At 43.9% G+C, this 72,089-nt stretch overlaps 1 protein-coding gene across 1 annotated transcript; it reads left to right on the top strand.

Moving 5' to 3' along the window:
* The first annotated feature begins 35,158 nt into the window (after positions 1–35,158).
* Positions 35,159–71,878, top strand: TM9SF3 (transmembrane 9 superfamily member 3). Its single transcript, XM_066600619.1, has 15 exons — positions 35,159–35,405; positions 49,463–49,658; positions 50,858–50,980; positions 51,940–52,100; positions 55,689–55,766; positions 56,754–56,885; positions 58,371–58,537; positions 60,119–60,213; positions 61,574–61,704; positions 65,670–65,809; positions 66,470–66,538; positions 67,970–68,116; positions 68,347–68,430; positions 69,209–69,285; positions 70,165–71,878. Exons 1-15 carry the CDS (start codon positions 35,334–35,336, stop codon positions 70,230–70,232), a joined length of 1,740 nt encoding a protein of 579 aa, XP_066456716.1. The 5' UTR covers positions 35,159–35,333; the 3' UTR covers positions 70,233–71,878.
* The last annotated feature ends 211 nt before the right edge of the window (positions 71,879–72,089 follow it).

Here is a 72,089-nt window from a genome sequence, read left to right as displayed (position 1 = left end):
AATTTCAGTGGAATTGTCGCGGAACGGCCTCACCGAAAAAACATGAGAATTCCGCTGGAAAAGGGCAGCTTCAGAACCCATGGATTTTGGAGTGGTTTCTCCGTCGGCATTCCGCTGCGGCTTCCTCTCTCCATAGAGAGGAGAAAGGCTTCTGCGGAAACGAGAAAAGAGTTGACATACTGAGTAATTGAATTCTGCGGCGCATGTCCGTTTCCACTTGGCTTGGCCGCAACGGATTGGCTGCAGTGTGTGGACGAGATTTTTGCAAAATCTTGTCCACTTTGCTGGCTAATCCCGGGATTAGGAGCTGCAGGTGGAATTGCCATGCAGACATTCCGCACAAAAATTCCACGGCAATTCCGTCCCGTGTGAACCCAGCCTATACATTTTCCAAACAATACAGTTAATTTCCGTTTGTTACAACCAAATCATTTCTCCCCATTGACACAATAATAAGCACTGTAATAGTTGTCAAGTAACATAATGCTATAGTAAGTAAAGCCAAAAAAAGACATATGTCCATCCAGTTCAGCCTGTTACACCCCAATGTTGATCCAGAGAAAGGCAAAAGAAAACCAATGAGGTAGAATACAATTTTGCCCCCAAAAATTCCTTCCCTACTCGAAACTGGCAATCGGAATAATCCCCGGATCACCGACTCTTCCGAAGTTATTAAGAATTATAATATGTATTATTGTTGCGAGCGCAATGCATACTGGAAGAACACACTGGTCTGGTCTATATGCTGAATATGCACATTGAACACGAGGTGAACATTACCTCATCACTGGTGAAGCTGTAAGAAATTAGGTTTGTTCAACCGGCATTTGTGATGCCGGCGGTCATGCTGTCATGAGCGAGAGACTTCATGTCACCAACAATAACTTCATGTCATCTTGGTAACATTAGTGACTGTTGGTGACATGAAGTGATTTGGGGTGACACAAAGTGATTGTTGGTGAAATGAAGTGATTTGGGCTGACATGAAGTGATTGTTGGTGACAGAAGTGATTACTGGTGACATTAAGTGATTATTGATGACATGAAGTGATTACTGGTGATGTGTAGTGATTATTGGTAATGTGATGCGATTCTTGGTGAGAGAACTGACTCTTGGTGACATGAAATGAAATGGATTTTTAGTGACATGAAGTGATTATTGGTGAAATGATGTGATCTGGGGTGACATGAAGTGATTATTACTGACATAGTGATTTGGGGTGGCACAAAGTAATTGTTGGTGACAAAGTGATTGTTGGTAAATGGTGACATGAAGTGATTATTACTGACACGAAGTGATTTGGGGTGACATAAAGTGATTGTTGGTGACATGAAGTGATTATTGGTGACAGAAGTGATTGTTGGTGACATGAAGTGATTATTACTGACACAAAGTGATTTGGGGTGACATGAAGTGATTGTTGGTGACAGAAGTGAATACTGGTGACATGAAGTGATTGTTGGTGACAGAAGTGAATACTGGTGACATGAAGTGATTGTTGGTGACAGAAGTGATTGCTGGTGGCATGAAGTGATTTAGAGTGACATAAAGTGATTGTTTGTGATGTAGCAAGTGGGGTGCACTCGCCTTGGGATCGCTGACCTCTCTTATATGGAAATGGCACATCACACATGTAGAAACTCCAGAGACATGGATTTCTTTATCTCTGGCTCCTACCAGACTTTATTTTCGTAGCACACAGCATACAATGAAAACACAGTTGATAAGCACCCCAACTTGGGTGTGAGTCCAGGGTTGTCGTCCCTGTCAGACTCTGGCCTCTGCTAGGCCACCAGCTTGCAGCACCTAAGCTCTGCTGCACTGGTCCTCTCTCTGCTGCTTCCTGCACAGCTGCCTCTTTTGTAGCTAACTCTTGGTACAACTAGGGTATTAACCCTTTCTTTCCCTCTTGCAGGTATTAGGATGCCTGACTAGCACACTCTGCAGGTCATTCTGTGCAATGCACCGCTACAGTGAAATGAAGTGATTATTACTGACACAAAGTGATTTGGGGTGACATGAAGTGATTAGAGATGAGCGAACGTGTTCGGCTCCGCCCCTTTTCGCCCGGACACCGAACTTCGCGAGGAATTCCGTGTTCGGGCGAAAAAAGTTCGGGGGTCGCCGTGGCAGCGCGGGGGGTTGCGGCGGGGAGTGGGGGGGAGAGGGAGAGAGAGAGGGCTCCCCCCTGTTCCCCGCTGCTGCCGCCCGCGCCGCCGCGCCTCTCCCCGCCCCCCGGCGCCCCCCGAATACTTACGCGCGAACACGGAAGTCCTCGGAAAAGCCGGTGTTCGGGTGCGTAAGTGTTCGTTAAGAACACGTTCGCTCATCTCTAGAAGTGATTGTTGATGAACTGAAGTGACTTGGGATGACATGAAGTGATTCTTGGTAACTTTAGTGATTGTTGGTGACATGAAATGATTTGGGCTCACATTAAGTAATTGTTGGTGACAGAAGTGAGTACTGGTGACATGTAAAGAATGTTGGTAATGTGATGTGATTCTTGGTGACAGAAGTGACTCCTGGTGACATTAAGTGATTATTGGTGAAATGAAGGGATTTGGGGTGACATGAAGTGATTGTTGGTGACAGAAGTGAATACTGGTGACATGAAGTGATTATTGATGACATGAAGTGATTACTGGTGACATGTAGTGATTATTGGTAATGTGATGTGATTATTTGTGAGAGAAGTGACTCTTGGTAATATGAAATGATTATTGGTGACATGAAGTGATTTCTAGTGACGTAGTGATTATTGGTGAAATGATGAGATCTGGGGGGACATGAAGTGATTATTGGTGACATAAAGTGATTTGGGGTGACACAAAGTGATTGTTGGTGAAATGAAGTGATTTGGGGTGACATGAAGTGATTCTTGATAACTTTAGTTACTGTTGGTGACATGAAATGATTTGGGCTGACATGAAGTGATTGTTGGTGACAGAGGTGAATACTGGTGACATGAAGTGATTATTGATGACATGAAGTGATTACTGGTGACATGTAGTGATTATTGGTAATGTGATGTGATTCTTTGTGAGAGAAGTGACTCTTGGTAATATGAAATGATTATTGGTGACATGAAGTGATTTCTAGTGACATGCAGTGGTTATTGGTGAAATGATGTGATCTGGGGTGACATGAAGTGATTATTGGTGACATTAGCGTGTATTGGTGACATGAAGTGATTATTACTGACATAAAGTGATTTGGGGTGGCACAAAGTAATTGTTGGTGGCATGAAGTGATGTGGGGTGACCTAAAGTGACTGTTGAAGGCATGAAGTGATTTAGGGTGACATAAAGTGATTTCTAGTGACATGTAGTGGTTATTGGTGAAATGATGTGATTTAGGGTGACATAAAGTGATTATTGGAGACGTAAAGTGATTTGGGGTGGCATGAAGTGATTACTGGTGACATGAAGTGATTTTTGCTGACAAAGTGATTACTGGTGAAATGTAGTGATTATTGGTGACATGAAGTGATACTTAGTGACATGGAATGATTGTTGGTGGCATGAAGTGATTGTTGGTGGAAGGAAGTGATTACTAGTGACATGAAGTGATTATTGGTGACAGAAGTGATTGTTGGTGACACAAAGTGATTTGGGGAGACATGAAATGATTATTGGTGAAATGAAGTGATTAGTGTTGACATGAAGTGATTATTGGTTACAAAAGTGATTATTGGTGACATGAAGTGATTCTTGGTCAACTGAAGGGATTGTTGGTGACTTGAAGTGATAATTGGTGGCAGAAGTGATTGTTGGTGACAGAAGTAATTGTTGGTGGTACAAAGTGATTTGGGGTGACATGAAAGTCATTCTTGGTGACATGAAGTGATTCTTGTGCACTTTAGTGATTATTGGTGACATGAAGTGATTTGGGGTGACATGAAGTGATTCTTGATAACTTTAGTGATTGTTGGTGACATGAAATGATTTGGACTCACATTAAGTGATTCTTGGTGACAGAAGTGAGTACTGGTGACATGTAAAGAATGTTGGTAATGTAATGTGATTCTTGCTGACAGAAGTGACTCTTGGTGACATTAAGTGATTATTGGTGAAATGAAGTGATCTGGTGTGACATGAAGTGATTATTGGTGACATTAGCGTGTATTGGTGACATGAAGTGATTATTACTGACATAAAATGATTTGGGGTGACACAAAGTGATTGTTGGTGAAATGAAGTGATTTGGGGTGACATGAAGTGATTCTTGATAACTTTAGTGACTGTTGGTGACATGAAATGATTTGGGCTGACATGAAGTGATTGTTGGTGACAGAAGTGAATACTGCTGACATGAAGTGATTACTGGTGACATGTAGTGATTATTGGTAATGTGATGTGATTCTTTGTGAGAGAAGTGACTCTTGGTAATATGAAATGATTATTGGTGACATGAAGTGATTTCTAGTGACATGCAGTGGTTATTGGTGAAATTATGTGATCTGGGGTGACATGAAGTGATTATTGGTGACATTAGCGTGTATTGGTGACATGAAGTGATTATTACTGACATAAAGTGATTTGGGGTGGCACAAAGTAATTGTTGGTGGCATGAAGTGATGTGGGGTGACCTAAAGTGACTGTTGAAGGCATGAAGTGATTTAGGGTGACATAAAGTGATTTCTAGTGACATGTAGTGGTTATTGGTGAAATGATGTGATTTAGGGTGACATAAAGTGATTATTGGAGACGTAAAGTGATTTGGGGTGGCATGAAGTGATTACTGGTGACATGAAGTGATTTTTGCTGACTTGAAGTGATTACTGGTGAAATGTAGTGATTATTGGTGACATGAAGTGATACTTAGTGACATGGAATGATTATTGGTGGCATGAAGTGATTGTTGGTGGAAGGAAGTGATTACTAGTGACATGAAGTGATTATTGGTGACAGAAGTGATTGTTGGTGACACAAAGTAATTTGGGGAGACATGAAATGATTATTGGTGAAATGAAGTGATTAGTGTTGACATGAAGTGATTATTGGTTACAAAAGTGATTATTGGTGACATGAAGTGATTCTTGGTCAACTGAAGGGATTGTTGGTGACTTTAAGTGATAATTGGTGGCAGAAGTGATTGTTGGTGACAGAAGTAATTGTTGGTGGTACAAAGTGATTTGGGGTGACATGAAAGTCATTGTTGGTGACATGAAGTGATTCTTGGTCACATTAGTGATTATTGGTGACATGAAGTGATTTGGGGTGACATGAAGTGATTCTTGATAACTTTAGTGATTGTTGGTGACATGAAATGATTTGGGCTCACATTAAGTGATTCTTGGTGACAGAAGTGAGTACTGGTGACATGTAAAGAATGTTGGTAATGTAATGTGATTCTTGCTGACAGAAGTGACTCTTGGTGACATTAAGTGATTATTGGTGAAATGAAGTGATCTGGTGTGACATGAAGTGATTATTGGTGACATTAGCGTGTATTGGTGACATGAAGTGATTATTACTGACATAAAATGATTTGGGGTGACACAAAGTGATTGTTGGTGAAATGAAGTGATTTGGGGTGACATGAAGTGATTGTTGGTGACAGAAGTGAATACTGGTGACATGTAGTGATTATTGGTAATGTGATGTGATTCTTTGTGAGAGAAGTGACTCTTGGTAATATGAAATGATTATTGGTGACATGAAGTGATTTCTAGTGACGTGTAATGGTTATTGGTGAAATGATGTGATCTGGGGTGACATGAAGTGATTATTGGTGATATTAGCGTGCATTGGTGACATGAAGTGATTATTACTGACATAAAGTGATTTGGGGTGGCATAAAGTAATTGTTGGTGGCATGAAGTGATGTGGGGTGACCTAAAGTGACTGTTGAAGGCATAAAGTGCTTTAGGGTGACATAAAGTGATTTCTAGTGACATGTAGAGGTTTTTGGTGAAATGATGTGATCTGGGGTGACATGAAGTGATTATTGGTGACATTAGTGTGTATTGGTGACATGAAGTGATTATTACTGACATAAAGTGATTTGGGGTGGCACAAAGTAATTGTTTGTGGCATGAAGTGATGTGGGGTGACCTAAAGTGACTGTTGAAGGCATGAAGTGATTTAGGGGGACATAAAGTGATTGTTCGTGACATGAAGTGATTATTACTGACACAAAATTATTTGGGGTGACATGAAGTGATTGTTGGTGGCATGAAGAGATTTAGGTTGACATGAAGTGATTGTTGGTGAACTGAAGTGATTTGCGATGACCTGAAGTGATTCTTGGTAACATTAGTGATTGTTGGTGACATTAAGTGATTTAAGGGTGACACAAAGTGATTCTTGGTGAAATTAAGTGATTTGGGGTGACATGAAGTGATTATTGGTGACATTAGTGTGTATTGGCAACATGAAGTGATTATTACTGACATAAAGTGATTTGAGGTGACACAAAGTGATTGTTGGTGAAATGAAGTGATTTGGGGTGACATGAAGTGATTCTTGATAACTTTAGTGACTGTTGGTGACATGAAATGATTTGGGCTGACATGAAGTGATTGTTGGTGACAGAAGTGAATACTGGTGACATGAAGTGATTATTGATGACATGAAGTGATTACTGGTGACATGTAGTGATTATTGGTAATGTGATGTGATTCTTTGTGAGAGACGTGACTCTTGGTAATATGAAATGATTATTGGTGACATGAAGTGATTTCTAGTGACATGCAGTGGTTATTGGTGAAATGATGTGATCTGGGGTGACATGAAGTGATTATTGGTGACATTAGCGTGTATTGGTGACATGAAGTGATTATTACTGACATAAAGTGATTTGGGGTGGCACAAAGTAATTGTTGGTGGCATGAAGTGATGTGGGGTGACCTAAAGTGACTGATGAAGGCATGAAGTGATTTAGGGTGACATAAAGTGATTTCTAGTGACATGTAGTGGTTATTGGTGAAATGATGTGATTTAGGGTGACATAAAGTGATTATTGGAGACGTAAAGTGATTTGGGGTGGCATGAAGTGACTACTGGTGACGTGAAGTGATTTTTGGTGACTTGAAGTGATTACTGGTGAAATGTAGTGATTATTGGTGACATGAAGTGATACTTAGTGACATGGAATGACTATTGGTGGCATGAAGTGATTGTTGGTGACAGGAAGTGATTACTAGTGACATGAAGTGATTATTGGTGACAGAAGTGATTGTTGGTGACACAAAGTGATTTGGGGAGACATGAAATGATTATTGGTGAAATGAAGTGATTAGTGTTGACATGAAGTGATTATTGGTTACAAAAGTGATTATTGGTGACATGAAGTGATTCTTGGTCAACTGAAGGGATTGTTGGTGACTTGAAGTGATAATTGGTGGCAGAAGTGATTGTTGGTGACAGAAGTAATTGTTGGTGGTACAAAGTGATTTGGGGTGACAGGAAAGTCATTGTTGGTGACATGAAGTGATTCTTGGTCACATTAGTGATTATTGGTGACATGAAGTGATTTGGGGTGACATGAAGTGATTCTTGATAACTTTAGTGATTGCTGGTGACATGAAATGATTTGGGCTCACATTAAGTGATTCTTGGTGACAGAAGTGAGTACTGGTGACATGTAAAGAATGTTGGTAATGTAATGTGATTCTTGGTGACAGAAGTGACTCTTGGTGACACTAAGTGATTATTGGTGAAATTAAGTGATCTGGTGTGACATTAAGTGATTATTACTGACATAAAATGATTTGGGGTGACACAAAGTGATTGTTGGTGAAATGAAGTGATTTGGGGTGACATGAAGTGATTCTTGATAACTTTAGTGACTGTTGGTGACATGAAATGATTTGGGCTGACATGAAGTGATTGTTGGTGACAGAAGTGAATACTGATGACATGAAGTGATTATTGATGACATGAAGTGATTACTGGTGACATGTAGTGATTATTGGTAATGTGATGTGATTCTTTGTGAGAGACGTGACTCTTGGTAATATGAAATGATTATTGGTGACATGAAGTGATTTCTAGTGACATGCAGTGGTTATTGGTGAAATGATGTGATCTGGGGTGACATGAAGTGATTATTGGTGACATGAAGTGATTATTACTGACATAAAGTGATTTGGGGTGGCACAAAGTAATTGTTGGTGGCATGAAGTGATGTGGGGTGACCTAAAGTGACTGTTGAAGGCATGAAGTGCTTTAGGGTGACATAAAGTGATTTCTAGTGACATGTAGAGGTTATTGGTGAAATGATGTGATCTGGAGTGACATGAAGTGATTATTGGTGACATTAGTGTGTATTGGTGACATAAGGTGATTATTACTGACATAAAGTGATTTGGGGTGGCTCAAAGTAATTGTTGGTGGCATGAAGTGGTGGGGTGACCTAAAGTGACTGTTGAAGGCATGAAGTGATTTAGGGGGACATAAAGTGATTGTTCGTGACATGAAGTGACTATTGGTGACAGAAGTGTTTGCTGGTGACATGAAGTGATTATTACTGACCCAAAATGATTTGGGGTGACATGAAGTGATTGTTGGTGGCATGAAGAGATTTAGCTTGACATGAAGTGATTGTTGGTGAACTGAAGTGATTTGGGATGACCTGAAGTGATTCTTGGTAACATTAGTGATTGTTGGTGACATTAACTGATTTAAGGGTGACACAAAGTGATTCTTGGTGAAATGAAGTGATTTGGGGTGACATGAAGTGATTCTTGATAACTTTACTGATTGTTAGTGACATGAAATGTTTTGGGCTCATATGAAGTGATTCTTTGTGACAGAAGTGATTACTGGTGACATGTAAAGATTTTTGGTACATGAAATGATTATTGGTGACATTAAGTGATTATTGGTGACATGAAGTGATTTCTAGTGACATGTAGTGATTATTGACGAAATGATGTGATTTAGGGTGACATAAAGTGATTATTGGAGACGTAAAGTGATTTAGGGTTGCATGAAGTGATTACTGGTGACATGAAGTGATTTTTAGTGACTTGATGTGATTACTGGTGAAATGTAGTGATTATTGGTTACATGAAGTGATACTTAGTGACATGGAATGATTGGTGGCATGAAGTGATTGTTGGTGACACAAAGTGATTTTGGGGAGATATGAAATAATTATTGGTGAAATGAAGTGATTGGTGTTGACATGAAGTGATAATTGGTTACAAAAGTGATTGTTGGTGACATGAAGTGATTCTTGGTCAACTGAAGGGATTGTTGGTGACTTGAAGTCATAATTGGTGGCAGAAGTGATTGTTGGTGACAGAAGTAATTGTTGGTGGCACAAAGTGATTGTTGGTGATATGAAGTGATATGGGGTGACATGAAGTGATTGTTAGTGACATGAAAGTCATTGTTGGTGACATGAAGTGATTCTTGGTCACATTAGTGATTATTGGTAACATGAAGTATTTTGGGGTGACATGAAGCGATTCTTGATAACTTTAGTGATTGTTGGTGACATGAAATGATTTGGGCTCACATTAAGTGATTGTTGGTGACAGAAGTGAGTACTGGTGACATGTAAAGAATGTTGGTAATGTGATGTGATTCTTGGTGACAGAAGTGACTCTTGGTGAAATGAAGTGATTTGGGGTGACATGAAGTGATTGTTGGTGACAGAAGTGAATACTGGTGACATGAAGTGATTATTGATGACATGAAGTGATTACTGGTGACATGTAGTGATTATTGGTAATGTGATGTGATTCTTTGTGAGAGAAGTGACTCTTGGTAATATGAAATGATTATTGGTGACATGAAGTGATTTCTAGTGACATGCAGTGGTTATTGGTGAAATGATGTGATCTGGGGTGACATGAAGTGATTATTGGTGACATTAGCGTGTATTGGTGACATAAGGTGATTATTACTGACATAAAGTGATTTGGGGTGGCTCAAAGTAATTGTTGGTGGCATGAAGTGATGTGGGGTGACCTAAAGTGACTGTTGAAGGCATGAAGTGATTTAGGGGGACATAAAGTGATTGTTCGTGACATGAAGTGACTATTGGTGACAGAAGTGTTTGCTGGTGACATGAAGTGATTATTACTGACGCAAAATGATTTGGGGTGACATGAAGTGATTGTTGGTGGCATGAAGAGATTTAGGTTGACATGAAGTGATTGTTGGTGAACTGAAGTGATTTGGGATGACCTGAAGTGATTCTTGGTAACATTAGTGATTGTTGGTGACATTAACTGATTTAAGGGTGACACAAAGTGATTCTTGGTGAAATGAAGTGATTTGGGGTGACATGAAGTGATTCTTGATAACTTTACTGATTGTTAGTGACATGAAATGTTTTGGGCTCATATGAAGTGATTCTTTGTGACAGAAGTGATTACTGGTGACATGTAAAGATTTTTGGTACATGAAATGATTATTGGTGACATGAAGTGATTTCTAGTGACATGTAGTGATTATTGACGAAATGATGTGATTTAGGGTGACATAAAGTGATTATTGGAGACGTAAAGTGATTTAGGGTTGCATGAAGTGATTACTGGTGACATGAAGTGATTTTTAGTGACTTGATGTGATTACTGGTGAAATGTAGTGATTATTGGTTACATGAAGTGATACTTAGTGACATGGAATGATTGGTGGCATGAAGTGATTGTTGGTGACAGGAAGTGATTACTGGTGACATGAAGTGATTATTGGTGACAGAAGTGATTGTTGGTGACACAAAGTGATTTTGGGGAGATATGAAATAATTATTGGTGAAATGAAGTGATTGGTGTTGACATGAAGTGATAATTGGTTACAAAAGTGATTGTTGGTGACATGAAGTGATTCTTGGTCAACTGAAGGGATTGTTGGTGACTTGAAGTCATAATTGGTGGCAGAAGTGATTGTTGGTGACAGAAGTAATTGTTGGTGGCACAAAGTGATTGTTGGTGATATGAAGTGATATGGGGTGACATGAAGTGATTGTTAGTGACATGAAAGTCATTGTTGGTGACATGAAGTGATTCTTGGTCACATTAGTGATTATTGGTAACATGAAGTATTTTGGGGTGACATGAAGCGATTCTTGATAACTTTAGTGATTGTTGGTGACATGAAATGATTTGGGCTCACATTAAGTGATTGTTGGTGACAGAAGTGAGTACTGGTGACATGTAAAGAATGTTGGTAATGTGATGTGTGTCAGGACAGTGTCCGGGATATGGGGGTCCCTGATATATCCCGCAACCCCTGTCCCTGCCTACTTGCCCCCCTGGGCTAACCCCCAGGGCGACAACTGGGCGGCGGTCCCTACCCTCACTAGGGAAGCGGGACACGGGAAGACAAACAGACACTGAAGACAAACAACGGTAGAACGGTCAGACAATCCGGGTCGGCAACAGGAGGGTACGCAGTACAGGGGGGTCAGGCAAAACGTAGTCAAGGTCCAAAAGCAGAGGTCAAGAAAGCCGGGGTCACAAACAGGAGTCAAAGAATACGCGGGTGCAGCTGGAAGACCAAACTAACACTGGCAAGGCCTGAGAGGAAAACACACCTATTTAAATGCTGTCAGCGCTCCCGCCCCAGAAGCTGATTGGGGCGGGGAGCCTGACAGCAGCAGGGCTAATCAGGGCGGTGCTGGGGGCACGCCCCCAGTCTCACTGCACAGACAGTTACCAGGGAAGCCAGCCTGGTAGTCAAGCGACTAGAAGCACCAGCTGCCTCCCTAACAACCCGGCGGCGACCAGTCTTACAGCGGCCCGGGGAGATCACAAGAACCGGGGTACCTCTGCGCCGTGCTCCTGTACCCCGGGTGGCCGGACCGGTGGTGCGGGCACGGCGGCCCCGAGAGTTGCCGGTTCTGACAGTACCCCCCCTTCTACGGGGGGACACCGGACCCCCATGGCCAGGTGCGGGCTTAAGCGGGAAAGCCCTGTGGAATGCCTGGACTAGGCGTGGCGCATGAACGTCCCTGGCAGGGACCCACGTCCTATCCTCAGGGCCAAATCCTCTCCAGTGGACCAGGTACTGCAGCACACCTCTAACCCGTCGGGCATCCACCAGCCTTTCTACTTCATACTCCAGTTCCCCCTGTACCAGAGAAGGAGGAGGCGGGTTCTGGGTGGGTAGAACTGGAGTCACATACTTCTTAAGTAAGCTTTTGTGAAAAACCTTGTGGACCTTCCAGGGGTCAGGAAGTGCCAACTTATATGACACCGGGTTGATGACCTGAGAAACAGTAAATGGGCCAATGAACCGAGGAGCAAGTTTCAGGGAGGGAACCTTGAGTCTCAGATTCTTGGAAGACAACAAAACTTGCTCCCCGACTACAAAAGGTGCAGAGATGGTACATCTTTTATTTGCGTATTTACGCAGTTTCTCTTGGGAACCCTGAAGGTTCTTACGAACCTGGGCCCAAACTGTGCACAGTTCCTCAGAGGATATGTCGGCGGCCGGATTGTTCGAGACCACAGGAGTGGAAAGCGAGAACCGGGGATGAAACCCATAGTTACAAAAAAAAGGTGACAATTGGGTCGACGAGTTAACATGGTTGTTGATAGCAAATTCGGCGAGAGGTAAGTAGTTGGCCCACTGATACTGGTTATCAGAGACAAACAGTCGCAGATACTGGATAAGTTCTTGGTTCATTCGTTCCGTTTGTCCGTTACTCTCGGGATGGAAAGCGGAGGAGAAGGACAAATTTACGTTTAGATTTTTACAGAAGGCTCGCCAGAAGCGAGCGACGAACTGAACCCCTCTATCTGACACAATGTCCTCGGGGATCCCATGTAACCGAACAATCTCCTTGATGAACATTTCAGACAGAAGTTTGGCGTTAGGCAACTTGCAAAGCGGAACAAAATGTGACATTTTAGAGAAACGGTCTACTATTACCCAGATGACCGTATTCCCCAGCGAGGATGGCAGATCAGTAATAAAATCCATGGACAAATGGGACCATGGCCTGGACGGAATGGGCAAGGGAAGAAGAGGACCCTCAGGACGTCTCCTGAGATTCTTCCCCCTTGCGCAAACCGGGCACGCGGACACAAATACCCGTACCTCCTTGGCCATGTGCGGCCACCAATAGAGTCTGGATACTAACTCCAGCGTACCCCTGATGCCGGGGTGTCCAGCTAGGACAGAAGCGTGTGTCTCCTCTAACACTTTCAATCTCAGTGACAATGGGACAAATAATTTGCCTTCCGGAAGGGCTTCAGGAGCAGATTGTTGAGCGGCGTGAATGAGAGGTGAAAGGTCGGAGGAGACAGCAGCGAGGACCACCCCAGGGGAGAGAATGCTCTCAGGCTCCGGCTCGGCAGGTTCCGGAGAACCAAAGCTCCTAGACAGGGCATCAGCCTTGACATTCTTAGAACCGGGTCTATAGGTAACAACAAAATTGAACCGAGAGAAGAACAAGGCCCAGCGGGCTTGCCGAGCATTTAACCTCTTAGCGGAATCTAGATAGGTGAGGTTTTTATGGTCTGTGAGTACCGTGATCTGGTGATGGGCTCCTTCCAAAAAATGCCTCCACTCTTCGAAAGCCCACTTAATCGCCAGCAATTCCCGGTTGCCTATATCATAGTTCCGTTCGGTGGAAGAAAACTTCCTAGAAAAATAGGCACACGGTCTAAGGTTGGTGAGAGTGGAGGGACCTTGGGACAGTACCGCTCCCACACCAAACTCAGAGGCATCTACTTCCACCAAAAAAGGGCTGGACAGATCTGGTTGTACTAGGACAGGTGCAGAAGAGAACGCCGCCTTTAGGGTATCGAAGGCCCTCAGAGCCTCAGAAGACCAGGTCCTCACATCTGCCCCCTTTCTGGTGAGGTCCGTTAGAGGTTTAGCCACCACGGAGAAGTCTTTGATGAATTTGCGATAGTAGTTGGCGAAGCCGAGGAAGCGTTGAAGGGCTTTCAACGACCCTGGCTGGGCCCACTCCGTGATGGCTTTCACCTTTTCAGGATCCATCTGGAAGTCGCATGGCGTGATGATATACCCCAAAAATGATATCTTTTGTACCCCGAACACACATTTCTCGAGTTTAGCAAACAGCTTGTTATGTCTGAGTCGAGCTAGTACAGTCTGAACGTGAGTATGGTGACTTGGCAAGTCGGAGGAAAAAATCAAAATGTCGTCTAGATATACAACCACGAACACCCCCATGATATCCTGAAACACTGAGTTCATGTACCCCTGAAAAATGGCGGGGGCGTTACACAATCCAAAAGGCATAACTAGGTATTCAAAATGCCCGAGGGGCGTATTGAAGGCGGTTTTCCACTCATCCCCCTCCCGAATGCGGATGAGGTTGTATGCTCCCCTGAGATCAAGTTTAGAAAACCATCGGGCACCAGCGACCTGGTTGAGGAGGTCAGGAATGAGTGGAAGGGCATACTGGTTTCGTACTGTGATTTTGTTTAGCTCTCTATAGTCAATACAGGGCCGGAGGCCCCCATCCTTCTTCTCAACGAAGAAAAACCCGGCACCCACCGGGGATTCTGAGGGCCGGATGTGCCCCTTGGCCAGGCTGTCCTGGATATAGTCCCTCATGGATTCTCTCTCAGGAACCGTAACGTTATAAATGCGGCCCTTAGGAAGTTTGGCCCCAGGAATCAAGTCTATTTTACAGTCCCATTCCCTATGAGGGGGCAGAGCTTCAGATAATTGTTTGGAGAACACGTCAGAAAACTCGGAGAGGTAATCTGGTAGGGGGGTCCCCTCGCAGGTGGAGATTCCCACCTTCACCGCACAAAGGTGGTTGGCACAGCGGGGACCCCACTTTACCAGTTCCAACGTGTCCCAATTTACTACCGGGTTGTGCTCCCGGAGCCAGGGGAGGCCTAGGACGACGTCCACAGACAAATCTCTCATCACTAGAAAGGTGCAGGTTTCCACGTGTAAGGCTCCTATCGTAAACCTTACTTCAGGGGTAACCAGATGAACCACCCCTGCTTGCAATGGGGTGGAGTCTACTCCTGAAACCAGAATCGGGGTCTCTAAACGTAAAAAAACCCCGGACAGTTGAGCAACGAAATTAAAGTTAACGAAATTCGCCGCAGCCCCAGAATCAACAAAGGCTTGCCCAGTACGGTGGAAAGCATGAAATTCTAGGGTGCAAGGCAATAACATTTTGGATAACACAGGGAGTACCTTAGCTCCTAGACAGTCCTCCCGACAACTGCCTAGGAGCGGGAGTTTTCCTGCCGTGGCTTCTTAGTGCAGGTGGCAATGCGGTGACCCGGCTCCCCACAGTAGAAGCAAAGATTCTTCTTCAGGCGATATTCCCGTCGCTGCTTGGGGTTCATGGCTCCCAGTTCCATGGGCTCGGTGGTGGGAAGTGAGAGAGTCAGGTCAGTAGAAGAAGTGGGCGTGGGGAGTGGAGTGGCCCGAGCGGCGTGTCGGCCCCTCAAACGTCGGTCGGCCCGAATAGCAAGCGTCATGGCTTGCTCCAGGGTTCTAGGCTCTGGGTGGGCCACAAGTAGGTCCTTGAGACCCTCAGACAGACCGGTCAAAAATAAGTCTTTTAGGGCGGCATCGTTCCACCCGGATTCCGTACAATGTTGACGGAATTGGGAACAGTAGTCCTCCGCCATCTTACAACCCTGGCGCAGGGCCAGAAGTTTGGAGACTGCGTAGCCTGCCCGGTCGGGTTCGTCATAAATTTGACCCAGGGCGGAAAAAAAGGCGTCAAGGGATAGTCGGGCTGGAGAGCCTGCTGGTAGCGAGAAAGCCCAATTTTGGGGGTCCCCCCTCAGGCGGGTAATTACAATTCCCACTTTCTGATATTCAGTACCAGAGGAGTGGGGTCGGAGATCAAAGTAGAGCTTGCAGCTCTCTCTAAATGCAAAGAACTGACCTCTCTCTCCAGAGAAGCAGTCCGGCAGCGTGGCTCGGGGTTCTGACATAGTCCCGGGAGCGGAAGGGGGCTGCATGGGACCTGCAGCCGCCACTTGTTCCTGTAGCTGCATGCGGGCGGTTAGGTCCTGGACAAGGTTAGTAAGGACCTGGACCTGGTTCGCTAACGCAGCCACGGCCTCCATCGAGGGATTCAAAGTAGCCGGGCGGATGCACGAGTCTGACCTACCTTCGGCCAGTGTTACTGTCAGGACAGTGTCCGGGATATGGGGGTCCCTGATATATCCCGCAACCCCTGTCCCTGCCTACTTGCCCCCCTGGGCTAACCCCCAGGGCGACAACTGGGCGGCGGTCCCTACCCTCACTAGGGAAGCGGGACACGGGAAGACAAACAGACACTGAAGACAAACAACGGTAGAACGGTCAGACAATCCGGGTCGGCAACAGGAGGGTACGCAGTACAGGGGGGTCAGGCAAAACGTAGTCAAGGTCCAAAAGCAGAGGTCAAGAAAGCCGGGGTCACAAACAGGAGTCAAAGAATACGCGGGTGCAGCTGGAAGACCAAACTAACACTGGCAAGGCCTGAGAGGAAAACACACCTATTTAAATGCTGTCAGCGCTCCCGCCCCAGAAGCTGATTGGGGCGGGGAGCCTGACAGCAGCAGGGCTAATCAGGGCGGTGCTGGGGGCACGCCCCCAGTCTCACTGCACAGACAGTTACCAGGGAAGCCAGCCTGGTAGTCAAGCGACTAGAAGCACCAGCTGCCTCCCTAGCAACCCGGCGGCGACCAGTCTTACAGCGGCCCGGGGAGATCACAAGAACCGGGGTACCTCTGCGCCGTGCTCCTGTACCCCGGGTGGCCGGACCGGTGGTGCGGGCACGGCGGCCCCGAGAGTTGCCGGTTCTGACAATGTGATTCTTGGTGACAGAAGTGACTCTTGGTGAAATGAAGTGATTTGGGGTGACATGAAGTGATTGTTGGTGACAGAAGTGAATACTGGTGACATGAAGTGATTATTGATGACATGAAGTGATTACTGGTGACATGTAGTGATTATTGGTAATGTGATGTGATTCTTTGTGAGAGAAGTGACTCTTGGTAATATGAAATGATTATTGGTGACATGAAGTGATTTCTAGTGACATGCAGTGGTTATTGGTGAAATGATGTGATCTGGGGTGACATGAAGTGATTATTGGTGACATTAGCGTGTATTGGTGACATGAAGTGATTATTACTGACATAAAGTGATTTGGGGTGGCACAAAGTAATTGTTGGTGGCCTGAAGTGATGTGGGGTGACCTAAAGTGACTGTTGAAGGCATGAAGTGATTTAGGGTGACATGAAGTGATTTCTAGTGACATGTAGTGGTTATTGGTGAAGTGATGTGATCTGGAGTGACATGAAGTGATTATTGGTGACATTAGCGTGTATTGGTGACATGAAGTGATTATTACTGACATAAAGTGATTTGGGGTGGCACAAAGTAATTGTTGGTGGCATGAAGTGATGTGGGGTGACCTAAAGTGACTGTTGAAGGCATGAAGTGATTTAGGGTGACATAAAGTGATTTATAGTGACATGTAGTGGTTATTGGTGAAATGATGTGATTTAGGGTGACATAAAGTGATTATTGGAGACGTAAACTGATTTGGGGTGGCATGAAGTGATTACTGGTGACATGAAGTGATTTTTGGTGACTTGAAGTTATTACTGGTGAAATGTAGTGATTATTGGTGACATGAAGTGATACTTAGTGACATGGAATAATTATTGGTGGCAGGAAGTGATTGTTGGTGACAGGAAGTGATTATTGGTGACAGAAGTGATTGTTGGTGGCACAAAGTGATTTGGGGAGACATGAAATGATTATTGGTGAAATGAAGTGATTAGTGATGACATGAAGTGATTATTGGTTACAAAAGTGATTACTGGTGACATGAAGTGATTCTTGGTCAACTGAAGGGATTGTTGGTGACTTGAAGTGATAATTGGTGGCAGAAGTGATTGTTGGTGACAGAAGTAATTGTTGGTGGCACAAAGTGATTGTTGGTGACATAAAGTGATTGTTAGTGACATGAAAGTCATTGTTGGTGACATGAAGTGATTCTTGGTCACATTAGTGATTATTAGTGACATGAAGTGATTTGGGGTGACATGAAGTGATTTGGGGTAACAGGAAGTGATTGTTGGTGGCATGAAGTGACTCTTGGTGACATTAGTGTGTATTGGTGACATGAAGTGATTTGGCGTGACATGAAGTGATTGTTGATGGCATGAAATGATTTAGGGTGACAAAAAATGATTGTTCATGACATGAAGTGATTATTGGTAACATGAAGTAATTGTTGGTGAAATTAAGTGATTTGGGATGACATAAAGGGATTATTTGTGACATGAAGTGATTCTTGGTAACATTAGTGATTGTTGGTGACATGAAGTGATTTGGATTGACACAAAGTGATTGTTGGTGAAATGAAGTAATTTGCGGTAATATAAAGTGATTCTTGGTAACATTAGTGATTATTGGTGAGATGAAATGATTTGGGCTCACATGAAGTGATTGTTGGTGACAGATGTGATTACTAATGACATGTAGTGATTATTGCTGACATGAAGTGATTACTGGTGATATGTAGTAATTATTGGTAATGAGATGTGGTTCTTGGTGACAGCAGTGACTCTTGGTGACATGAAATGATTATTGGTGAAGTGAAGTGATTATTAGTGAAATGAAGTGATTTCTAGTGACACAAAGTGATTATTGGTGAAATGATGTGATTTGGGGTGACATGAAGTAATTATTGGTGACATAAAGTAATTTGGGGTGGCATGATGTGATTTTTGGTGACCTGAAGTGATTACTGGTGACATGAAGTGATTATTGGTGACATGACCTGATACTGGTGACATGTGATTATCGGTGACTTGAAGTGATTACTGGTGAAATGTAGTGATTGTTGGTGACATTAAGTGATTTTTGGTGAAATGAAATGATTATTGGTGACAGAAGTGATTCTTTCTGACAGGAAGTGATTATTGGTGACAGAAGTGATTTATCGTGAAATGAAATGATTATTGGTGACATAAAGTGACTGTTGGTGACATGAAGTGATTATTGCAGACTTAAGTGATTATTATTGACATGAAGTGATTATTGGTGACAGAAGTGATTGTTGGTGACATGAAGTGATTGTTGGTGACATAAAGTAATTTGGGGTGACATGAAGTGATTCTTCGTCACATTAGTGATTATTGGTGACATGAAGTGATTTCGTGACATGTAGTGATTATTGGTGACATGAAGTGATTTGGGGTGACAACTGACATGTAATTATTATTGGTGACCTGAAGTGATTATTGGTGACATAAAGTGATTTTGGGTGACATGAAGTGATTGTTGGTGACAGCAGTGATTCGGGTTGACATGAAGTGATTCTTGGTGACATTAGTGACTCTTGGTGAGATTAAGTGATTTGGGGTGACATGAAGTGATTATTGGTGACAGAAGTTTTTGTTGGTGACATGAAGCGATTTGGGGTGAGATGAAGTGATTGTTGGTGAAATGAAGTGATTTGAGGTGACATGAAGTGATTAGTGCTGACATGAAGTGATTCTTGGTAACATTAGTGATTCTTGGTGAAATAAAATTATTTGGGCTGACATGAAGTTATTGTTGGTGACAGAAGTGATTACTGGTGACGTGTAGTGATTCTCGGTGACATGAAATGATTATTGGTGACATAAAGTGATTCTTGGTTACATTAATGATTATTGGTGACATAAAGTGATTATTAATGACATGAAGTGATTCTTGGTGACATTAGTGAATGTTGGTGACATGAAGTGATTGTTGATGGCATGAAGTGATTGTTTATGACATGAAGTGATTTGGGGTGACATGAAGTGATTCTTGGTAACGTTAGTGATTGCTGGTGACATGGAATGATTTGGGCTGACATGAAGTGATGGTTGGTGACAGAAGTGATTATTGATGACACAAAGTGATTACTGGTGACATGTAGTGATTATTGGTAATGTGATGTGATTCTTGGTGACAGAAGTGTCTCTTGGTAATATGAAATGGTTATTGATAACATGAAGTGATTACTAGTAACATGTAGTCATTATTGGTGACATGAAGTTATTATTGGTGACAAAGTAATTTGGGGTAACATGAAGTGATTTCAGGTGACATGAAGTGAGTCTTGGTGACATGAAATGATTATTGGTGACATGAAGTAATTAATGGTGACATTTGATTATTGGTGACAGAAGTGATTGTTCATAAAATAATGTCAAGAAAAAGAAATTTCTGCGCTCGTATGAAGAGAGTAAAAAGGAAAAAGGAGTAAGCAGCTCCCATATGAGTAATGACAAAAGGAAACTTACTTGAAAAGGAGGGGGATGTGATCAGCAGAAGCCCCCTCCTCTAAGTGTCATCCACAAGTATCCAGATGGCTTGAGAAAGGTGCGTGTTTATGCACCGAAAAACGTTGCCACCAAATAAAGTCTTTTCCTTTAGTGTACACATGGGAGTCTGTGTACTTGGATACTTGTGGTATAATGAAAACAAAGATCTGGTACCGTGTTAGCCAGTAGAGCAAAATGTGATTGTTCTCAGCAAGAGAAACGACGTAATCTTGTAGATATGATACCTCTTAATGGCTAACAAAAATACATGATGTAATAATAGCGAGCTTTCGTACCAACGCAGGGTACTTCTTCCGGCTTAAATGGATTGGATCTGAAGAGGCATGCATATTTATACACACTTATAACATATATACTTATGACAAGGCACAGATATGGATGTGATTGGTTCGCACTTAAAAGGAATTCTGCAAACCAGAAAACAAACTTTTTTTGTCTAGGCACTGATAGCGGAGTGAAAGTTTTATGGTCCCTAAATTACTGTTGGAGGGGGGGGGGAAAGTCAACAGGCTCGAATTGTTATAAGAGATACACAAACATTTTTAGCTAAATACTGATAAGGGAGTGAAAGTTTATGGTCCCTGAATTACTGTTGATGGGGGTCTTATCTGTGCAATCAAGTCTCACACTTCCCATTCACGCATAAATCCTGGGGAATAGTTTAACCCAGTATTCAGCGTGTCAAAGGTTGTTATCAATTTATATTCCCAAATTCTTCTGTGGTTTTGTGACTTGAAACCACCCTTCAATATCAAAACTCTCATATCTCCTATGTCATGTCCATGGTTAGAGAAGTGTTCGGCCACAGGTAATTCTCTTCTTCTGTGTTCAATCGTGTGGCGATGAGATCTCATCCTGGCTTTGAGTTTCTGTCCTGTTTCTCCAACATAAAGACCCCCAACAGGACATTTACCTGTGGCCGAACACTTCTCTAACCATGGACATACTGCGGACAGGATACGGATCCCCAACACACAGCAGGACTATAAGATCCCAGGGACATTTACATGTTCCTCGTCCAATGTTGTGTACCTGATCATGTGCAGTAAATGTCCTGTTGGGGGTCTTTATGTTGGAGAAACAGGACAGAAACTCAAAGCCAGGATGAGATCTCATCGCCACACGATTGAACACAGAAGAAGAGAATTACCTGTGGCCGAACACTTCTCTAACCATGGACATGACATAGGAGATATGAGAGTTTTGATATTGAAGGGTGGTTTCTAGTCACAAAACCACAGAAGAATTTGGGAATATAAATTGATAACAACCTTTGACACGCTGAATACTGGGTTAAACTATTCCCCAGGATTTATGCGTGAATGGGAAGTGTGAGACTTGATTGCACAGATAAGACCCCCATCAACAGTAATTCAGGGACCATAAACTTTCACTCCCTTATCAGTATTTAGCTAAAAATGTTTGTGTATCTCTTATAACAATTCGAGCCTGTTGACTTTTTCCCCCCCCTCCAACAGTAATTTAGGGACCATAAAACTTTCACTCCGCTATCAGTGCCTAGACAAAAAAAGTTTGTTTTCTGGTTTGCAGAATTCCTTTTAAGTGCGAACCAATCACATCCATATCTGTGCCTTGTCATAAGTATATATGTTATAAGTGTGTATAAATATGCATGCCTCTTCAGATCCAATCCATTTAAGCCGGAAGAAGTACCCTGCGTTGGTACGAAAGCTCGCTAATATTACATCATGTATTTTTGTTAGCCATTAAAAGGTATCATATCTACAAGATTACGTCGTTTCTCTTGCTGAGAACAATCACATGGATACTTGTGGATGACACTTAGAGGAGGGGGCTTCTGCTGATCACATCCCCCTCCTTTTCAAGTAAGTTTCCTTTTGTCATTACTCATATGGGAGCTGCTTACTCCTTTTTCCTTTTTACTCTCTTCATATGAGCGCAGAAATTTCGTTTTCTTGACATTATTTTATGTTCTATCTGGGGGAGAACTGATCATTCAGAACCCCCCAGCTTTTTTTCTGCAGCTCTCCTTGCATCAAGAAGGATCGATGAAGAATTAGAGTACCAACAAAGGGTTTTTCTACAACTGCCCACACTGACGGCTGCTTTACATATATTTTTTCGTCTATCCGAAGAATTTATTTCCTGAGGCGCTCTCTATACACCTTTTATTTAGAAGTGATTGTTCGTGACTAGAGATGAGCGAACGTACTCAGCCGAGCTTGATACTCGTTCGAGTATTAGCGTGTTCGAGATGCTCATTACTCGAGACGAGTACCATGCGATGTTCGAGTTACTTTCACTTTCATCTCTGAGACGTTAGCGTGCCTTTCTGGCCAATAGAAAGACAGGGAAGGCATTACAAGTTCCCCTGCGACGTTCAAGCCCTATACCACCCCCCTGCAGTGAGTGGCTGGCGAGATCAGGTGTCACCCGAGTATATAAATCAGCCCCTCCCGCGGCTCACCACAGATGCATTCTGACATACTTTAGGGAAAGTGCTATCTTGGTGGATCAGGGACAGTGCTGCTGGTGCCGGAGCTGCTATAGGGAGAGCGTTAGGAGTTATTTTAGGCTTCAAGAACCCCAACGGTCCTTCTTAGGGCCACATCTAACCGTGTGCAGTAGTGTGGAGGCTGCTTTTAGCGGTGTTGCACTTTTTTTTTTTTTTTTGTATATCGGCCGTGCAGAGCATTGCGTCCTGCAGTAATTTTACATTGTCCAGGGCCAGTAGTGGTGAGGCAGGGACAGAAGACATATTTAGTGTATATAGGCAGTGGGCCTTTCCAAAAACATTTGGGGAAAAAAATCTATTTGGGCTGCCTGTGACCGTACTCAGTGTACTGGGTCTCTGCTGGGGGTAGTTGTCCTAATTCATACGCAGCCAGCTAAGTGTTACAGCAGGCTTGCGCAAAATTCTTTCCTGCCTCTGTGTTGCCTCTTACATCACCGCTGTATTCCTGTCCACAAGTGTACTGGGTCTCTGCTGGGGGTAGTTGTCCTAATTCATACGCAGCCAGCTAAGTGTTACAGCAGGCTTGCGCAAAATTCATTCCTGCCTCTGTGTTGCCTCTTACATCACCGCTGTATTCCTGTCCACAAGTGTACTGGGTCTCTGCTGGGGGTAGTTGTCCTAATTCATACGCAGCCAGCTAAGTGTTACAGCAGGCTTGCGCAAAATTCTTTCCTGCCTCTGTGTTGCCTCTTACATCACCGCTGTATTCCTGTCCACAAGTGTACTGGGTCTCTGCTGGGGGTAGTTGTCCTAATTCATACGCAGCCAGCTAAGTGTTACAGCAGGCTTGCGCAAAATTCTTTCCTGCCTCTGTGTTGCCTCTTACATCACCGCTGTATTCCTGTCCACAAGTGTACTGGGTCTCTGCTGGGGGTAGTTGTCCTAATTCATACGCAGCCAGCTAAGTGTTACAGCAGGCTTGCGCAAAATTCTTTCCTGCCTCTGTGTTGCCTCTTACATCACCGCTGTATTCCTGTCCACAAGTGTACTGGGTCTCTGCTGGGGGTAGTTGTCCTAATTCATACGCAGCCAGCTAAGTGTTACAGCAGGCTTGCGCAAAATTCTTTCCTGCCTCTGTGTTGCCTCTTACATCACCGCTGTATTCCTGTCCACAAGTGTACTGGGTCTCTGCTAGGGGTAGTTGTCCTAATTCATACGCAGCCAGCTAAGTGTTACAGCAGGCTTGCGCAAAATTCATTCCTGCCTCTGTGTTGCCTCTTACATCACCGCTGTATTCCTGTCCACAAGTGTACTGGGTCTCTGCTGGGGGTAGTTGTCCTAATTCATACGCAGCCAGCTAAGTGTTACAGCAGGCTTGCGCAAAATTCTTTCCTGCCTCTGTGTTGCCTCTTACATCACCGCTGTATTCCTGTCCACAAGTGTACTGGGTCTCTGCTGGGGGTAGTTGTCCTAATTCATACGCAGCCAGCTAAGTGTTACAGCAGGCTTGCGCAAAATGCTTTTCTGCCTCTGTGTTGCCTCTTACATCACCGCTGTATTCCTGTCCACAAGTGTACTGGGTCTCTGCTGGGGGTAGTTGTCCTAATTCATACGCAGCCAGCTAAGTGTTACAGCAGGCTTGCGCAAAATTCTTTCCTGCCTCTGTGTTGCCTCTTACATCACCGCTGTATTCCTGTCCACAAGTGTACTGGGTCTCTGCTGGGGGTAGTTGTCCTAATTCATACGCAGCCAGCTAAGTGTTACAGCAGGCTTGCGTAAAATTCTTTCCTGCCTCTGTGTTGCCTCTTACATCACCGCTGTATTCCTGTCCACAGTGAAACAGTCTGCAGTAATTTTACATTGTCCAGGGCCAGTAGTGGTGAGGCAAGGACAGAAGACATATTTAGTGTATATAGGCAGTGGGCCTTTCCAAAAACATTTGGGAAAAAAAATCTATTTGGGCTGCCTGTGACCGTCCTCTGTGTACTGGGTCTCTGCTGGGGGTAGTTGTCCTAATTCATATGCAGCCAGCTAAGTGTTACAGCAGGCTTGCGCAAAATTCTTTCCTGCCTCTGCTGTGCGTTCCGTAAGCGAAGTCAGCCTCCAACCACAGGCCAATAAGCGGCACATTTAATTACAGCGTTCTGTTTCTACACTACTGGTAATACACCATGCTGAGGGGTAGGGGTAGGCCTAGAGGACGTGGACGCGGGCGAGGACGCGGAGGCCCAAGTCAGGGTGTGGGCACAGGCCGAGCTCCTGATCCAGGTGTATCGCAGCCGACTGCTGCGGGATTAGGAGAGAGGCACGTTTCTGGCGTCCCCACATTCATCTTACAATTAATGGGTCCACGCGGTAGACCTTTATTAGAAAATGAGCAGTGTGAGCAGGTCCTGTCGTGGATGGCAGAAAGTGCATCCAGCAATCTATCGACCACCCAGAGTTCTGCGCCGTCCACTGCTGCAACTCTGAATCCTTTGGCTGCTGCTCCTCCTTCCTCCCAGCCTCCTCACTCCATTACAATGACACATTCTGAGGAGCAGGCAGACTCCCAGGAACTGTTCCCGGGCCCCTGCCCAGAATGGCCAGCAATGGTTCCTCTCCCACCGGAGGAGTTTGTCGTGACCGATGCCCAACCTTTGGAAAGTTCCCGGGGTCCGGGGGATGAGGCTGGGGACTTCCGGCAACTGTCTCAAGAGCTTTCAGTGGGTGAGGAGGACGATGACGATGAGACACAGTTGTCTATCACTCAGGTAGTAGTAATTGGAGTAAGTCCGAGGGAGGAGCGCACAGAGGATTCGGAGGAAGAGCAGCAGGATGATGAGGTGACTGACCCCACCTGGTTTGCTACGCCTACTGAGGACAGGTCTTCAGAGGGGGAGGCAAGTGCAGCAGCAGGGCAGGTTGGAAGAGGCAGTGCGGTGGCCAGGGGTAGAGGCAGGGCCAGACCGAATAATCCACCAACTGTTTCCCAAAGCGCCCCCTCGCGTCATGCCACCCTGCAGAGGCCGAGGTGCTCAAAGGTCTGGCAGATTTTCACTGAGAGTACAGACGACCGACGAACAGTGGTGTGCAACCTTTGTCGCGCCAAGATCAGCCGGGGAGCCACCACCACCAGCCTCACCACCACCAGCATGCGCAGACATATAATGGCCAAGCACCCCATAAGGTGGGACGAAGGCCCTTCACCGCCTCCGGTTTGCACCGCTGCCTCTCCCCCTGTGCCCCAACCTGCCACTGAGATCCAACCCCCCTCTCAGGACACAGGCACTACCGTCTCCTGGCATGCACCCACACCCTCACCTCCGCTGTGCTCGGCCCCATCCACCAATGTCTCTCAGCGCACCGTCCAGCCGTCGCTAGCGCAAGTGTTGGAGCGCAAGCGCAAGTACGCCGCCACGCACCCGCACGCTCAAGCGTTAAACGTGCACATAGCCAAATTTATCAGCCTGGAGATGCTGCCGTATACGGTTGTGGAAATGGAGGCTTTCAAAGGTATGATGGCGGCGGCCCCGCGCTACTCAGTTCCCAGTCGCCACTACTTTTCCCGATGTGCCGTCCCAGCCCTGCACGACCACGTCTCCCGCAACATTGTACGCACCCTCACCAACGCGGTTACTGCCAAGGTCCACTTAACAACGGACACGTGGACAAGCACAGGCAGGCAGGGCCACTATATCTCCCTGACGGCACATTGGGTGAATTTAGTGGAGGCTGGGACAGAGTCAGAGCCTGGGACCGCTCACATCCTACCCACCCCCAGAATTGCGGGCCCCAGCTCGGTGGTGGTATCTGCGGCGGTGTATGCTTCCTCCACTAAACCACCCTCCTCCTCCTCCTACGCAACCTCTGTCTCGCAATCAAGATGTGTCAGCAGCAGCACGTCGCCAGCAGTCGGTGTCGCGCGGCGTGGCAGCACAGCGGTGGGCAAGCGTTAGCAGGCCGTGCTGAAACTACTCAGCTTAGGAGAGAAGAGGCACACGGCCCACGAACTGCTGCAGGGTCTGACAGAGCAGACCGACCGCTGGCTTGCGCCGCTGAGCCTCCAACCGGGCATGGTCGTGTGTGACAATGGCCGTAACCTGGTGGCGGCTCTGCAGCTCGGCAGCCTCACGCACGTGCCATGCCTGGCCCACGTCTTTAATTTGGTGGTTCAGCGCTTTCTGAAAAGCTACCCACGCTTGTCAGACCTGCTCGGAAAGGCGCGCCGGCTCTGCGCACATTTCCGCAAGTCCCACACGGACGCTGCCACCCTGCGCACCCTGCAACATCGGTTTCATCTGCCAGTGCACCGACTGCTGTGCGACATGCCCACACGGTGGAACTCTACGCTCCACATGTTGGCCAGGCTCTATGAGCAGCGTAGAGCTATAGTGGAATACCAACTCCAACATGGGCGGTGCAGTGGGAGTCAGCCTCCTCAATTCTTTACAGAAGAATGGGCCTGGTTGGCAGACATTTGCCAGGTCCTTGGAAACTTTGAGGAGTCTACCCAGATGGTGAGCGGCGATGCTGCAATCATTAGCGTCACCATTCCTCTGCTATGCCTCTTGAGAAGTTCCCTGCAAAGCATAAAGGCAGACGCTTTGCGCTCGGAAACAGAGGCGGGGGAAGACAGTATGTCGCTGGATAGTCAGAGCACCCTCCTGTCTATATCTCAGCGCGTTGAGGAGGAGGAGGAGGAGCATGAGGAGGAGGGGGAAGAGACAGCTTGGCCCAATGCTGTGGGTACCTATGCTGCTTGCCTGTCATCCTTCAGCGTGTATGGCCTGAGGAGGAGGAGGAGGATCCTGAAAGTGATCTTCCTAGTGCGGACAGCCATGTGTTGCGTACAGGTACCCTGGCACACATGGCTGACATGTTAGGATGCCTTTCTCGTGACCCTCGCGTTACACGCATTCTGGCCACTACGGATTACTGGGTGTACACACTGCTCGACCCACGGTATAAGGAGAACCTTTCCACTCTCATACCCGAAGAGGAAAGGGGTTCGAGAGTGATGCTATACCACAGGACCCTAGCGGACAAGCTGATGGTAAAATTCCCATCCGACAGCGCTAGTGGCCGAAGGCGCAGTTCCGAGGGCCAGGTAGCAGGGGAGGCGCGGAGATCAGGCAGCATGTACAGCACAGGCAGGGGAACACTCTCTAAGGCCTTTGACAGCTTTCTGGCTCCCCAGCAAGACTGTGTCACCGCTCCCCAGTCAAGGCTGAGTCGGCGGGAGCACTGTAAAAGGATGGTGAGGGAGTACGTAGCCGATCGCACGACCGTCCTCTGTGACGCCTCTACCCCCTACAACTACTGGGTGTCGAAGCTGGACACGTGGCCTGAACTCGCGCTGTATGCCCTGGAGGTGCTTGCTTGTCCTGCGGCTAGCGTCTTGTCAGAGAGGGTGTTTAGTGCGGCTGGGGGAATCATCACGGATAAGCGTACCCGCCTGTCAACCGACAGTGCCGACAAGCTTACACTCATCAAGATGAACAAAGCCTGGATTTCCCCAGACTTCTCTTCTCCACCAGTGGACAGCAGAGATACCTAAACAATACGAACAAAGAGTAGAGATGGAGGGGAGCTGCTACCGTTAAAAAAATTCCATTCTTTATTGAATAAAAAAAAGCTCACAGGTTCGCGCTGAACGCGTTTCGGCTAAGGTAGCCTTTGTCAACAGCTATGAGGTATGGAATACACAAAAGATTTATAGACCAAATACAAATTAAAATCAAAGAAGCAATACCTGTGTGTGTTAGCTTATCAGGGGGAGAAATGGCTGAGGAATGGTATGGAGGGTGTGTTCAAGAGCTAATTACACCACCTGTTACAACCAGCATACAGAGATTTGTGGCAAAAGGGTTCAAAACAGACAGATAGAGAAACAAGTATGCATGTGGATATCTGGAGAACAATACTTGAATACATCTACATAGCGATAAATAAGTAGAAATTCTGAGGGGAAAAAAGAGTCTGGAAGGCAAAAAATCCCAGTAAAGCAAAGCAAAAATCAAAGTAAGGAAAAAAAAAAAAGAAAAAAAACAAAACAAACTAGAGTATATGCTCTTAGATTTCCCAAATATATAGTTACATAATCTATCTCTGCATAGCAATAAAACGACTGCAGGGTATATAAGTTCACCAAAATCTACAGAGCAGAAATCAAGAAGGAAAAAAGCAAAGAGAAAAAAAAAAAAAAATTTTTTTTTTTAATACATGCTCCTAGATTTCCTAGATATATAGTTGCACAAGCTATTTCTGCATAATAATAAAACGATTGCAGGGTATATAAATTCACCAAAATCTACAGAGTAGAAGTTAAGAAAAAAAAACCACATATATATATATATATACCTTTTCTCTCTTCTTTTCCTCTCCCCTTCCTATTTTTTAATAAACACAGAATAAATCCGTTCTATAATTCATACCAAATGGAAATCTAGTATTTAGTTCCAAAATCCAATACGCTTCCCTACGGAGAATATCCTTCATTTCTACTTTTTGTTTCCTATTTTTCCAAACTCTGTCTATACCTAAACATGAGAAATTTTTTGTTTCACCACCATGTTTTAGGATAAAGTGATTTGCACCCCCTGATTTTCCTAATAGATTTTTTTGGATGTCCCTCAGATGTTCTGCTATTCTGGTATGTAATCTCCTAGAGGTACATCCCACATAGAGTAGATTACATAGGGTGCATACTATTATATAGATTATTCCACTAGTTTTACAGTTAATAAAACTATTGATTTTGTATTTTTGTTGTTCTGTGGGTTATTAAATTCCCTAGATTTATTAAGGGTGTACTGACAACAACCACAACGTGGGTCAGCACTAGAGATGAGCGAACGTGCTTGGCCACGCCCCTTTTTCACCCGAATACCACGATTTCCGAGTACTTCCGTACTCGGGCGAAAAAATTCGGGGGGCGCCGTGGCGGCACGGGGGGTAGCAGTGGGGAGTGGGGGGGAGAGGGAGAGAGAGGGCTCCCCCCTGTTCCCCGCTGCTACCCCCCGCACCGCCACGCCTCTCCCCGCCCCCCGGCGCCCCCCGAATCTTTTCACCCGAGTACTGAAGTACTCGAAAATGGCGGTACTCGGGTGCGTAAGTACTCGAAACGAGTACGTTCGCTCATCTCTAGTCAGCACATTTAAAGAATCCATTAATATTAATCCAATTATTTTTGGGTTTCTGACATATGAAATTCTTAGATACTTTGTCTCCAATAGTACGATTTCTGCGAGAGGTACATAACACGCCTTTATCTAAGATAGATTTTAAATCATCATCCTGTTTTAAAATCGGAAGGTAGGAGAAGAATAATTTTCTTATCTGTGGGAATTCCCTACTGTATGGTGTAGTGAAGACAATTTTGTTGGATATACCATCAGATAAATCCTTATCCTTATACAGCAATGTCTTTCTGTCCATTTTATTAACCTTGTCCTTAGCATTATTCAAAGTTTGTGGGTTATAACTTCTATTCGCCAAACGGGTACAAATTTGATTTGCTGACATATTATAACTTGATGTATTGGTACATATACGTTTTGCCCTAATGAATTCCGTAAGTGGTATGGCATTGATTGTATGTCGGGGGTGACAACTAGTAGCCTTAAGTATCGTGTTTCCACTGCTAGGTTTGCGATATACTGAGGCATTGATACTATCCCTAGAATAACTAACCTCTAAAAGGAGATCCAGGAAGTTAATTTTGTTCTGATCACTGTTAATGGTGAATTGTAAGTTACAATTATTCTTATTAATATAGCTCGAGAATTCTAATAATTCTGAGTGGACATCAGAAATGGTGACATTATGGGAATGGGAAGATCCCTGTCTCCAAATAATAATGATGTCATCCAAGTATCTGGCATACCACACCACGCTGTCAATGAATGGATTAGATATAGAGAAAATATAAGATTCTTCCCACCAAGCCATATACAGTATGGCTAAAGTGGGAGAGAATTTCGACCCCATAGGAGCTCCTACCAGCTGTAAGAAAAATTGATTGTTAAAAATAAGAAAATTATGAGTAAGAAGAAACTCTGTGCAGAGCATAATAAATTCTCTCAGTTCACTACTGTATTCGCTATATTCTTTCAAATGGTGATGTAAAGCCTGTAGGGCAGCGTGGTGTGGTATACAAGTATAGAGACTGACAACATCACATGTCACCCAAATATAATCCTCCTGCCACACAAATGTATCCAATTTTTTCAGAACACTACTACTGTCTTTCAGGTAACCCGGTACCCACATAGCTAGTGGTTGTAAAGATTTGTCTACCCAAGCGCTAAGTCTTTCACATAGGGAACAAATTCCTGAAATAATAGGGCGCATGGGAGGAGGGAAAGAATCCTTGTGCGTTTTAGGGAGGCCATAAATAAATGGGACTTTTGGGTTAGTAGGGATAAGGTATTCTCCCATATTAGTAGTAATAACACCTAAGTTGGATCCCAATTGTAATAATTCATGCAGTTTTTTAGAAAAAACACTCGTGGGATCTCCCTGTAATTTTTTATAAGTAATCCTATCCTCAAGGATGTGATTAATGCAGGTAATATATAGGGTAGTGTCCATGATAGTAATATTTCCCCCTTTGTCTGACTGACAAATCCTGATGTCTTCATCTTTAGATAACCACGATAGCTCAATTCTCTCCCTCTTCGTCATATTATTGGATCCAGAATGTCCATATTGATTGTCCTTAGTTTGTGCTTGTAACAACTTCAGTTCTTTTTCCATAATCGTTTGGAAATCTTCTACAACCTGTGTGCGGGTTTGTGTTGGATAGAAATCAGGGTTGGGTGTTTTTATGTTGATCCTGTGTGTAAGGACATCAGCTGTAACTGATTCCCTATGTAGGTGATGTAAATCCAAAAGGGCAGCTGTGTCCTTCGGGGTTAAATCCTCAAAGGTGTCCTGTATAAGTTCTCTCTTAGTAGCTGGAGTAAAGGGGTCATCACTGTTAATGAAATGTTTTTTCACCATTAAATTGCGGACAAATTTGTTGAGATCCAGAAGAGTATGAAAAAGGTTGAAAGATATGTCAGGAACAAAATTGAGTCCTTTATTAAGTACATTGATCTGATTTTATGTCAAAACCCGTGGTGTGAGGACTATGATGTTATTGTCTTCTATTTGTTTCTCCTGGATGGATATCTTCTTCTTATGTCTGTATCGCTTGCGTCGTTTTTTGAAGTAGATGACTTATGCTGGACTCTATGGTCCTGCTCTTCAGAATATGAGCATTCCCAGCTGGAGGTGTCATACGTTCTATCTGATCCTTCCTGATCTGAGGAGGAAAAGGTGACTGTAGAATTGCGTCGTGTGGGACCCCTCCTAGTTTTTAAAATGGATCTAGAGCGATGAACAGGCCCATCTCTCCAACCATAAACTTTATTTTCCATGTAGTCCTTTTTATCCCGTTCAAGTTTGGAACGTTTTGTTTTTAATATATTCTCTTCCAATTTCTGCATATTAATATTGATGTTATTCAGAATCTTTGTATATTCATCCTTTCCCGTTGATTTGATAAGATTATCTTCAGATAATTTAATCTCCTGTTTTAGAGTGTCCAGCTTAATCTGTTCCTGGTCCACTATTGATTTCATTAATTCCAAAGAACAGGTGGATAAGACTTGATTCCATTTATTTAAGAATTCCCCATTGTATAATGTGGTGGGGATTTTTTTGAGGCGCAATCCTCTAGGAATCATACTTAGCTCCAGATATTTGACCAGTGAGTTCCTGTCCCATACGTTTCAATACTCATTAAAGTGTTGAAACTTGCACCTGAACCAATTTTTATTTTAACTGGGCTGCCTCCAGGCCTAGTTACCAATTAAGCCACATTAACCAAAGCGATTAATGGGTTTCACCTGCCCTCTTGGTTGGGCATGGGCAATTTTTCTGACGTACATTAGTACTGTTGGTACACCAATTTTTTGGGGCCCTCGCCTACAGTGTAATCCAATTAATTTTTTGCCCACCTGCATTAAAGCTGACGTTACATCAGCTGTGATGGGCAATGCAATGGGATATATTTATGTACCGCCGGTGGCTTCCTGGCACCCACCCATGCTGTGGGTCCACAGGGAGTTGTACCTGCCTGTGTCTATGAATTAAAAACCCCGGTCAGGTTGGGGCATGCAGTGTGGGCCGAAGCCCACCTGCATTTAATCTGACGTTACCTCTGCTGTCCAGGGCACTGCAATGGGATACATTTATGTACCGCCGGTGGGTTCCAGGGAGCCACCCATGCTGTGGGTGCACACGGAATTCCCATTGCGGAATTGTACCTGCCTGTGACTATTTATAAAAAAACGCGATCTGACTGGGGCATGCAGACACCTTGACAGAATGAAAAGTGTGTGGCACATAGGTTCCCCATTGCTATGCCCACGTGTGCTGCTCCTGATGGCGGTGGCACAGGATTCTATTTCTCATTGCTTCTGTACAGCATTGTGAGCTATCGCCCCGCCCCTTTTAAAGAGGGTCGCTGCCTAGCCGTGCCAACCCTCTGCAGTGTGTGCCTGCGGTTCCTCCTCATGGCAGACGCACTTATAAATAGACATGAGGGTGGTGTGGCATGAGGGCAGCTGAAGGCTGCGCAGGGACACTTTGGTGTGCACTGTGGACACTGGGTCGTGCGGGGGGGTTGGGCAGCATGTAACCCAGGAGAAGTGGCAGCGGAGTGTCATGCAGGCAGTGATTGTGCTTTGTTGGAGGTAGTGTGGTGCTTAGCTAAGGTATGCATTGCTAATGAGGGCTTTTCAGAAGTAAAAGTTGTTGGGAGGGGGGGGGGGGCACTCTTGCCGCTATTGTGGCTTAATAGTGGGACCTGTGAACTTGAGATGCAGCCCAACATGTAGCCCCTCGCCTGCCCTATCCGTTTCTGTGTCATTCCCATCACTTTCTTGAATTGCCCCGATTTTCACAAATGGAAACCTTAGCGAGCATCGGCGATATACAAAAATGCTCGGGTCGCCCATTGACTTCAATGGGGTTTGTTACTCGAAACGAACCCTCGAGCATCGCGATAATTTCGTCCCGAGTAACGAGCACCCGAGCATTTTGGTGCTCGCTCATCTCTATTCGTGACAGATGTTATTACTGGTGATACCGCTTTATGTATACTGGTGACATCAGGGGACATGCTGTATATATACTGGTGACATCAGGGGACACTCTGTATATATACTGGTGGCATCAGGGGACATGCTGTATGTATACTGATGGCATCAGGGAACACGCTGTATATATACTGGATATATAGGGCACACACTGGATATACACTGGTGGCATCAGGGGACACGCTGTATGTATACTGGTGGCATCAGGGGACACACTATTTATACTGGTGGCATCAGGGGACATGCTGTATGTATACTGGTGGCATCAGGGGACACGCTGTTTATATACTGGTGGCATCAGGGGACATGCTGTATAAATACTGGAAATATAGGGGACACGCTGTATGTATACTAGATATATTAGGGGAAACGCTGTATGGATGCTGGATATATAGGGGACACGCTGCATATATACTGCATATGTAGGGGACATGCTTTATATATACTGGATCCATAGGGGAAATGTTGTATGTATACTGATGGCATCAGGGGAGACGCTGTATGTATACTGGTGGCATCAGGGAACACGCTGTATATATACTGGATATATAGGGCACACGCTGGATATATACTGGTGGCATCAGGGGACACGCTGTATGTATACTGGTGGTATCAGGGGACACACTGTATGTATGTTGGATATATATGGGACACGCTGTATATATACTGGATATATAGGGCACACGCTGGATATATACTGGTGGCATCAGGGGACACGCTGTATGTATACTGGTGGTATCAGGGGACACACTGTATGTATGCTGGATATATATGGGACACGCTGTATATACACCGTATATATTAAGGGATACGCTGTATGTATACTGAATATACTAGGGAGCACACTGTATATATGGGGGACATGCTGTATCTTACCTGGATATATAGGGGACGCGCTGTATATATAAGGTATATATAGGGGACACGCTGTATGTATACTGTGGCATCAGGGGCACACTGTATGAATACTGAATATATATGGGACACGCTGTGTATACGCTGTATATATTAGGGGACACGCTGTATGTATATTGGATATATAGGGGACACGCTGTGTATACGCTGTATATATTAGGGGACACGCTGTATGTATATTGGATATATAGGGGACACGCTGTGTATACACTGTATATATTAGGGGACACGCTGTATGTATATTGGATATATAGGGGACACGCTGTGTATACACTGTATATTTTAGGGGACACGCTGTATGTATATTGGATATATAGGGGACCCGCTGTATGTACACTAGTGGCAAGGCTGTCGTTGTGACAGGGGCCGCACAGGCAGGTGAGCCCCCGCCGCCCCTCAGGTGTTCCCGCCCCCTCGCCGTGCACTTCCGGGCTGCTGGCAGGAGGTGAGGCACTTCCGGTTGTGAGCTCCGTGGCCGGATGACGTGGCTGAGCGGCCGCTGAGGAGGCGGCGGGTGTCTGTACAGGGGCAGGATCTGCAGCGGCGGAAGGAGGAGGAGGGGATTACCGAGGAGCCTCCGTGACATTGACCGCTGTGTGTCCCCGGCCGCAGGACACGATGAGGGCGCTGACGACGACACTGCTGTTGCTCTGCATGCTGGGCGCCCGGGCGGATGAGCACGAGCACACGGTGAGCTCCCCGGGCGGGAGGGTGCGGCCTGCTCGGTGGTGGCCGGGGAGGAGGACTGTGCGGCGGCCTCCCTGCTGGGCCTGTGCGGGGAGCCGGCCTGCGCCTTGTGGCCTGGGCACGGCTTCTGCCATTACCGCCGGCCGAGTGTCTGTGCTCGGGTTACTGTGAGCCTATACAGGGGTATTCCGGATAGCTAACCCTTGCAGTGCCGGCGGGCTGTGCGGTGGGGGTCTGCAGCTCGGGGCCCCCTGCACTGCGTTGGGTCGGAGCTGGAAGTGATGAGAAGTTGCCGCTTCCGGAGGTTTCTCGGTGGGAGTTCTACTTCTATAGCAGCTTCCACTACGGCCCTAATGGGGATGTCATCATCCGGGCCTTGCACAGTGTGGGGGCCCGGGCGGTGGACCCCCTACCCATGCTCATTAGTACTTTACGCTGCGTTCATGTGTTGATTTGCTGCAGAACCGCAGCCACCAGAACCGCGGCAAATTTCGCCCCTTCAAATTGACATCAATGGAAAGGGTGAAATCTGCCACAAAACCTGTAATCAGCGGTGTGAGCGCGCAGCCTTACGGTATGTTCAGACGGACAGCCGGCAGCATTACCGCCCTGTGTGAACCTACGCTAAAGTCATAGTGGCGCTACGGCCTATGAGTGCTCCCCATAGGGGCGGTGGGATGTCCTACGTATGGGCTGCCTACCCTGAACCGCATGAGGCCGCATGCACACGGGCAGGTCAGATTCTGCATGTGAGAGCCCGTCCCTGTGCCCGGCTGGCATCCACACTTAGGCCTCATGTCCCCTAGAAAAATAGACTTAGCAAATCCGCTTGTTAGATCCGCAGTCACATAGGGAATCATTGGCCATCTGCGGTCCGCTGAATTGGATCTAACACCAGCGGATGGAATTTAATCTCTTTGCGGGTTTTACGCGCGGAAAAAAAACCTGCAGCATGCTCCATTTTACTGCGGGTCACGTGCGGATGGGCTCCATTCAACTCATTGCTCATGATCTCCCGCAAGCAACAAAAAAATCTAATTAATGATGACCCGCAGTGCATCCGCTGCGGAGACCGCGTGGATCGTATATTTCTAGCGGACACGAGGCCTTATCTGTACTTCTTTTCTGTACTTGGGTGGTCGGCACGGCTCGCCGTCGGACACGCGCAGTGCAGATCTTTTTTTAAATGCCTGCTTTTTCCCACGTAATCCGCAATGTCAGCCGAAGACGGGCTGCGGGTCGGACAGGTTACATTAACTTCAATGGAGCTGTCCGTGTGGGAACTGCAGTAGAGCGGAGCGCGCTGCGCTTTCTTATCCGCGAGTAGGAACCCCAATTGGTTTCCACTTGTGTGCATGAAGAATCGTTTTACCATTGCACGCTATGAAGGGTTGTCGCTGCAGAATGTGGACGCCCGCTCCGGTTTCCACATGAAGAATCTGCCTGTGTGCGTGCGGCCCAGGTGTTGGACCCACTTCTATCCCCCATACAGCTCAGGGTGAAAGTTTAGGTTCTGCACTAGGTCACCAGAAGCATCGGGATGCACGGAGGAGGTGATGCAACTGTATCTTATTCCCATTGGACCGCCTTTGGCATCAATGACTGCAGTAACCCTCCGGGCGCCTTCCACCAAACTCCCCTAGATGTGTGGAGGGATTTACCGCCATTCCTCAGAGCTTCAGATTGCGATGCAATTGAGGAACTGATATTGGGTTGGCCAATGAAGTTTGCAGACATTCTGCTTCCCAAACTAAGGCCTCATGTCCACTGGCACGCACGGTGGAATCCCGCAGCAGTTTTCACCCGTGCCCGCAGCCATGAGGCCAAAAAATGTCGTCATATTCACCTGTCCGGACACTGTGGGTCTCCCCTCCATTGCAGCTGCATTTTCTTTCTTCTGCTCAGCAAGCCAGCAGCGTGCCGCGCACACTTTTTTAAATCTCCTGCTCTCCCGCGGATCTGTGACCCAGCACAACGACAGCTGCGGGGGTGCCACAGATCCGGACGACTTCCATTGACTTCAATGGGAGCTGTCCGTGTGAGAGAGCCGCAGGAAAATGGAGCATGCTGCGATTTCTTACTGTGCATGCGATGCGCGGGCCAGAAAAAAAAAAAATCACATCCGCATGCGTTTATTTGTCCTGCAGATGCTAATGCATCCCTATGGGCTTCTGGAGCTGCGGAGCTCCTGTGCTAATTTTATAATTTATATCCACACGTGGACATTGGGCCTAAGGCTCAACACTGCGTGTTGTATGACATGGTCCTTGGTGATGTTGGTGGAGACAGAGCTCTACCAAAGTATTCCCGCAGGGTAGGTGATGCCACACTATCCAGAATGTCTCTATACTCATTGGCGTTGCCATCACTATAACCAGTGGCCTTAAGCCCCATTTACATGGGATGACTGTAGGGCAAACGATGCCCGACACTTGTCCCTGCACATACTAGCTCATGTGCTGTTGCACAGGAGCGATTATCGCTGGCTCGCATCGGGAGGCCGGAGGAGATTTCTCTCCTTGCTTCCCCACCCCTCTCCATTGACTTAAGAGCTCCTGTACACTTAGGTTTTTCTTGCACGTTTTTTTCATGCGATATCGCTGCGTTCTTTTCATGAGCTTGTCAATGGAAATTTCTATTGTTAAAAACGCATGGCACAAAAATTGCAAAGCCCAAACTTGCGATGCATTTTTAGCATTAGAAAGTCCCATTGACAATCGCGTGAAAAATACGCAGTGATATCGCAGCATTAAAAAATCACAAATGAGTAAAAGCCCTAACACGGCTGTTCAGTCCTGTACAGCTGCTATTTACACTGAAGGATCATCACTCAGCATTTTATGCTGCTTAAAATCCTGAATGATCGTTTAGTGTAAACAGCAGCCGTTCAGTACTGAACCGCCGGCCGCTGTTAAGTGAGGGGCGGGGGAGAGCAAGGAGAGAAATCTCCTCCAGCCGCCCTGGCCCCCTGCTGGCCGCTCTTGTGAGTAAGCCAGCAATACTCGCTCCTGTGCAACAGCGCAGACACACAGGGACGAGGGTTGGGCATAGTTTGCCCGACATTCTTCCCGTGTAAACAGGGCCTAGGTCTTTGACCTCAAACGACCTCGCAATATAACAAAACCTCCTCCAGACTTCACTGGGACAATTCAGTCATGTATAAACCGCTCTCCAAGCAACCGCCTTGCCCAAGTGCCGCCATCTCATCGGAAGATGGTGTGCTGTGATGCTGCCATCCACAACACTTGCTTCCAAGCACCATTGCAGGCACCGCTGTGAATATGGGCTTGTGTGCAGCCACTCGTCCATGGTAACCCTTCGCTTGCAGTTCCCTATGGTTGGTGTTAATGGATGTTCCAATGGCCCGCGAGGACTCCTCAGTGAGTCAGAATCCAACGTTGTGGCTATTGACTCTTATTTTTGATGCAGAAACGCTGCAGTATTTTCACCTCGTGTGAGCATACCCATGAATTGCTGGTATCCACAGGATAGGCGTTCACTATTTGATGGGGATCTACAGTTAAACTATAAGCCAATAGTTAACAATTAACTTGTCCATAGACTCCGAAGAAGATAAAAGGTTGTCAGAGCGATACACTTTGATACAATAAAAAAAGAAGAAAAAAAAAGATCTAAGTATTAAAAAAGGCAGTACTCGCGCCAAGAGATCCAGGCCCCCAGTCCTGGTGTCCATGTGGGGAGCGGCTACCACCGTTGACTCAGTGGAGGTGGAGCGGGTTAGGGATTGTTCCCGCCTTCCTCCATTCACAGTAAGCAGGCAGTCGGTCGTAAGGGATCGATTGTCGGTTTACACGGAATGACTTCTCATTCGTCGTCCAGTCACTGCATGCGTTTATACCGAACGAATATCGTTCACAATCTCGCTAGATCGCCGCAATCCGAGCGATGATTGTACGGCTTGCTGACAGGTTCCCTTTAAAAATAAAAATAAAAAACAAAACTGACAACTCCTTCAAATCATTTTAGGCGTTTAACCCACAGCCGATCTGGAGAGTGATAATACATACTTCATTAGCCAAGCATGTTCTACAAGATATGCAAGACGTCTTATGACCTCCTTGTTACTCACACCCTGGCTGTGCTCCCCGCCTCCCTCTACACACCTGAGCGGCTGACACGTCCCGATGACGCTGGGATCTGCCACATGCACAAGTACCAGTCACTAGGAGTTAGCTGGCAGTATTGGAGAAGGTGGATGTAGATCTGCAGACACGGCTCGATAGAATTGTTACATTTTATTTGTAGTGAATACACTAAGCAGATCTCTAAATATTTGTTACTTTGTATTGCTATTGGCAAGGTTTGGATATCTTCACCAGTTTCTTAAAGGGGTTTTACAGGGAAATACTATTGATGACGTCATCAGGATAGGTCCATGTTGATCGTTTGGGGTCCGTCATTCGGGATCTCGGCTGATCAGCTGAGCGTGCGCGTGCTATCGGCACTGCAAATACACAGAGGTTGGAGTGGAAGTCTCCATGCCGAACTACGTGTATTGGCCGCCGCTTGTAACTGCAGACACAGCTCCCATTGATTTCAATGAGGACCGTGCCTGCAGTTACAATTGCCGGCCACTACATGAAGGTCAGCACGGAGGCCTCCGCTCCCACCTCTGCGTATTTGCAGCATTGGGCTCCTGAGTGACAGACCACGACTGATAAAGTATCGATGACCTATCCTGATGATAGGCCATCAATAGTATTTCCCTGGAATGGTCGGGGATATCTGATTTGTACTTGACTGACCCTTTTGTTCTCAAGGGAGATAAGCTTAGGGTCCTTATAGATGAAACCATTCCAGTTTGAACGAGCGAATGACGTCACCGCTTACTTGTACGCCTGTTTATACGGGCAAATGCATTGTTGGCTTGTTCAAAGGAGTCATTCAGTTCCTGTATAAGCGAATAGTCTGAACAATTGGGATAAAGAAATGAGCCAGCGATTATTTTTATGCCTGCGTAAAACGAACGAGAAGAGAATGATTGATTTTCTTTCATCGTTGGCTTGTGTTCAGACAGAACGATTATCGTTTACGTTCGCTCGTTTGAACAATTTTTTTTTTTTTTTCTTTTAAACTATAATTGTTACGTGTAAAGGCACCTTTTTCCTCCCCTCCTTTTTAAGAACACACACATGCCCAGCCTACAACAGCATGCATTAGTGTTTGGGGGTCAGGAGGAATTGCTGCCAGCCAAATGAGCTATCCAAAGCGTTGGGCCATTTTAAAGGGGTTTTCTACAAAAAATTCTGCAGCAGGCAGCAAGTGGTTAACCCTTTCCAATCCAATTTGTATCCTGGTTTTCCTAGGGGGCTTACTCTTTTTCTGCCATTATACAACTGCGCTATCTGCTGGCTAAAGCCAGTACTGCATTTGGAGACACGTTGGATAGGTTTTGACAGCAGAGAGGCTGGCAATATACAGTAAGAGAACCTCAACAAATATCTTCCAACATCGGAGTTGTACAGCCTTAAAGGAGATGTCCCGCGCCGAAACGGTTTTTTTTTTTTTTAAACCCCCCCCCCCCCCCCCCGTTCGGCGCGAGACAACCCCGATGCAGGGGTTAAAAAAACCACCCGCACAACGCTTACCTGAATCCCGGCGGTCCGGCGTCTTCATACTCACCTGCTGAAGATGGCCGCCGGGATCCTCTGTCTTCGTGGACCGCAGCTCTTCTGTGCGGTCCACTGCCGATTCCAGCCTCCTGATTGGCTGGAATCGGCACGTGACGGGGCGGAGCTACACGGAGCTACACGGAGCCCCATAGAGAAGAGGAGAAGACCCGGACTGCGCAAGCGCGGCTAATTTGGCCATCGGAGGGCGAAAATTAGTCGGCACCATGGAGACGAGGACGCCAGCAACGGAGCAGGTAAGTATAAAACTTTTTATAACTTCTGTATGGCTCATAATTAATGCACAATGTACATTACAAAGTGCATTATTATGGCCATACAGAAGTGTATAGACCCACTTGCTGCCTCGGGACATCTCCTTTAAATCATGATGTCTTCAGAGGTCAGACAGTGGATTGGAAAGGGTTAAAAACAAGCTCATTTAGGTGGGGCTCACATGACCAGGTCAGAATCCGCATGCAGCAGGCCTACCGAGTACATCGGCTGTGAGGCCGGCCTGTGACCCTGCGTACGTAGCGTAATTGTATTGTGTATGACCGTGGGGCACACAGCCAGTCATGCATAGTACAACCCCTTTTTTTTTGTTTTGTATTTCCCGCGCCGTCGCTTAGCAATAAGTACTTGCAACCCATATGTAATGTAATTAAGTCTGGGCTGCGAGTATATCCACGACCTTAGAGAACAATGGGCTGTATGGTCACGGGTTCCTCAGTAAAATAAAGCATACTTCAGTTTTTCTTGCGCTCACAGAATCCATAATACGTACCCGCAAGTGTGGAATCCACCATTCAAATCGGTCGTGTAAGCCCAGCCTCATCTTCGCCCCTCTGTTCTTCCGATGATCCACTGCAGCCGGTCTTTGTCTTAGCTGCAGCAGTGACCTCTGTTCTGTATGCACATATGACCACTGCAGCGGCTGCAGGTTGTACATGGCACCGAGGTCATGCCGTGACAATAGGGGAACACAGAGGCAAATATTTGGGGTTTTTTTCCATCTACTGCCCACTCTAGAATTTTTCACTAACTTTGAGAACGCTTTTTAAGTTGTACCAATCTGCCATTCTGCTAATCACATATTGCGCAAAATACATGGGTAATAAAACATGCTGCGGTCTTTATCTTGGCAGGTATTACACATGCATATACGCCAAGGTAGTGCATGGCAATTGGCGGCTCGTAGCAAGTATGCAACGTCACTGCTTGCTGCATGACGGTAAAATGTGGGCGGCATGCAGCGAATTACGCTCGTGTGCAGCCACCCTTAGTGTTTTTTTGCTTGTGTTAGTTATATAGAAGAAAGTGAAAATGTCTTATTTCTATTTATTTCATAAGGGTACATTTAGACTTGATGGAGATTTTTTGCTGGCAGGTTTAACCCAATGTGATGGTAAAGGTATAATCTGCTGTGTTTTCTAAAGGCCCATCTACACGCAACGAAGATCGCTCAAAAGTGCACTATTCGTTCGTTTTAACCTGCCTAAAAATGCTTATTAGTTTGCGTTCTGCTTAGTCTAAATGGCATTTTGTTCAGTCGTTTGAAAAACTGAACAACTATTTGCTGTGCCATACACAATGACAGCAGAAGACAATGGCTAAAGGTGTATTTAGACTCAGATAATCAATCAAAAGATGGCTTTTGATTGATTTTTGCATAAACTACTTAGTACTAATGCCAAGTAGTAGCTTGTGAGCCGCTGGGAGCTGTATTCAGGGAACAGACCACCCGCTGTCCTCTGCTTACATTCCCTTTGTTCTGCCATGGTGCTGACTGCTGAGTCACTATAATCAGCGCTCCGCAGGCAGAACACAGCGTGTGGTCCTGCTTATCACCTGTTTTGCCGAACGGTGGATTTCATGCAGAACTTAAATCCATTGTTTGGCAGAAAAGTGAAAGATGGGCACATTTACAAGCAACAATTAGTAACATAATAACATAGTATGTTAGTCTGAATGAAGAAAATGTCCATCTAGTTCAGTCTGTTTATCAAAAGATGGCTTTTGAGTGAATTTTGAGTGATAATCGTTGTCTAATTGGGCCTGTATCTTCACACTAATTAAAACCCTGCTGGCCAGAGATTCCTGGCATAAACAAACACCCTCCTGAGCAAACAACATATACACTGTTTACTTTAGCTAATGAGGGAGATGGAGAGGATTTCAGACTAATTATCTGTATGTTTAAATATTTAGCATTTTATACAGCATGTCGTTCATATGATAATCGTTGTGTGTAAATGGGGGCTTTACTGATTAGGCATACTATAAATAATTATCTGCAGCATGCCCGAATTTCCTCTCTAACCTGTGGATGTGGTTTTTGAAAAACAATTCTCCTGGATATGGATCTTACATTGTTGTAGGTTCCATATTGCACATCGGTGACTGTTCCAGCACTCCTGAACATGATCCTACAGATAATGTATTGGTCTGACCGCACATAGCATCAAGGGAACCTGTCCCCTGCATAATGCACCATAACCTGACTTGCGGTACTGTTAGGACAGGTGCCAGGGAGCTGGGTGAGGTAGTTTTCATACCTGCCCGTTTCCTTGTCTGTCCAACAAAAATCTGGCCTGTTTTTCCCTGTATCTGCGGGAAAGTGGAGTTAAAATAAAAACAAAACTGCACTGCGCATGTCCAACGGCGGGCCGTGTGCAGTACGGCAAACCTGGAAGTGGATGAGGTAAAATGCAGGTAATCGGGGCTCACTGGCCGCGAGCAGTGCGGGATTCCCTGCACGGATCCGCATGTCCTGTGGACATGACATGAGGCCTTACATGTCTTAGTCTACACTGGCTGCTACAGCATTCAAATTAGGCACATATGTTGACTGACGGATGAAAGATCTTTCTGGGCCTGGTTTGTTGGAGGAAAAAAAATGGTGCGTTAAAAGATCTTTTGTTCAATTTTTAAGTCTAAGGTTTCAAAAATGGCCTGATGGCGGCATTGCTGATGGCATTGGTTGGCTGAACCAATTCTGTAATTTATTTTTGATTGTTAAATACCAGCAGGCGAACGCTTTTTGTTTTGGTTAAAATCGCCCACCTTCATCAACTTTGGCGTAATGTGTGTGGAAAGAACGTTTGACCTGACAGGTTGATTTCTGAGGAATTAAAGGGTTTGCCCTACAAAAGTAAGTTCTCCTCTATCCACAGGAACCCCCACGATTCTCTCGAAGGGTGTGTCCATGAATACACGGAGCGGCGGTTGCACAGACGCACTACCGCTCCCGTTTATTAGAAAAGGGCAGCTGGAGATAGCCAAGTGCTTTAACTTGGCTAGCTCTGGCAGAATGGAGCAGCAGTGCGCCTGTGCAAGCGCCGCCATGCTTGTTCCTCCATGCAGCAAGCCCCAGTTCTGTGGATACCCACTGATCAGGGGATAACTTGTTTTTTTAGGATGACCCCTTTAAGTTACCTGATCTTCATTTCTCTTTCTTATAGGATTACGACACGTTCCTACAGTTAGTAATGAATACCTTTTTTTCCCCATATTTCCTTTTTTTTTCTGCTCATTTGAGGTTGGTCAGCTGGCTCCATCTGACTGTTGCAGAACCGTAGTGGGAAGGAAGGTTGGGCTTACACGACCGTTTTTGCATGTGGCAAGTGCGCAATACGTAATGCGTATTTCACGCGGATTGTGTGAGGGGCACAATAGGTTTATGGGATTTTACTACTGCGTATTATGCATGCAAAAACAGCGCTGGTAATACGCAGTGAGATACGGTCATGTGAGCCCGGCCAAAGGCAGTAAAGTTCTCAGTTGGTTTCATAGGAATGCCTTAATCAATGCTCTTTGTAGGTAGAATGTTTGCTTTACCTGTGTTTTTAATTAGGACTTATTGATGTAGTTTGAGAAAAAGCAGCCGTCCACAGGATCTAGCAATACAAAGTCAAGAAGAATTGTACAAGGAAGGCATCTCTGATTAAATATTGACTGTGCAAATAAGCAACGCAGGAGTGAAATACAATATATGCCAGCTATGCATTTAAAGGGCCACTCCAGCGAAAACGCACTTTTTTTTTCTCCCCATCTCTGCTCCCTCACCTGATTTGTCACACGCAGGAGATCTACTGTGTATTGCAGCCACTTCCATGCAGTGCAGCCCCTATCTGATGCTAATCAGCCACCATCTTGAGTGAGATTTTTATATATCTCTTTATCTTTATTTCACATCAATCTGTAATCAATTTTGTTTGCTGGAAGACAGTTTAATAATCACTACCATCTATAGTCACCTAAATGAGCTACAGGCCATAAGTATATATTCAGGAGGATGAGCTGTGATCTCCTCTATTATAACTGTGGCAGGAGCTGTGATCAGAGTTCTAGTGTACCCTTGCAGACAGTATCTGGGGTAGATCCATGTAACCATCACAGACTGAGAATCTGACTAGAAAATGAACGGAGATCACATGACCATCTGAGGGGAAAGAGGCTGGAAGTTTTAGAGAGAAATAACTAAACCAGGTAACACTGGCTCATGTGTGTATACTGGGGGAATAGTTACATAATGAATAGAAAAAATTCACCAGAGTTGCCCTTTAACCCATTCCCGCTGCAGGGCGTAAGTTTACGTCCTGGCAGCGGGGTACTTCCCGCAACAGGATGTAAACTTACGTCCTAGAGATGGCGCGGGATCATATGTGATCCCGCGCTATCCCGCAGCGGGAGCCGGCTGTCAGTCACAGCCGGCATCCTGCTGCAACAGAGAGCGATCGGAGATGTGCCCCCCGCTGTTAACCCCTTCCCTGCCGCGATCTAAGTAGATCGCGTCAGGGAAAGAGTTCACAGAGGAAGCGGACTCCCTCTGTCTCCGGCCGGCTCTCGCAATGTTATCGCGAGAGCCCGGCCTGTCGCCATGGTACAGGACACTGGCGTCCTGTATTGCCTATGCCTATGATCGCTGTATAAGCGATAAGGCATGGCAGAGCAGTAGCTCTGCCATGCCTTATGACAGCGATCAGGGCAGTGGTCAAAGTCCCCCAGGGGGACACAAACAGTGTAAAAAAAAAAACAAAGATTAAAAAAATGAGTAAAAAAAAAACATTTTTTTATGCTTTTTCTCAGATTAGCATAAAAAAAAGGTAAAAAAACCCCCACATATTTGGTATTGTCGCGTCACATGCTTTTGACTGTGCACAGAAAAAAAACGCTAAAAAACTGAGGCAAAATGCTAATTTTTAGCATTTTGCCTCACTAAAAATGCAATAAAAGTGATCAAAAAAGCCGTATGTACCCCAAAATGGTACCAGTAAAAACTACAGCTCGTCTCACAAAAAATAAGCCCACACAGAGCTCCGTAGATCGAAAAATAAAAAAGTTACATGACTTTGAATGCGGCGATTTAGAAAAAAATTTTTTTTCCAAAAAAAGGGTTTTTATTGCAGAAAAGTGGAAAAAAAAGTAAGAATTCTGGTATTGTTGTAACCATACCGGTCCGCAGAAAAAATGGATTGTCTCATTTACGCTGCATGATTAACGCTGTAAAAAAAAAATATCTATGGCAGAATTGATGCGTTTTCTCTCCCAGCTATCATAAAAAAAAATAAGTTTTACAATATAAATGTATCCAAAAATGACGCCGATAAAAACTACAGTTCGCCACGCAAAAAACACGGCCACGTCGACGGAATAATAAACAAGTTATGGCTTTTGATAAACGGAGAAGAAAATCCGCCAAAAATTGTTGCGTCCTTAAGCCCAATATAGGCCATGTCATGAAGGGGTTAAGACCCAGTGCCCACAGGAGGATTTGAATTGCGGAATCCGCAGGGGGCACCAGCGCGAATGATCCGCAGTTCAAGCTGCCCATAGGGAAGCATGGGCGCCCGCACCTGAATGAAAGCATGTGGATTTGATTTGTGGATCTTTGGGTGTAGAAATCAAATCGCAGCATCCTCCACTTCAGTGCAGTTCCTTCAAGGACTGCTTCCATTGAAGTCAATAGAAGTCGTATCCGCCGCCCATCCGTAGATTCCGCAGGGAGGCAGGGGTTTAAGGAGGAAAAAAAAGTACTGCGCATGTGTGTCCTTAATGGAAGTCGGGCCGCAGCAAAACGCAGAATGCAGTGATTTGTTTTCTGGACCGGATGGTCCGGAAAACAAACCCGCATGCTTTAATTAAGCTGCAGGCTCCCATGAATTGCCCCACGCGGATCCCGGGATTCAAACCTGTCCGTCGACATGAGCCCTAAAGGCAGGAGATCCGTGCTGCCCATACTTGTGTGTATTTCAGACTGCGAATCACGGGTGTATTATAAATCTATGCTGCCCCAGATATATGAAGTCTAATACAAGCTAAAGGAACAAGTGATTTCCCCCTCGGACTGTTGGCACAGCGTTGACAGGCTCCAAGCGTTTACACCTGGTTGGCCTTAGAATGAATCTGCAGGTATTGCTCTGCAAACAAAGCTGTCACGGTTCTTTGCTGCGGGACGGTCACGGCCTTGTGCGCTCCGCAAGGACTTACTGCTTCAGATGAGCCGTCTCCTTTGTTTTTTCAGCCTAAGGCCATATTTACACGGCCGATTCTCTGTCGCGAATTTTGTGTGTTGCGAGACTCACAACTTGCCGAACGTCTCCATCTCTGACATGGAAACTAGCATCACCAAATGGAACCCATTAACTATAATGAGATATGCCAGCTTTTTGCTCAGCCGCCCAGCTTTTAGATGGAGGGAAAAAAGTGCTGCATCTCCATATCGCCCTTTAAGAGTTTTCTTCAGAACTCTTGAGGCGCTACCCAGAACTGTTATAAAATCATGGGATTTCCCAAAAAATTTATTTACACATAATAACTTTATAATAAAATTAGTTATTATGTGTAAATAATTTTTGGGGAAATCCGGCAATTTTATAACTGTCCTGGGTAGCACCTCAAGAGTTCTGAAGAAAACTCTTAATGCTCAAAGCTCTAGAACCCATATTTACAAAGTTCTTGCTGATTTAGTAATATCATTTTTGGAAGTTAGCACCGCAGAGATACATTTTGTTGATTTTTATATTTTTTTTTTTTGCTTAATTCGCTAGAACTATTTTTAAAATTAAGGGGGAACTCTTTGGGGTGCATCCAGTACTTATAAAAAAATTAACTTTTTTGAAAGATGGGGTGCGGACTTCACAGAGGTAATGTCTATGGGTTCAGAATATATATGGGTACAGGTTATATTTACTACATTGACCAGGGGAGTTCCCTGCTAGTGAGCAGCTGATCTAATTTAATTTAGCAAAGCAACTGTGTCATTTGTATTAAAGGGGGTTTCCTGGCTCTATCTTCACATAGGCGATTAATGCCAGATCAGTGGGGTCTGGCTTCAGACAGTTGATTGAAGAGGCTCTGATGAGGGCTCTGTGCCCCTTGTATACCAAGCATCGCTCCGTACATTGTGTAGTGGCTGTACCTGATACTCCAGCTCTGTCCCAATCACTTGAGTGGGATTGACCTGCAATACAAGACATTACCCTGCAAAATGCATGGATCTCCGCCTAGTAGGCAATGATGTGGACCCGTCATTCTGTAACACTCTGTCGCCCCTTTAGTGTGTTAAGGATGATCTTCCGTGGGCAGTCAGTCTGCTGGAGCTGACTGACGATCAGTGTGTTGGTCAGGTCATGTTCCTGTTGTGTAAATGGACAGATTAATTGTAATCTGGCGATAAATCGTTACTGCCATCATTTGTTGGCTGCACATCTTCCAGTTTACACAAGGAGATATGCCAACGACCGGTGAGCATTTTTATGCTTGCATGAACTGACTGATTAATCAACTGAACATTTACTCTTTCATTGGTTAAATAGCCCCCTTATGGGTGCTACTACACAAGCATTGTCCGCTAGCACTCATATTTTCCTGACAACTGTCGGGCAGCAGGTGAGTGCCGGTGCTGCCCTGCAGTTAGTTATTAACAAGCTGCCACAGTGTTAATTGCCAGGTGCTTCCCAGCAATTGTCAGGAACCCGCCAGTGGCACTGTAGCACTGCTTGATGACTGGACAGACGAACATTGAAGTAAATATCTGTGCCTGGTGTTTAGGCTGTGTAAAATAACCCTTAAATACTGGAAAACATGGGAAAGACTTCAGAACATGCAGATACTTTTGCTTGCTTATGTATTTTTATTTGCGTCATTGCATGTTTTTGCGTCATTACTTATTTTGCGGACAGTCAAAATGATGTCAAACTGATGTTTTACAAAAACATACTGTAGTTTCAGAGGAAAACCTTTTTGCTCTAAGGATAAATTTAATGCATGAACTGCGCTATCCGTGGAGAAGATGACTTATCGTTCTCTGATTTGGCTACTTGTGGGAACAACAGGATACGGTTGGAAGTGAATGACTTCCTGTTTGCCTTGCGAAGGGTTCGGATGTATATTGTGTTGATAACGGCTTTTCTTTCTTTCCTGCAGTATAACGACAAAGAGGAGGTAGTTTTATGGATGAACACAGTCGGCCCCTATCACAATAGGCAAGAGACATACAAATATTTCTCCCTGCCATTCTGCGTTGGAACAAAGAAAAGTATTAGTCACTATCACGAAACCTTAGGAGAAGCTCTTCAAGGAGTTGAACTAGAGTTTAGCGGCTTAGATATTAAATTTAAAGGTGCGTATTTTGTTTCGTTAACGTTTGCTTATTAACAATCGCTGACAATGTAGCACTAATGGGCCATTTACACGGGGGGATTACACGAGGGAAAATTTGAAGGATTTTGAGCGATCGTGCGGTGTAAATGCACACAAATCGCTCATTTTTCTTTCTCTGGTTTTTAAGCTGGCTTTTCAGTCGGCATAAAAACCATTGCTGGATACCGGGCTTGTCATTCTGCGTGAACCCTCAGCGCTTCCCATGTGGGGTGAAGAGCTGAGCAAGAAGCCTGTGATCTAGAGGTGAAGTCTGTCAGTAGAAGTCTCTGTGCGAGCGCTGACTACCTTAGTGGTGACTTCAGCACTTGTGCAGTCTTTACCCGACTGCCGGCCCATATAAAATGGCCATTGCTGTGAAGAGTAAACCCCTTAAGTGTATGCTAGCAACGAGAAAGTGTAGATACCAGTACAAAGTAAGTCCTAATCTACTGGTACTGTATCTGAGGGATTTCTGCATTGTGTGGCTCATGATTAATGGGCAAGATTGAAACGGAAAATCTTCACCTGTTAGTGTCCAGTAGGTTTGGATCACTCATATACTATAGTGTAATTAAAGGAGTTCTCTGGTGAAACTCTTGATGGCCTAGCCACAGGATAGGCCATCAATGGTAGATCAATAAAAGTCTGCCACTCAGGAATCCTGCCAATCAGCTGCTCACTGAGCTAGTGTGTTTGTGCACTGAGCTGGTGTATGCAGGAAGTAAGCAGCTCCGTTCCCACTCAGTGGCCAGTCTTGGTATTATAGGCAAAGTTCCCATTGAAGTCAAATGGCCTGCAATACCAAGCCTGGCCACTGAAGTGGGAACGGAGCTCTCTGCATCCTGCAGAAATCAAATTAACGCATGAGTGCCTGAGCTCTCAGCGAGCAGCTGATCAGCAGAAGTCATGGGTGGCGGAACCCTACCAATCTACTATTGATGCCTTAGCCAGAACCTGTGGGGGAGCTGTAGTGGGTGTAAGAAGTGCTCTTCTATGGTTTTATGTTCTTTTGTAGAAATGCTAATGCACATGAGAGGACATACTGAGCTGCATGTTGCAGCTGTCAGCTCCTCCTGCTCTATAACATGATGCCTGCAGTTTGGACAGCAAGTTCCTGCTAACAGATTTCTCTGAACTTGCCTGTCTGTCTACTAAGAGCCTGTTTTTTCTTTCATACAGAGGATGTCATGCAAGCAACTTATTGTGAAATTGAGTTGGATAAAGCAAAGAGGGATGCGTTTGTTTATGCCATAAAGAACCATTACTGGTATCAGATGTACATAGATGATTTACCAATATGGGGTAAGGATGTTTTAGATACTTCCATATATATTGCTTGCTTTGTTCCTGTTTCTCAGGGTTCCATTTTTTTACATATAATGTGGAAGGGCAATGGGAAGGATAGCTTCCATTGACTTCAATGGATGCCGTCCGTGTGTAACTCTCACTAAAAACATGCTGCGCGTGAGTGGAAAAATCGCAATTGCTTTCCGCTCGTGGACAGGGGAAAACTATTTTGCATAGCATGCTATGGCAGGTATTTGCTGTGGAATCTGGGGGCGGACGCCCGCTTCAGACTCCGCACTGCGATTGGGCCTAAAATAGTTTCAATTCCATAAACACTATCCAGTGTGGCTCTTGGTAAAGGTCATGCTGTCATCATTCCTGGACTCCAAGATGTTTGTCACTGCATTCTTTTTATTCATCATTTGGCTATTGCAGTATTTGGCAGAGGACGGCAATCAGTTCAGTGATGCAGCAGGGATGGTTGCTTTATATGTCTGGACCTCATCAGCTTCCTGCCTTGGGATGCATTCACACATTTCTGACTCTGCCGCAGTTTTTCTCAGAGGCCTGATTCGGATCTGTAGCAGATTTCACCCTTTTAATTGAATTCAAATTGTGCACCAAAATCTGCAGCAAATCATCGATGTGTGAACGCACCCTAACCGAAACTGATGGCCAGTATCAGGGTGGTAGATTGCGGTGGAACCTTTCTACAACTTTAGTAACTGTAGTGTATTTGCAGGTTGGACTGGTTAGCAGTGTTTTAATCTCCCTACTAGATTCAGACGTTCATCCCCCAGGTGAACGTCAGGGTGTTCTTAAATTAGTGACCTCTATGTAGTTTCTGATATGATTGCTGTAAGGGTCAGCAGGGTAGGCACTGTTGCTGGACCTATATAGGATGTACTATTAATGACCTATGCATTGGAGTACTTTTAAATGTCTTCTATGTTTGTTGGTGCCGTTAAATGCAGGAATTGTAGGTGAAGCCGATGAAAATGGAGAAGATTACTATCTTTGGACATATAAAAAGCTTGAAATCGGATTTAATGGAAACCGAATTGTGGATGTCAATCTCACAAGTGAAGGAAAAGTCAAACTTGTCCCAAACACAAAGGTTCCAATGTCCTACTCTGTAAGTTTCATGTTTTTGGCCTGTTTTTAATGTGATGCTTTTATACCTATTGGGTAGTTGATTCTACCAGCTGGAAGGAGTACTGCATTGTGCGATGTCTTTGGAGAGGGGGATGCTGACATTTATACTGCCCCTCATGCATTAGATTGCCTACTTTAAACAATTCAGTATACATGGGGGGGTCCTTCGGTCCATCGAGGGTGAATCAAGGATCAGGTTTGTTGGATTTTAATGTATGTCTTATCCTTGTTCTTCCAGAAGTGCCTGGCAGCAGCTTGTGTTTCTCACTACTAAGCTTTCTATTATTGCCAACTGTACACGCAAATAAGGCGGTCGGAAGATCGCTGCCAGCTGAATAGTATCTTATGTGCAGGACCGTATACATCTGCATTGCAGGCCGTGTAAACTAGGCTATCTAAGGGAGCACAAAACGCATCTGTCTTATATTTGAAATACCCTTACATGTGACAATCCTCCTGCCCATGGGTGCTACCTTTGTACCGGACCTGGTCATTAAGTGTATCATCTGAAAAGGACCTACTGTTTTAAATGAAGTTATCATATTAAAGCTTGAAAAAGGTACAATGTAGTGCCGTAACGCATGGCAATAAACACGTTATGGAATACACCTACACAGGTTTCCATATACTACATTCTTGTTATATTAAACATATTTGGTGACACATTTTTAACGTTGCATGTTACCATATAAAGAAATCCTGAAATCTGTCCGTTTAACTTCATAATAGCCCGGCTCCTTCCTCTCCTGTAGAGATCAGTAGTCCTTTCATCATCATCATCACAGACAGGATTACAATGCAAGAGCCTAAAGGTCCGTTTACGTAACGATGGTCGCACAAAATTCAAACAAACGCAAGTGCGCAAAAATCGTTGCATCTAAATGCAAAGCCATCGTAGAGCGCTGAGCGAGAAGTCGGCAATACTCTGTGCCTGTCTATTCTAGTGACATCACTCGCTCGTGCAGATCATTTAGCCGACAGTCTTCCCGTGTAAATGGAGAATACTAGTCTGCCCCTTTCTGATCTGTACAGAGAAGTTTTCAGCCGTCAGCTCACCGACATCACAGGCAGGATTACACGGAGAGGGGACATCTATATGGAGAGAACACAGCTCATCACCAATAGTGAATGATGGATCCTGTGTTATCTACTCCATCACCTCTGCACAGGTCACCGGACATGCCTAGAACAGTCTCCTATAGAAGTCAATGAACCTCTCTAGACTACGGATTCCTATGGTCCATGTGGCTGCTGTCAAGCGCATCTCTGAATGCTCATGGCCGCCCCCATAGTCATGTACAGAAAATGGAATAAAAAAAAATAGATTAAGTTGGTTTTTCAGGCAAAAACTATTAATGACCTATTCTAAGGATAGTTAATCACTGGGGACCCACTGAACGCCCGGCCAGCAGTCTGTGCAGTAAGGCCACACTGTCATAGCGGACCGTGTGATTGCCACAGCAGGCATTACTCGTCCTGCAGTTCTGCGTCTGAAACCATGGTCTGATGCAGAAGTGTCATGGTTGCTTCAGCTCAGTGATTGCAGTGAGTGTGAAGCCTGCTATGGCGCTTTTGCTTTTGTCCCCGATGACACCCAGCCCCGCTGCACTGTGACAGAAGATATGTCATCCTTAGTTTTTGCCCAGAAATCCCCTTTAAATAGAATATTTATGTTCCCTGTGTGAATGTGGAATGAATATGGTGCTTTTGGCAAAATCCTTTTTGTTCTATAAGATGGATCTCCTGGTTTTTAACTCTTCAGCCCTTATGGCCTACGCTCACAAAGCATTTAAAGGGGTTGTCTCGCGGCAAACATCAAAATTTTACATTACCCCATTCCCCCTGGCATAAAATAGCAATTTAAAGCGGTTTTTAAACCGCTTGCTACTCACCGATCCGACGAAATATGGAGTTATAAAAATCTTCTCCCTAAGATGGCCGCCGGTCCTTTCCCAGGGATGCACTGCGGTTTTCTCCCATGATGCACCGCGGGTCTTCTCCCATGGTGCACCATGGTCTCTGTGCGTTCCATTGCCGATTCCAGCCTCCTGATTGGCTGGAATCGGCACACGTGACGGGGCGGAGCTACGATGACGACGCGGTGACCAGCTCTCCAGCACGAGCGGCCCCATTCACCAGGCAGACGACCGCACAGCGCAAGCGCGTCTAAAAACGACAGAAGACATCAGAATTAGACGGATCCATGGCGACGGGGACGCCAGCAACGGAGCAGGTAAGTGAATAACTTCTGTATGGCTCATATTTAATGCACGATGTATATTACAAAGTGCATTAATATGGCCATACAGGAGTGCATAACCCCACTTGCTGCCGCGAGACAACCCCTTTAATATCTCACTTTTCATCCTGGATGTACAGATGACACAATTGTTAGTTTTCAGAGGTTTGTTAGTTTAATCTAAAAACATAAATAATCGTGGGTTTTTTTTTTGTTTGTTAAAGAATTTATTACTGTCTAAGTTGGTAAACCATATAGGTGATACTGCACTTAAAAGGGACTGTAACTAATTACCATTATTATGAACAAACTATTCCCTGGCAGAATTAAAGGCCAATTTACATTTAAGGATTATCACTCAAATATCGTTCAAGCGACCGAAAATGAGTAATAATTGTTACATGTAAACGCAGGCATCATGCAGTTTTCATCTGAACGATTTTAAGGTGAACTTAAAATCCAATGTTCAGCTGCAGAAAGTTAAAGCATCTCTCAACAGACCGCATGCTGTGTTCTCCACGGGAGCCGGAGATTGCATTGTATTCTGCTGGCAACCCTGATGACGACAATACTGCTTGTGTGCAGAGCCCAGTGTGTTTAATAATCACATGCTGGGCTGTGCAATCAGCTCCTGGATGCCCTTTTACATGCAAATGAAGATAGTGTTAATGGCAATTAGTGTCCATTAACACTTTATGCAAAGCGTTAGCTAGAACTTTCAATCATTTTAAAGATTATCTTTGCGTGTAAATTTTCCTTAGGGGCCCCTTAAGTACCAATATTGCCCTGAGCACTAGTGGGACGGCACTAGAACATTTAATTATCTGCTAGAGTTTATGAATACATTTTGTGGGGTGTCTTTTGTGTTATGTTTTCTAGATAATGGGTCTGAATATGCAAAATATGCAAAATTTGTTCAAAAGATAAGGAGAATGACAGTTTAAGCGACCATTCTGCCGATTAGCTTAATTTGTATGTAAATGAGCCTCCAGAGCTATATACGGAGAACAGCAGGTGGTCTGTTCTCTGTATACATTTCCTTTTGTTCTGCCATGGGACTGCAATCTGAATGCAATGTAATCAGTGCTCCCTGTGAAGAACACAGAATGTGGTCCCTGCTATCAGCTCTCCGGCTGAACGATTGATTTTATGCTCGCCTAAAAGTCATCGTTCAGCCGAAGATGGGAGCATTTACTCAACGATTATCGCTCGAACGATGGCTTTTGAGTGAATTTTGAACGATAATCGTTTGACAGTTTGAAGCAGTAATGATTGTGAGTGAATCCTGCTTGTGAAAATACTAAAAATGAGATTTCATGTCTGTTGCAGGTTAAATGGAAAAAGTCTGATGTCCGTTTTGAAGATCGATTTGACAAATACCTTGATCCATCATTTTTCCAACACAGAGTAGGTATTTCTTGTATAGACACATGATCATCTGGTTTGTCTGGAGGGGCACTCAATTCTTACTGCAGTCGTACATACACGTCTCCGTAAAATAGAAGTACTTTTAGGGCTCCTGCTCACGGCTGGATATTTTCTGCGTAATCCGCGGTCTGTGTCCACACCGCGAATCCGCAGCAGATGCCGCCCGTACTTCCTATGGAGATCCGCTGCTTCCTACCAAATAGTGGAAATCCATTTCCGCTCTCAAAAATCGCAGCATGCTCCATTTTTCCATGGATTCCACATGGACGGCTTTTATTAAAGTCAGTGTAAGCCATCTGATCCGCGGGCCCTTCCGCAATGTACTGCGCATGTCTGACGGCTCGCTGTGCGGACCATCCACAGTACAGATAAAAGTGAGAAGGTATGCACGGACAGCACTGCTGCCAGGGCCAAATTCTGTATCGGGATCCGACTCTGCTGTGTGCAGAAGCCCTAACACACATTTAGGAAAATTGCCAGATTCCACAATTCTATAGTTTCAATGTTAAACTTAGATTGATTTTGATGTATTCATTCACATCTGCATATTTGTCATGCCGTTTTCGGTTCCACGAAAAAATACACAGCATGTCCTATTTTGTTGCGTATTACACACAGAACACGGCCATAGAAGTGGATGAGCCAGCGCAAATGCACAGGAAGCTGCGTATTCACTGTTTGTGCATCAAAATGCTGTTCCCTTCTGCATAATTTTTACATATTGCAAAAGCCAAAATACATGGGAATAGGCATTTTTCGGTCCATGAATGCGCTGCTCCACAGACCGACGTGCTGTCACGCACATATGGATCAGCCCTCATCTACAACACGGTTATTGCATTTTGAGTAACTCATTTATTCAAATATTTCTATAGTAACCAAACAATACAGATTAAAACTGATTGAATCCAAGTTTTGTATTTCCTGTGTTTTTAACCTTTTCTTCTTTTTTCTTTAATTCTGTAGATACACTGGTTTTCAATCTTCAATTCTTTCATGATGGTTATTTTCTTGGTGGGATTGGTGTCCATGATTCTTATGAGAACCTTGAGGAAAGATTATGCCCGATACAGCAAGGAAGAAGAAATGGATGACATGGTATAAATCAGTGCTACAGATCTGCTTCACAAATTGTGTGATGTTTAGGGAATGTTGTTCTAGCGCCCCGTACAGTAGTAGTGATATATTATTATGCACAAAGGGATTAAAGGGTTTATACTAGGCTTTTTTCTAAGGTTTTTATTGAACGTTTTCTGATGTATAAGAAAATATAGCAGTAGACAAAATGTTTACAGGTATAACATGGCGATCTAGTTACAAAGCATTATATATTCTGGCTAGATTAGGTTAATCACAATAGTAGCAATCTAGAGTTGTCAGATTTCTCGCCTTACGGTTTATACTAGGCTATTAAAATTGACTGCCTATTCTCAGAATAGGCTTTCAATATCCGATCGGTGAGGGTCTGCTGCTTGGGACCTTTGCCAGTCAGGTGACTTTGAAGGAGCTACCGCGCTTTCAAATGCTGCAGAAGCTTCATTGTCTACCTTGAAGTACAGACCTTCTGATGCTCAGAACGATTACTTCCCTGTTTCCCCCAAAATAACACCTACCCTGAAAATAAGCCCTACCCTGTCTTTAAGGGAGGCTTGAAACATGAGCCCTACCCTGAAAATAAGCCCTTGCAGGCTCGATCCAGTACTCTTGCTGCTCTCCAGAGCTCTAGCACGATTGCTGCAGTTCTTGGCCGCAACAGAAGATCGCCTCCTGCTTACGGGATTCAAAAATTCTGCCTCCAGGAAGTGATGGCTGTGATTGGTTCTCGAGCGCTGCTCAACCAATCATTGCAGCGCTCAGTGAACCAATTCGATGGCTGTGATTGGTTCATCGAATGCTACCTTGACTGAGCAGCACTCGAGAATCAATAACTGGATTGGAGGCGGAATTTATGAATCCCATAACCAGGAAGCGATCCTCTGTGGGCGGCCAAGGACTGCAAGAAGCGTGCTAGAGTTCCGGAGAGCAGTGGGAAGACCCGGACTGAGCCTGCTAGGTAAGTATAAGACATCCCCCAAAAATTAGACCTAGTGCCTCTTTTGGGGCAAAAAATTAATGACGGTCTTATTTTCAGGGAAACATGGTAAAAAAAAAATACTGTTCTGAGCACTTGCAGGATCTACTCAGAGGTAAACATTGAAACTGCTTCAGCATATGGACAAGCACCGCTGCTCCTTCAGTCAACTGATCGGTGGGGTCCTACTAGTCAGATATTGATGTCCTATCCTCAGGATAGCACATCAATTTTTAAAGCTTTATAACCCGTTAAATAAGGAGATTTTAACTCAAAACGAACAGTGCCTCGGAACATCGGTGGCTTATTGAGGGTAAGTGCAAATTTTTGGTTTTTGCCTGTCATAATAGATGTTAGTATTTGGTAGTATTTATGAGAAAACAAACTTTACTTTTGGGCGAAAACAATAGTATAAACCACAAGAGGGCTGAACCCTTCTCGCCCAGGTGAAGAAGCGTTTTATTGCTGCTACATGGAATTAATGAAATATATTTCATTTCTTTTACATGAAGGATCGGGATCTAGGAGACGAGTATGGCTGGAAGCAGGTCCACGGAGATGTTTTCAGACCATCGAGCCACCCTCTGATCTTCTCATCACTCATTGGATCGGGATGCCAGATCTTTGCAGTGTCTCTTATTGTTATAATCGTAGCTATGATTGAGGATTTGTATACAGAGTGAGTATGAATATTCATGACTTGTCTTCATAGTTTTATGGGTTGTTTTTTTTCTTCTGCAACAGCTCTGAGAACCCTTTTAAGTAATGTGCGGCTGAGTCATTTGCCTGTTTTTTTTTAGTTTTTCTTCTTGCTGCTGCGATTACTATTTATCACAATGGGGACTATTACATACAGTATATATAAATGGTGCTGCCTTCTGGCCTCACTACATATAAAACACATGGCTGCTCAGACGAGTGTATATGTGGATGTCTATATGTGGATGTCGACTGACAGCTGTGTGTGGTTAGTCTTAACCCCTTCATGACATGGCCTATTTTGGGCTTAAGGACGCAACAATTTTTGGCGGATTTTCTTCTCCGTTTATCAAAAGTCATAACTTTTTTATTTTTCCATTGACGCGGCCGTATGAGGGCTTGTTTTTTGCGTGGCGAACTGTAGTTTTTATCGGTGCCACTTTTGGATACATTGACTGTATTATAAAACTTTTTTTTTTATGATAGCAGGGAGAGAACGCATCAATTCTGCCATAGATTTTTTTTTTTTTTACAGCGTTAATCATGCAGCATAAATGAGACATTCCATTTTTTCTGCGGACCGGTACGGTTACAACGATACCAAAATTCTTACTCCGATGACTGACAGCCGGCTCCCGCTGCAGGATAGTGCGGGATCATGTGTGATCCCGCGCTATCCCCAGGACGTAAGTTTACGTCCTGTTGCCTGAAGTACCAGGCTGCCAGGACGTAAACTTACGCCCTGCAGCGGGAAGGGGTTAAGGAAAATACGCAGTCAATGACAGTAAATGGAACCCATTGTTTTTCAATGGGTTCATTTATAGCTGTGTATTCACACTATTTTCGGTTACATGAAGAAAAACTGCAGCAGGTCTTATTTTGGTGCATATTATACACCAAAGTATCCCATTGAACTCTAACTTTTTGTGTATTTATACAAACTATCTTTGCAAGGTATCATTGAGATTTCTTGCTTTTTTAATGCAAGTAAATATGCTGCATATATGTACATTAAAAAAAAAACACAGGGGTTTCAGAGTATTTCGGTCCATGAATACGCTGCATATTCACAGACCAAAATGTGCAATCCGGCTGTGTGAATTGGCTTTTAGAATGAAGATCCCACTTCAGCTTCGCAGGGTCTATACATGTGTTTTGGCTTTATCTAGGAGAATGTTGAGAGAAGTTTAATTTTCTGCCAAGAAGCAGATTTGGTAAGGGTTTTATCTGCTAATCAGATGACATGCTGAGACCTAAGACATAGAATTAATAACACGGCAGAAAGCCTAAAACTGATAGGATGCAGGGAAATTTGTACAAATTCAGACTTGGTTGTTATATTGTCCTTTATTGCTTCAGGTTTTCTTTTACATCCAACAGATTGGTAATTGTAATCTTATGACAACTTGATTTTTCTTCTCGTAACGTATTCAGTTGTCTTATATGTATTGCTCCATCTGACAGATGACCTCTTTGCATTGGGTGTGTTCATTGAAATGTATTACATATACATTATATTACCCCCTTTGTTTTATTAACACATCTTCTTTATCTCCTCTAGGAGGGGGTCAATGTTGAGTACAGCTATATTTGTCTATGCTGCAACATCACCGGTCAATGGGTACTTTGGAGGAAGTCTCTATGCTAGGCAAGGAGGTAATGCTATGGCTTTTTTTCCTGTATGCAGCTTTTATAACTTGCTTTTATTGCTGCAGTTAAAGGGGTTGTCTGAAAATATATATATATAATTTTTTTTTCTTCTCCTAAATCCTGCTTTCTAAAAGTAAAATAATAAACAATCATATATTGTTTCCTATCGCTACCCCACTAAGCCAATGCTGCAGCTTCGGTCTCTTGCTCTGACGCAGTGTTTTCATGCATGGGATGTAGCAGACCTCGAGCTGGAGCAGCCTCTGACGTCCCTTAAGCTGCCTGTTAACAGACACAGTTGCAGAGAATGCAGCTGCAGCATTGGAGCTCTAAGGTGGTGAGAGGCGTGGATACGATTATTTTTACACAGAGCAGGAATTGAGAAAAAAAATTATGCCAGAAAACCCTTGTTTTTCTTTTTTTTTTATTTTGTAAGCCTTTTTACATTTGTTAAAGTGTTTTTCGAAAAAAATAATTTAAGCTTTTTCATGTAGAACCTTTTATGCACTGCTCTACAACTATCAGTATAGCTGCTGCTTCTGACAAGACCCTTTTCTTCCGTCTCTATAGTTTCCACAACTTCTCTAATATGCTTTTTAAATTCCTCATCATGTTAATTATTTCTTTGCAATCAGTGTATGAGAATGTTTTGGGTTTATGTTCTCGACACAGAACAGATTAGGTTGGTTTCACGCATGCTTTGGGGATTCCGCTTTCCTGCTCCATTTGGGCAGCTGGAAAGGGGAATCCCTGTGGTCGAACAGCGTTGGGCGGACCCCATTGACTATAATGTGGTCTGTCCACCTTCCGCCCAGATGCCCGGCTTTTGGATGGATGAAAAGGCACTGCATGCAGCTCTTCCTTCTAGTATTTTCAGCTGAGTTTGTGACAGAACCTCTGGCCAGAACAAGTCTTCTGTCTCTGAAGCGGTGGATACTGTTGTATCCACTATGTGATAAACAGCCCAGACAGTAGAATGATGCATTGTAACAAGCTACCAGAGAGCCTTGTCTAGCTGCTGATGTATTTAGATACAGTTGCACCCACTTCTCAACTGAGACCTGCGCTAGCCATGTGCAGGTTCTGAACCATGTAATAAGTGCAGCTTAAACATCAGGCTGAGGTTTGTTAGATGATTAGAAGATGAGTTCTAGTTCAGGATTTAAAAAAAACAAACAGATGAAATGTATATCAGTTGCTTTGCAATTGTTTTTTCATGGTGTATCTCTTTTGTTTAGGGATTGCAGTTTAGTTGAAACTATCAGGTGTCCTTATTACCATCACCTGTAACTTTCTTACTGGCTGAATGGATGAATTGCAGCATTCTTGCGCTTAACAATAAGACCGTTTGTTCATTCTTTGTTAGGACGGAGGTGGATAAAGCAAATGTTCATTGGAGCTTTCCTGATACCAGCAATGGTTTGTGGGACTGCATTCTTCATCAACTTCATTGCCATCTATTATCATGCTTCCAGAGCAATTCCATTTGGAACAATGGTAAGTCACTAGTAGTCTTGCATAATCAATGCAGTAAGCTTTTATGGAGGCAAGTAAGCACCATGATAAAAAGAAAAAATTGTCTATAAGTGCAAGAATTTAGTGGGAAAAAATCATTAACTTTTTAAATGTTTATTGGCTTACTTTATATAGTTGAAATATAGAGGGAAAAGCTTGCATACAGGTTACCTATTATAGAGCATCTTTGGCTTGAGGTTTCGCTCCCTTCCCTTTTGACTTTTGCTACTCCTGATACTGGGTCAGCCCTTTCACCCCTTTACGCCACAGGGCATAAATTTACATCCTGGAGGGGAGGTACTTGACACAAAGGAAAGCAGCAATACATTTCCTCTATGGAAATGTATTGCTGCCACTTTTTATGCCTTTCAAAAAAGCCGTATGAACGTCAAAAATGGTCTAAAGAAAAACTACAGGTCGTCAGGCAAAAAAACAAGCCTTCACAGAGCTTTGTTCATGGAAAATAAAGTTATGAGACTTGGAATGCATTGTTTATTTTGCACAAAAGTGGAAAAACCTTAAGTTTTTGGTTCTGTCATTGTACCAGCCCACAAAACAGAAGTTATTTATGCTGCATGATGAATGATCAAAAAATATATATTTTACAGTTTGCCATGCAAAAAAGACCTAATATAGCCATGTTGATGGAAAATAAAATTATGGCTTTTGAACAGTGAAGATAAATAAAATCTCACAAAATTTTTGCGCCCTTTGGGCCAAAATAGGCCATTTCCTTAAGGGGTTAATGGCATTCCCAATCCTTTTCCATGCCCCACAATTATATCTTTGCAAGGTGACCTTTTTTTGCCAATGATTGGGTGCATACGTCCATATTAACACGTCTGTATTTGTCAGTGGTTGTTCCACAAAGGAAATATATTGCTTTCCTCGCGTTATTTCAGAAGAAATGACTAAAACTGACTTGGATTGAAAATACGGCATGAATGCGGCCAAATAGGAACACTCCCATCTTTTTATGCTAGTGGCACTTGGATGGACAGGAATCTCGGGCATCGGGCTGTTGGAGTACTTTAGGATAATATATGATAAACTAGAATATTTGTCATTAGGATGCAATGTTAAGGGTTTTTCATATTTAATTTTTTTTTTTTAAATCGTCTTATTTTGAACACGGCGGGGGAGGCTTATGTTCATTTGTTAGTATTTACAGAGTAGAATAGCTGCTTGTAGCAATTTTGAGCACTGTTTTTTTCATTTTATTTACTACTTGCATTATGTTAGCAAAAGGTTCTATTGTAATCTGTTCATTAGCCACTAGAGGGCCAATCTAAGGTTAGTCTATATATCTATTAAAGCCATTAGATGGCGCTGTGTCCATTATGCGCACAGTGCCACAAGTCGAAATGACTTGGGAATGAAGTGCTTTTTGTTTTATACTGAGTAGACCTGTCATTCTAAATGTAGGAAATAAGTGAAGCCGTTTTTTTTCATCCCTCGTACGGCTGCCTGTTGAGGGATGGCTCTTCTGAGAAGTTTAGAAAGTAATAGAAAGTTTCTATCCCGCTTCTACTGGAGTTTAATTTTCTTGATACAAGCAAAGAGCGCTATTCATTGCAGTAAAGCTGACTTGTGATATGTGCCGAACATAAGCTTCACCAATACTCCCTTCCTTGCTAGTACAGTAATCTGATTCACAAGTCAGGAATGCTCCCAGCGCTGCATTCCCCTGCATTAGAGATCGCTCTTTGGCTTTGTGACGGTTTAATCCCGCTCTTCACTTAAGTACACAAGTTCATGTTTGACCTAGAGCGCCATTCTTCATTTTGCATGTTAATTAGGGTCACTCAAGGATTTTTCTGGTTTAAGAAAAGCATAACTTAAGCATTGTATCTTCCACGTTTGGATTCTGTCCAAAGTAATCATGTGCGGGCCCTTTGCCTACAAATTAACCCCTTCACTCCCAAGCTGGTTTTTGTTTTGTTTTTGTTTTTTTTTTCGTTTTCCCCCGCTTTCAAAAAAATCTGAACTTTTATTTTTCTTTTGACTTAGCCACTTTAGAATTTGTTTTTTGCGGACGAGTTATATTCTTCAGTGGTGCTATTTAATGTACCAAAAAAACAGAATTTTATCTTTTTAGGTGGAGTGAAATGGGGGAAAAAACAAATGCACCATTTTGGGAGGCGTGTCTTGTTTTTAAAGCGTACAGTGTGGCAAGAATGACATCTTGAGTGTATTTTGTTGACCAGTCTGATTACTGTGATAGAACAAAATAAAAATTGTAACTTCTTTAAATACTTTTTAAATTGCTTCCTCTTACAATATCCTGAACCCATAACTTCCATCAATGGGGCTACGTGAAGACTTGTTTAAGCAGGACAGTCTGGAGTACTTTTTTGATCACTTTTTATAAAAACATTTTCCTTGGAAACAGGATGAGCAAACAGAGCGCAATCATAGCATTGTGTCAAAGAAAATGTATCCTGATTATTTCTTGTTGAAAAGAGGGTTATTTAATTTTTCTTTTAATTGCTACCCCCAAAAAATACACTTTTTTTTGTCTACACAGGGGACTTGAATTGGTGATTATCTAACCAGTTATATTGTATTTCTGCAGGCATTCTATTAAGACATGCACATCTTTAATAGAAACACATGGCAGCCCTGGGGGGTGGGGGCTGTCCGAGAGGCACAGGGTCTTTTAAAAATCTGTCAGATTTGGCAGCTGCATCTAAATGATTACCGCCTGTGATCAGAGTTGTCAGCTTTCCACAGTGTATGAAGTGGGTTTGGCTCCCAGGCCCATTAACGCCAGATCGTATATGTATGTCCTTTAGCATTACGGGCGTAAGGTCGCTCTGATTTGAAAGTTACAGTTACTATTCCATAAGTGTAGTGTGTGAACTGTAGTTAGTGTAACAGAAGAGTGTTGGCATTATCCACAGTATTTCCTGGCAGCTGTGAACATAGAACAAACTATTTTATTGCCATACACTGTTTACACAGGATAAGCTGGTAAACTAAGTTTTAGGTTATCGCTGTGTGGATATCTAATAAGTGGTAGATGGTTTCTATGTAATGTTGGCACAAGGAAATGCTATTCTAAAGTTAGTTTCTGTGTTGGTGTCCACAATGTTTTATGGAATTAATATTTGGCTTTATCTTATACTTCTTGTACACTGATGCATTCTGCCTGGTGGCACGGGACACATCAGGTTTTCCCTAATAGCAGGCTTAGTGTACTGACAGCGATGGAGTCCTCTCCTGGTCCCCAAGGCTGACTGCACAGAGGTCCCCCAATCATGTCATCAGTGACCCAGTTGAAGGGGTCATCCATTCCAGTTATGTCACCGTCACTCTTCAGCATGGCCATTGAAAGATTAAAAGGTCGAGTTAGGAGGTTCCTCTGATTGCAGCTGTTAGAGCAGGAACTTGCCAGTCATTGGATAACCAAGCACCCACTCCAGGGGGGGGGCCTGGGCACCGGTGCGGGGCTTATTCTACAGTGCCATAGAAAGACCTTTGTAGAATAAAGCCCTTTAACGTAAGGTGTATTGTCCTTTTCCATTAACCTCTTAAATGATATGTTGAATCTGTCAGAGGGTTATAAAATATTACCATGTGCCACTTATTAAACTTATATTCCACAAGTCGGGATGTACATAGATGACGTATTGTAGCACTTTTAACTGTAGCTTGATCTCTCTTCTTTGCTCACATGTATTTCCTATCCTCACCTTTCCTCGTCAGATGACAGCATAGTTATTAGGTGGCGAATAAAGGTGTTAGGCCATTCAGTCTTGCTGTATTACTGTATAAAGCAGCTCCTGGCAGTAGTTATTAATGATTTGTATTCTGAGATCACACTTTATCCTTCCTGACAGAACAGTATAATCGCATCTGATTTTGATCCACAGGAAATGAATGTTTGCACCCCAATATCTGTATTAAATGTGTTTTTACTAATTCACTTGACTCTGCCATCTTAGGTCGCTGTGTGCTGCATTTGCTTCTTTGTGATTCTTCCATTGAACCTGGTGGGCACAATTCTTGGCCGTAATTTGGCAGGGCAGCCAAACTTCCCCTGTCGTGTCAATGCAGTTCCCCGGCCTATTCCGGAGAAGAAATGGTAAGAGAGTTCAGTACAGTAATGTCTCTTATCGATAGACTTTCTTAAGGGGTTTTTCGGGGAGAATACCATTAATGACCTATCCTCAGGATAGGTCATCAATAGTTCGGCTGGGGTCAGTCACTCGGGACTGACTGATTAGTTGAGCGGATGCATGCTGTCTGCACCACAAATACAAAGATAGGAGCAAAAGCAGGGGAAATCTCTGTGCCGACTTCTTCTGGGTAGTGGTCGGCGCTTGTAACTGCAGGCAAGGCTCTCATGGAAATCAGTGCAAACCGTGCCTTCACTTACAAGCACTGGCCACTAGCCAGATGTTGGTGCAGAGAATTCTGCCCCGACCTCTGTATTTGCGGTGCTGACAGCATGCACTCACTCACTCAGCTTATCGGTTGGGGTCTTAAGCGACTGACACCAGCCAATCAACTATTGATGACCTATCCTGAGCATAGGTCATTAATGGCATTCTCCCTAGAAAACCTTTTTAATCATTGTTAAGCAAGGTTTACTTGCATATTCTATAACTTTTTTTTGTATATCACTCAGAATAAAAAACTATTTACCATTAAACCAAAGCGGATTGTGAAAGTGCAAAAAAGAAATACTTTGCAGCTTAATTTCTAACCAGATGTAGACACCTAATGTTTATGGTCTTCGCAGGTTCATGGAGCCGGCTGTCATTGTATGCCTGGGTGGAATACTACCATTTGGATCCATTTTTATTGAAATGTAAGTGGTGGTTGCAGATTTCAACAGTTTGGTACTTCTGTGGGTTGTGCAACAATTATCCTTAATCCTAAATAAGAAGAACTTTGTTTTCGCAGAGCTTATATTTAAAAGAAATTAGGATCTAATTTGGTTGATTGGTGAGGTAAACTGTTCTTCTTTCCATCGTTGTAAAGGGTGTTTTGGTTACTGGTACCAGGATTGTCTGTCGCTGCTGGAGCCCAACTCATGCCTGAAGCGGCACTGTTGGAATTTGCGACAAAGGCCTTTAGGCCTTATGTCCACGGGGAAAATCAGGCCCGCTGCGGATTCTCCATTGAGAATCCCGCAGCAGGTCCCTCCTGTCCCGCGGATATGATAAAAAATAAGAATAAACTCACCTGCAGCGGTCTGTGCGTGTCTTCCTTCCGTCGCGGCCGGATCTTCTCTCTTCAGCCCGGCGGATGCAAGCGCCGGGCACATCCGCCGGGCCGAAGAAAGAAGTTTCCGGCCGCGAAGGAAGGAAGACCTGCATCGCCCGGAGCAGGTGAGTTTAATTCAGGCGCGGGTCTCCTACGGCTCAGGACGGCTTCCATAGGCCTCAATAGAAGCCTGCGGGAGCCGTCCCCGCGTGAGACCCGCGCCTGAATGGAGCATGTCTGGATTTTTTTTCCTGCACGCGGGACCCGTGCCTGCAGGGAAAAATGACATCTGCAGGTATTTAACTACCTGCTGGTGTCTAATGCATCCCTATGGGGCGCGGATCCGCGTGCAGGAAAAACGCTGCGGATTTAAAATCCTAATTTGCCCGTGGACATGAGGCCTTAGTCGATTGTAATCTTAACTCTGTGCTTTGCCACGTACCGCAGTCCTCATAACAAAGTCCAGCAACGGGAAGATTCATAAAGAATAAGACCTGGTGTTAATCCCTGTTATAAACTAACAGAGGTCACACGAGGCACGGCTTCTGTGAACACATCTTGGTTAATGGATTTTAATCCAAAACGCATGAACAGAAGCCGTGCCTCATGTGACCTCTGTTAGTTTATAATAGAGATTAATAAACACCTAGCTTTATTCTCTATGGATTTTCCTGTTGGACTTTTTGTTTTGTCTTTTTTTTTTTTTTTTTATTGCTCCAAAAACTTTGCCCTAAGTGTGTACGGAATCTAAACACACCTAAACACACCTTATATTTAGGTGTTTGCTGACTGTAGGTGAGCTGACTTTTTTTCCCCCTTAATATGTGTTACACTGCAGTCCTTGTACTTACATGGGTCTTGCAGATCAGTCATTGGTGGCATATTTAATCGCTATACATTACTACTGATGGTGGGAAATCTCCTTTGGAGGAAAAATGTGAAAATGCTGACACCAGTGTTATGGTATTCTGCAGTTTCTAATTCATTGTCTAATGTGGCATTTTTATTTACATATAAATCGTTTCCCTTTCAGGTATTTCATCTTTACGTCCTTCTGGGCATATAAGATCTACTACGTGTATGGCTTTATGATGTTGGTCCTGGTCATCCTTTGCATTGTGACTGTCTGTGTAACTATTGTATGTACATACTTCCTACTAAATGCTGAAGACTATAGGTGGTAAGTTATTTAACCAGACCTCTGAGTGTGTGTGTGTGTGTGTGTGTGTGTGTGTGTATGTATATGTGTATGTATATATATATATATATATATATATGTATGTGTGTGTGTGTATATATGTGTATATATGTGTATATATGTGTATATATCTCCTGTTTGTCCTATGTTTGTAGTTTTGTACTGCTTACACTTGTGGATTAACAATTTCCTCTTGTGTTTTTTTTAAACAGGCAATGGACAAGTTTTCTTTCTGCTGCCTCCACTGCAATCTATGTTTACATGTACTCCTTTTACTATTACTTTTTCAAAACAAAGTAAGTATTTTTGTTCTGCGTAGTTTCTTAAGCCCAATGTCCACAGGCGGATCTGATTTGTGGGTCACCCATGTGAAAGATCCACACATCAAGCTGCCCAGAGGGATACATGGGCGTCCGCAAATGAAATAAAGCATGCGGATATGATTTGCGGGCAGGGTCTGATTCCTCTGTGGGCTCCTGTATGCAGAATCCGATCCACCTGTGGACATGAGGCATTATTAATCAGTTTTTATATCTAATTGTAAAATCAAGTATATTTTGAAATAAAGGATGAGCGGTCATTATTGGCCTCCCACCTTAAAAAAAAATCCTTTTCTAGACTCTTCCCCTAACCTGTTACTGAATGTAGTGGGCTAGGTGTTAGTGTAGTCGGCAGCTATGCCCGCCGGGTGCATTCATTATTACGTCAGACGTGGATAAGCTCACACATGGGAGATAGGAAATCCTTCATCAGAATATTTTTTGCAGTATATCTGCAGTGTTTGAACATACGCCATGTGAGAGACTAGTGAAACAAGGTGTCGGGGTGGAAATGGCTTTTTCAGCCCTGACCACCTACTGTATCTAAAGTGACTTTCTCCAAAGGTATACATGCAGATTATCCTAACAGTCAGTGAAGTCAAATGCTTTAATTTTTTTTTACCCCCTTTTCTTAGAATGCAAAAAAGACTAGAAAAAACTAAATCAATATTACAGAAGCATACATATATATTTTTTTCTGTGTAGATATTTTTTGATAATTTAATGAAATACATGTTTGTTTTTCCTCCACTAGAATGTATGGATTGTTTCAAACCTCATTTTACTTTGGATATATGGCAGTATTTAGCACGGCCTTGGGAATTATGTGCGGTGAGTACTTATCAGGGTTCCCATTTTTTTTTTTTTTTTTTCCCAATCTTTATTGAATACTGCTGGAAATACACCACTGATTTTCTTTTTACATGGAGTGGTTAGATACATTGTTAGGCTTAAGTAACAGAGTTGTGGTAACTGCATGCATTGGAGGCCCCCGTCCACCCATGACTGCTAATGGCCATTAAATCTTGCAGGTAGGCGGGATGTTGGACGCATACAGTTACTGCAGCTTGGAAAACCATCCTTGGGTGATGTCGCACATGCAGGATTTGCTCACGGTTTTTAATGCAGTTTTTGAAGCCAAAATCTTGTGTGGATCATAAAGAGAGAAAGTATACTTTTTTTTCGTCTTTATTCAATCCTCTCCTGGTTTTGGCTTTAAAAATGTACATAAAGTGAATATAATCTACATGTCTGACAGCACAGTCATGGTAAAAATGGGGGGAGGGTAAACTCTAGATATATGGTAAAGTTTAGGGGGGGGGGGGAAACCTAAAACTTCATTTAAGAAAATTGCTTTGTTGCCATTAGCAACCAGTCAGATTTACTAGGAAACACACTTTGGTGTCTTTTATTCAGTTGCTTTGGTAAACTGTTACATTTTCGCCTGGTTAAAATACATAAGCGACATTTGATTCCAGAGATGTATGTGTATTCAACATGTAAAATGACATCCCCACCACTATTTTATATATACTGGTATATCTCTTTAGTTGGGTGAGCGTAAAGAATTTCTTTTGAGCATAAAGGTGGCTCGGTAGTAAGCCAGGTCACGTTGATGGGTCAGTGAGTGGCTAGTAAAGTAAACCGCTATATTCTCACAGTAGACTTACTATTTATCACCTTCTGATATACTTTATTTTTCTCTTCTAGGAGCAATTGGTTACATGGGAACAAGTGCCTTTGTTCGGAAAATTTATACTAATGTGAAAATTGACTGATGGATCCAGTGGAAATGGGAACTGTGGATCAGTTACTACTTTTTTTTTTTTTTTCTGGGGCTGGGGGGGTGAAACATGCACATTAGTGCCAGAAGAGACTGGGTTTTAACACTGGGTACTGTGTTGGTCTCCGTTCTGTGGATGGCTTAAAATGACATCTATTTCATTGATCCTAGTTTTCTTACAGACTGCTCCTTCCACCAAGTCACAGCAAATGCTTGGATTATAATGCAGTAAGCAATTACTACAGTACACGGCTAATCTTCCTCCCCCCCAAAAAATCAACTAGCTCATAAAAGATGAATAGACTAGCTCTCTTCAGTGAAGAGGACTCGCGGTTTATTTAATGCATTTGTTCCATTCAATAAGTAAGAGGGAATCTTGGCTGCTCCATCTGGTTGATTAGTAGTCTTTTTGGTACCTTCTAAACTCTTAATATCGCTGTTCCAAGAAACTTTTTTTTTTTTTCCCCCCTCCTTTCTGTTGCCACTTTAGAAATGTATGTTGATATCTTGCCTGTGGGTGTCTTTAATGATTTTCTGTGTCCAGTAACATCTACACCCTGGAAATAAAAGAAATCTGCATGTAATATAGGCTTCTCTTGCTCTCGGACCAATCTCCCACGTATTTATCTCTGAAAGAACACAATGAAACTGCATTTTAAGAATCCATACAAGGACTGAAGGCGAATGTTCTCCACCCTGCAGTTTAATGTAAATTGTAAAATCATTTAACAAAATAGAAATTTTTTTTTTTGTTTTTATGGCCATTTTGTGGCCAGCATATGACATTTTAACTCCATTATAGTAACCCCTTTCCTTCCAATGATCTGATTTTTGGTTTGTTCCATGTCTTGAAATGTTTTCTAAATATTTTTTTTTTTTTATTCTGTTGGGGGTTCAATGAAGGCTTTACTTTAATAAAAATAAAATAAAAATATGGAAGGGGAAATACATGTATATAACATAAAATGTAACTTAGGTTTAGATCCCAATTGTATTTGGATGTACAGGTTTATTACAGATTTTTTTTTTTACTTTTTTTTTTTCTGAAGATGATTCGATGTATAAAAAAAAAAATCTGTGGCGTCGGGTGGCTTTTCACATCTTGCCTGCCATTGCATGAGACATTGGTTTTCCTTCATAAAGTCTATATGTCAGGTTTGTATTTTTGTTTTTTTTCTCCTCTGTTTTCTCTCTGAAGATCTTACACAAAAAGATTTGTAATTTAGAACCTTTTAATTTTTTGTTAATCCTGTCTGGACACTTGTGTAACATCTGAAGCATTGTGGCTTTGGAGTGTTCAGAAAGCTGAAATAAAATTTTCGGACAAAACCATTCTGGATAGAATCTTTGCTTTTTTTTTTTCTTTCAATTTTTTTTGGATGTCATCTCTCAGCCTTGGAATCGGTGGATTGTACTGCATCTGTCCTCCCGATGTGGTGGTTGTGTACAGTAGAGAACTTGCAGTTCCAGGAGACACAAGGTGCCATCCTTGCAGCACATTTTAATATTTGGAGAAGTTTGCACTGATGATTCAGAAAACAATAGCGTTGCTGAAACGTTTTTTTTGTCTTATTCTTTTGTTTCCTCACCTATTGTATAATCGGAGCAAATTGGGAAATAAAGTGATATTAAACTGGTGAATTACATTTGTAGTTAATGGTGGAACATTTATAAAAATATAGTTTTTTGATTTAATTTTTTTTTTAATCCTAAAAGGTTATTTGGGATTGATTCATGCAAAGCTGATTAATGGACATAGAACAGTCTTGTTCTGAGGCGCTGGGGTTGTGTTCACACAGCGTTAAGGGAATGTGTCCGGTCGGACATGCTGTCCAGACTGCAGGCAGCACGT

Source organism: Eleutherodactylus coqui, chromosome 4 (assembly GCF_035609145.1).
Source record: "Eleutherodactylus coqui strain aEleCoq1 chromosome 4, aEleCoq1.hap1, whole genome shotgun sequence".
Classification (NCBI taxonomy): domain Eukaryota; kingdom Metazoa; phylum Chordata; class Amphibia; order Anura; family Eleutherodactylidae; genus Eleutherodactylus; species Eleutherodactylus coqui.
Note: the sequence above shows the minus strand (reverse complement) of the source record. Positions and strands in the feature narration are given on the sequence as shown.

Excerpts from the sequence above, each read along its gene's own strand:
- TM9SF3 (XM_066600619.1), top strand. The coding sequence starts at position 35,334 with ATGAGGGCGCTGACGACGACACTGCTGTTGCTCTGCATGCTGGGCGCC. Across the intron at positions 50,981-51,939 it reads AGATGATTTACCAATATGGG|GAATTGTAGGTGAAGCCGAT; the intron begins GTAAGGATGTTT and ends CGTTAAATGCAG. Across the intron at positions 68,431-69,208 it reads TATTACTTTTTCAAAACAAA|AATGTATGGATTGTTTCAAA; the intron begins GTAAGTATTTTT and ends TTCCTCCACTAG.